This window comes from Musa acuminata, chromosome BXJ1-11, assembly GCF_036884655.1.
Source record: "Musa acuminata AAA Group cultivar baxijiao chromosome BXJ1-11, Cavendish_Baxijiao_AAA, whole genome shotgun sequence".
Lineage (NCBI taxonomy): Eukaryota > Viridiplantae > Streptophyta > Magnoliopsida > Zingiberales > Musaceae > Musa > Musa acuminata.
Window position 1 is genome coordinate 3,408,651 of NC_088337.1, and position 60,948 is coordinate 3,469,598.

The 60,948-nt window shown below is 39.5% G+C and overlaps 4 protein-coding genes across 6 annotated transcripts; all 4 read left to right on the top strand.

Annotated features, from left to right (window-relative positions):
- The first annotated feature begins 15,844 nt into the window (after positions 1-15,844).
- Positions 15,845-19,059, top strand: LOC135596891 (ankyrin repeat-containing protein BDA1-like). The gene is made up of 2 exons (XM_065089143.1): positions 15,845-16,632; positions 17,939-19,059. Exons 1-2 carry the CDS (start codon positions 16,051-16,053, stop codon positions 18,896-18,898), a joined length of 1,542 nt encoding a protein of 513 aa, XP_064945215.1. The 5' UTR covers positions 15,845-16,050; the 3' UTR covers positions 18,899-19,059.
- A 12,007-nt stretch (positions 19,060-31,066) lies between these two features.
- LOC135596892 (ankyrin repeat-containing protein BDA1-like) lies at positions 31,067-33,200 on the top strand. Its single transcript, XM_065089144.1, has 2 exons — positions 31,067-31,999; positions 32,199-33,200. Exons 1-2 carry the CDS (start codon positions 31,418-31,420, stop codon positions 33,111-33,113), a joined length of 1,497 nt encoding a protein of 498 aa, XP_064945216.1. The 5' UTR covers positions 31,067-31,417; the 3' UTR covers positions 33,114-33,200.
- A 3,575-nt stretch (positions 33,201-36,775) lies between these two features.
- On the top strand, positions 36,776-42,025 carry LOC135596893 (uncharacterized). Its single transcript, XM_065089145.1, has 6 exons — positions 36,776-37,547; positions 37,656-37,983; positions 38,082-38,297; positions 38,404-38,541; positions 38,624-38,987; positions 40,378-42,025. Exons 3-6 carry the CDS (start codon positions 38,106-38,108, stop codon positions 41,880-41,882), a joined length of 2,199 nt encoding a protein of 732 aa, XP_064945217.1. The 5' UTR covers positions 36,776-37,547; positions 37,656-37,983; positions 38,082-38,105; the 3' UTR covers positions 41,883-42,025.
- A 5,795-nt stretch (positions 42,026-47,820) lies between these two features.
- LOC135596895 (adenine phosphoribosyltransferase 4-like) lies at positions 47,821-54,138 on the top strand. 3 transcript variants are annotated; one of them, XM_065089147.1, is made up of 7 exons: positions 47,821-48,035; positions 48,199-48,321; positions 48,826-48,936; positions 51,175-51,267; positions 52,269-52,418; positions 53,268-53,326; positions 53,803-54,138. In XM_065089147.1, exons 2-7 carry the CDS (start codon positions 48,228-48,230, stop codon positions 53,854-53,856), a joined length of 561 nt encoding a protein of 186 aa, XP_064945219.1. In that variant the 5' UTR covers positions 47,821-48,035; positions 48,199-48,227; the 3' UTR covers positions 53,857-54,138. The 3 variants fall into 3 exon arrangements, with proteins under 3 accessions (XP_064945219.1, XP_064945218.1, XP_064945220.1); XM_065089146.1 differs by lacking the exon at positions 47,821-48,035 and having other exon boundaries at positions 48,042-48,321; XM_065089148.1 differs by lacking the exons at positions 47,821-48,035; positions 48,826-48,936 and having other exon boundaries at positions 48,042-48,321.
- The last annotated feature ends 6,810 nt before the right edge of the window (positions 54,139-60,948 follow it).

Consider the following 60,948-nt stretch of genomic DNA (forward strand, 5'->3'; position numbering starts at 1 on the left):
TTATTGGTTATCCAGAAAAATCCAAGGGATACAGATTTTATTGCCCTAATCATAGTATGAGAATAGTAGAATCTGGTAATGCAAAATTCCTAGAAAATGGCAAAATCAGTGGGAGTGAAAAATCTCGAAGGATTAATTTTGATATCGAGGAGATTCAGGTTAATTCTCCCATATCATCTCCTGTCCGAGAGATTGTTGTTCCTCAAATCAATGAGAGTATTGATGGGGGTGAACAACAAAATAACATTCAAGAACTTTCACATGATGTTGATGTCGCCGCTGATGATCTTGTAGAACAATCACAATTGGCAGATTTGAGAAGATCTCAAAGGAAAAGGAAACATGCCATTTCTGATGATTATGTTGTATATCTACAAGAATCAGATTATGATATAGGAATAAAAAGAGACCCCTTATCGTTTTCACAAGCCATGGAAAGTAACGATTCTGAAAAATGGTATGATGCAATGAAAGTGCTAGTCATAAGTGCCCAGCAAGCCAATCACGTGAGTGATGGCACGTGTGACTTGATACAGAATCTTTTTGCTTATTATATTTTGGCGTATATCACTTTATAACTATTGCATAAATGCATATATATTGTGATGTCCTTGGATTTGTGCAATGGGAATCGGATCGTGATGAGATCATGATAATGAGATCGATTCACCTTTAAACACATATCCTAAATAATCCCGGTCATAGGTTACTCGAGAGGGACATCGTGATAACCGGATAGACTGGTGTGCTGTATACCCGTTCATATGATGGATGCAGCTGATCTCATAGCTGCTCGTGTAGGGACACTAGGGATACAGTACAAGTGCTCATTGGAGAATGAGTTCACTGATTGATCCGCTTACGGAATGCTGGATGGTTGATGATGCCTTATTGTCAGACAACGATTCCGTAGTCCTAGTGGTGTATCTGGTTCTTAGACTTGAGACACCAAGGATGTCCTGTATGAGTGCTCCACTCTTTGATACCAGACTTATAGGTTTGGCTGTTCCCAGATCTAGTACAGCTGGTCATTGGGAGTGGTAGTCGACCTTACGAGGGCTATTGAGTGTCGATAGAGGATCATCCACTCTCGGTATCATGAGAGGAATATCCCATGTGTTCTTGCTCAGACAAATCCCTGGCCAGGGTCATTCGGGTTGAGAGAGAAAGAGTTCTCCGGGAGAATCCGATTAGAGCGAGACTCGAGTAGAAACCGTATGGGTCTGACAGCACCATGCTCGATATACGGTCTCTGGGATATTAGATGGATGAGGGACTATAGGTACATGGTAACTGAGGACAGACAGGTCCAATGGATTGGATTCCCCTGTATCGTCTGGGGACTACGGTGTAGTGGCCTAGTACTTCCGTAGTCGATGAGTCGAGTGAATTATTACAGAGATAATAATTCACTGAGTTAGAAGGAGTTCTGACAGGTATGACTCACGGCCAGCTCGATATTGGGCCTAGAGGGTCACACACATATGGTAGGCATTGCGATGAGTAGAGGTTCGGATATGAGATATCCGACGGAGCCCTTGTCTTATTGGATGCAGATCCAATACCTACTAGGGAAAGGACCCATTAGGGTTTTGACACGGGATCTCTATAAATAGGAGGGATTCACAGCCTCATAGGCTAGAGTCTTTGCTTGCCCTTCCTATTCTCCTCTCCCTCTCCACCTCAGAGTAGGCCTGGAGTTTTGAGGAGCGTCGTCGCAACCCTGCTGTGTGGATCACCGCTAGAGAGGAGGACGCTTGACCTCCTTCACCCTCTCCTAAGGATCTGCAAGGAAACAGGGATATACGATCTCCCTAGGTAACACAATCTCTATACGCAGTTTTGTGTTTTTGCGGATTTTGCGCACCAATCTTCGCACGACGATGAACATCTTTTTGGGAATCGGGGATTTTTGTTTTCTTGTTCTTCCGCTGCGCATATGATGTCGCCCCGTATGATTTCCCTACAGAAAGAAGAGTTAAAATCAATGGTACAGAATGATGTCTGGGATCTCGTTGAATTGCCCAATGATTGTAAAAGAGTCGGTTGTAAATGGGTCTTTAAGACAAAACGTGACTCAACGGGCAATATCGAACGATATAAAGCCAGACTTGTGGCCAAAGGTTTTTCTCAGAAGGAAGGCATCGACTATAATGAGACTTTTTCTCCTGTTTCTAAAAAGGACTCATTGAGAATCGTTATGGCATTAGTAGCTCATTATGATCTTGAGTTGCATCAGATGGATGTGAAAACGGCATTTCTGAATGGGGATCTGGATGAGGAAATCTATATGGAACAACCTGAAGGATTCATAGAAAAGGGAAAAGAAAGTTGGGCTTGTAAACTTAAGAAATCCATTTATGGCCTTAAACAAGCTTCCAGACAATGGTATATAAAGTTTCATAATACCATTACTTCCTTCGGATTTAAGGAAAACACTGTTGATCAGTGTATATACCTGAAGGTAAGTGGGAGCAAGTTTATTATATTGGTCTTATATGTGGATGATATTTTACTTGCCAGTAGTGATCTTGGTTTATTGCACGAAACCAAGATATTTCTCAACAAGAACTTTAAGATGGTTGATATGAATGAGGCATCCTATGTTATTGGCATTGAGATATTCAGAGATAGATCTCAAGGATTATTTGGATTGTCTCAGAAAGGATATATTGATACGTGAAAAATTCAGTCAAAACCAGTGCCCAAGAAATGACTTAGAAAAGAATCAAATGAAGAATATTCCTTATGGATGCGCAGTTGGAAGTCTATTATATGCTCAAACCTGTACAAGACCAGATATTAGTTTTGCAGTTGCAATGCTGGGAAGATATCAAAGCAACCCAGGAATGGAACATTGGAAAGCTGCAAAGAAAGTAATGAGATATCTACAAGGGACAAAAGATTATATGCTCACATACAGGAGATCTGATCAGCTTGAAGTAACTGGATATTCAGATGCTGATTTTGCAAATTGCCTCGACAGCAGGAAGTCCACTTCAGGATTTGTATTTATGTTAGCTGGTGGGGCAATTTCTTGGAAAAGTGCAAAGCAATCGCTTATTGCATCATCAACAATGGAAGCTGAATTTGTGGCATGCTTTGAGGCCACAAATCAAGCTTTATGGCTGCGAAATTTTATCTCAGGACTTGGTGTGGTCGACTCAATTGCCAAGCCGCTGAAGATATTTTGTGATAACACCGCAGCAGTTTTCTTCTCTAAGAATGGCAAGTACTCTAGTGGTTCCAAGCACATTGAGATAAATTACTTGGTGGTTAGAGAAAGAGTCCAGAAACAGCAAGTGTCAATTGAGAACTTGAGCACCACTATGATGATTGTTGATCCATTGACAAAAGCCTTACAGTGCAAAATATTCAAAGAACATGTTCTTAGAATGGGGCTTGTGAGCAAGCCATAAAGGATACGGTGATGCATGTTTATGTGGATGCTATTATTGACATTTTATTTAATTAAAGTTATCTGTTTCTGTTATCCTGTTTACATTTATGTTTATGCATATTATGGTTGAATGTAATAACAGGATTGTCTTGATAAGACAAATTACAGGGGTCATTATGGACTATGTTAGGAAAGACTAACAATGTTGTGGTACATAGAAGGGAGTATGACATTGATGAAATACAACCGCTATGACTCGCATTGATAGTTGGACTTAATATAGTATTATTGTGATTATTGGACTTATTGGCTTATTTTTAAAACATGGCCATGTATAAAATGCTTTTCAAAATTTCTTGGAATCCAATTAGGTAAAATTGTTTTCAAACAAATTTTGTTTTGTTTGTTTTGATTTTGTATCTCTTTTATATCTTATCAATTAATGGGCCAAGTGGGAGAATGTTAGAATATATGGCCCTTTTATTGAATAAGATATATAACAGATTGGATTCCGTTCAGATATTTTAGCCACGGAGATATCCTTGATGGGAGGAAATCTTCTGAGATCTCATCTCATCGTCTCATCGTAGACGCTCTGCTCTCGCCTATAAACGGACAGGATCTCTAGGGTTGAGGTGGTGTGGGGTAGATCTATGTATTGATTTCAAATCCTGACATATAGGTTATTTCCGCATTAATGATATAGCGTAATTTCAGATTTTTATGCTTACAGTTATTCCTACTGTTCGACATGTTCGGGTTGTTTGCATCCTTGAGCATCATTCTTTTGTTGATTTGTTGTGTGCCAAGACAGCAGAAAATTGTGACGGGAATCCTAAAGTGGATTCTATGGCTGGCGGTGTTCTCGACGGCATTAGCATTCTCGATCGCCATTGTGCGAATGTTTTCCTATCAGCTCTCCACTGTCATCCTTCTCATGAGTTGGTTCGGAATCCTCAGTCTCTTCATGGTTTGGGTGTGCATTAGAGCGATCATATGCTTGTTGCGCAAAGGTGGATGCTGGAAGAAGAAAGATGGAGAAGGAGAAAGTCAGGGAGGCCCCACAAGGGTCATTGCCGTCCGCACGAAGATTATGGTGGGCGGGTTGATAATAATTCTGGCAGGAGTATTTTCTTTTGTAAATTATTTAATATTTATTTATATATTGAATAGCTCAATAATAGAATAATATGACCTATCATTATTCTTATATGGTTTATCCTTTATCATCTTTTAAAGTTACTTTATCTTATTTTCAGAATGTAATTTGCTTTAATCATTAGTAACTTTGGTTTTGTTGTTACAGATGATTTATGAGAGTTTTGTGGAACATTATATCTCTTACATATTAATGATGTATTTATTTAAAAGAACTGGATTCAGATCTAAAACTTATCATTAGTACAATGATGCACTAATATATTTATAAAACCGATAATTAGAACCGACATAATATTAAATGGTGCATAAAAGATAACAAGGATTTAATGTACAGAATTATCAATCATTAACAACTGTGTGCCTATACTTATGTTGCACATAATTTTATGTATCGAATCAAACACTCCACCTTATCCACTTTGATATAATCAATAATCAATCTCATCATTTTGATATTGAATCGAGGGTTCATGGGTATTAAGATGGAGAAATAAAAGAAAAAATCAAAACTTTATAAACTCCCAGTGTCACCATCTATCAGAATAAATCGGTCAACACTCATCATGAAGATTCCACATGAGTCCAAAAGACATGTGTACCCGCTTCATCGGCAATATGGCAATGGCGCAATACGTGATGCTCTCCATGTATCATCACGTACGTACGATACGATGACGTGGTGAGAGAACGAGTGCAGCAACATCATACCTAACTCACCCCCTTTTCCTGGACGTCATGCCATGGTCGTACCTCAATACAAGTGTAAGTTTGGAATCGGAATCGTGATGCATGGTTGAGTCGCAAATAGGACTGCATCGTTATCGACAGTACTCATTTCGTATCCATCAATCATCACAGTTTTATGTTTAGAATGTAGGAATATTTACATAATATATATATAATATGAAACACATAATTTAAGATGGTTTATTTATATGCATCATGACATTTTATATTATTATAGTGGTTATTATATTATTATATAAATGACAATTCTCGTCTATAAATCATCGTTTGGAAGAAGAAAATTAATCGAAGAAAAAAACTTGATATGAAATTTTCGTTAAGTTATCTGATTTCACGGTCATAATTATCTCATTAAGCTGTGTCTTAAATGAAATAATTAGGAAATCAAGATCAGTAAACAATCGTAATTGCTTAGTAATCAATCCTGCTGATGAATTGAGTCGTACCTGTAGCAACAGTGGTCCTTCGCTCAACTCCTATCCAGTCATCATACATATGCATACATACAGCAGCTGTTCTGACGTCTCATTCCTTTCATCAGCCGCCAGCTTCTACTCGTCCTTTTTGTCTTTGTGCCTTTTCTTCTGGGTAGAAGCATGCTAGCATTTTAACTGTCAATCTCAATTCCAATCATAAAAAAATTTACTTTGATAATGTGAATTGCTCAAAATATTTTTGTATAGGGTAGAGATTTTATCAAGGTTTCTTCATAATACTTTTTGACTCTTGCCGTAAATATTTTTCATCGATATTGGGTGATGATATGATCATTCAAAAGTTCATGATTCCAATATTAACTAGTTTAATCGGTAAAACGTTTACCGTAAAATCATATATACAAAATTTATCTTTATTATTTATTATTAAAAAAAACTCAACGATAGTGTTAGGGAACCCTTATGTTCTTGTCGAGATGACAATACGACTCAGTCCAGTCTTAAATGTGCAGAGGCATCAAAGCGGGTGGTCAATTGATTGAAACATTCATCGAGTCGGGTTGAGGTTGAGAGTCATCTCCGAACGTGATCCTCCTTATCAATGAGCAATCCGCTTCATCGTCGTCAGGTTTCTACATACAAATCGAAGTCGAGAGGGGTTTTTCCCAACTTAACTCCTCTGAAGATCTAAGTATCGAGTGAAGTTTTGAGAATTCTTTCTCCCCTGATGTCGATCAGGAGGTTAGCTTTTATATTTACAAGCAAGGGTCATACGTGATCTGATTATGACAGTCGACTCCTCAGGTGATTGACTTATACTTTCGTGTGAGTGTCGACCGACACACACAGATCTACGTCGCGCGACGCCATTTCGAACTTTTCGAAATGACTATATATTATGCAATGTTGTCTTGTACAGCTTCGAATGGTGCGAGAAGGGGCGATCGCCCACTCGACTCCGAGGTGCCATGTCGACATGATGTACCATCACTTTGAGGCTCCATGTTTGCACTAATGTATTTGCTAAATGTGACCATATGGGCGATACCTTCTATCACATAGTATCACATCAACCACATATTTATATAAATAACGTGACACCTCATATATATATATATATATATACACGTGGAACCCACTCCACTGGTCAAGTCCATGAAACGTGACAGTTATGTCTCAGCCCATCTGGCGAAGCCCAGTAAGATAAAAGGTCGTGGTGCCTTAAAAGAACGAATGGAGGAATCCGCTACAGTGGCTCTCAAAGCACAGCGCCTAAAATAAACCTACCTTTCTGTACCTGAATCGATCGCTTGCGAGCCATACGCATCAACAACATGCTTTACGTCTCCGTTGTTTGGCCCGAGAATAAGCTGGTGACAAGAAAGCAAGCAGGTTTGTCCGCCCCCATGAATGCAGAGTCGTCCGTCCTCTGTGTTGCTTGCCCCCACCATAAGTTATCCCCCAAAGATTTCTTTTTCTTGCTTTCATTTCCTTTCTCTCTTCTTTGTTACCGACGGAGAAGTTGAACCCAAAGGTGAGCTTTGCTGCATATTAGTGAAGCGTCTCATTCTCCCCTTGCCCCCCCCCTGTCGAACGAGACGGTGCACGGAGCAGCCCCCTCGGCGCTTGTATCGCTGGCACAGGCGAAAGCGAGTGGCTCGCGTTTTGAGACGCATCGAGGAGGCATTTATTGAATACAATCCAAAATGAACAGCGCTTTGGACACTAACAAAAGAGAACCCACACCCACATATAAGAATTTATTTATTTATTTATTGATTGATTTATTTATATTTAATCTTTGAATTTTGCTGCTAATCGACTTTGGTTATTAAACCACCTGCTGATCTGATTTATTAGTTGAATTATTTTTAGCCACATCGATCACAATTCACTTTTGTTATAGTTACTCTTTTATTTATTCTTTGAGGATATCTTAATTTGTTGTTCCATCTCTTTCGAATTGTCCCTTCTATCATCTTTATTTTTTCGCTTTTCTCTCTTATCATTATTTCCTTTTAGTTTCTTATCTTATTATCTTGGTTGCATTTTGAGTTTGGATTTTTCTTGAATTCGTAGAGGCATTTCACAATTATATTTTTGTTATGATTTTTAATAAATTTTATTCTGGATCATCTGCGTCAGTAGACTCGGGATCACCTACTGGCATTCTTTGAGTAGAAGAGTTCGACTTAAAAGAATCTGAACTACCAATCTCAAGCTCCACCTGCTTCTACGCACTATCATTTGTACAACTAGTAGAATCCTCTTTGGAAGATAACATAGATAATTCATCAAAAGTAACATCTCTACTGATTACAAATTTTGGGGATTTGGGATCAGAACACCATAATCTGTATCCTTTCACCCCAGAAGAATACCCAAGGAAAATGCACTTTTTAGCCCGAGGCTCTAATTTTCCTTCATTTACATGCATGTATGCTGGACACCCAAAAATTTTTAAATCAGAATAATCAGTAGGAGTACTTGACCAAACTTCCTCCGGAGTTTTAAAGTTAAGTGCTGCAGAAGGAGCGCGGTTGACAACGTAACATGCCATATTAATCGCCTCTGCTCAAAAGTCTTTTGTCAACCCTGCATTTGAGATCATACACCTTGCTCTCTCCAAGAGTATTCTGTTCATACGTTCGGCCATACCATTTTGCTGAGGTGTTATCCTAACAGTGCGATGCCGAACGATTCCTTCATTTTTGCAGAATTCTTCAAAGTCACCTTCACAAAATTCCATGTCATTATCTGTTCGAAGCCGCTTAATCTGTTTACCTGTTTGTTTCTCAATCAAAGCCTTCCATTGTTTAAAGGTTAGAAAAACATCATTTTTATGCTTTAGAAAATAAACCCAAACTTTCCTGGAATAATCATCAATGAAAGTCAATATATACGTGGCACCACCCTTAGACTGAACATGAGCTGGACCCCAAAGGTCTGAATGAATATAGTCAAGAGTACCTTTCGTTTTGTGAACTGCCGGAGAAGTGAAGCTGACTCTTTTCTGCTTTCCAAAAATGCAGTGTTCATAAAAGTCCAGTGGCCCAGTACTCTGTCCGCAAAGTAGACATCTTTTGCTCAATATGCTCAAACCTTTTTCGCTCATATGACCCAAACGCATATGCCATAATTTGGTTATGTCAGAATCAGACAATAATGATGACGAGACTGCAATTGAACCTGTGACAGTAGTTCCCTGCAGAATATACAAGCTACCAGACCTACAAGCTTTCATAACAATAAGAGCACTTCTAGAAACTTTCTTAACTCCACCTTCAGTTGTGTATTTACACCCAAGGGCCTCTAGGGTGCCTAAAGAGATGAGATTCTTTTTTAAATCAGGAACATGTCTAACATTAGTGAGCGTCCTCACAATACCATCGTGCATTTTAATTCGGATTGTTCCTCTACCAATAACATCACATGCAGCATTATTGCCCATCAAAACAATTCCACCATTATAAGATTCATATGTGGAAAACAAATCCCTATTGGGACACATGTGATAAGAACAACCTGAATCTAAAATCCATTCATTTTTAGACATCTTCCTGTCATCAATAGCAGAGAAAATATTTCCAACATTCTCATCCGTTGCTACACTAACTTCAGCGGATTCAATAGTTTTCTCAACAAATTTTTCCTTTTGCTTTAATTTATTTTTCAATTTAAAGCAATCAGATTTAATGTGCCCCATTTTATGACAATATCTGCATTCCAAATTTCTATGTCTGGATTTAGATCTAGATTTAGATCTACTACTATCAAATTCTCTTTTATCCATTCTCCCCCTAACAACCAGACCCTCAGCTTGATTCTCTCTACTTTCCCCAGTGATATTCCTGTCTATCTGCTCCTTAGATTTCAGTGCAGATTTAATTTCTTGATACAAAACTGTTTCTTTTCCATAAATCAAAGTATCACGGAAATGCTTAAAAGATTGGGGAAGAGAACACAAGAGTAACAAAGCCTTATCCTCATCATCAATTTTTGCATCTATATTCTCCAAATCCATAACCAAAGAATCAAACTTATCAAGATGCGAGAGTATAGATGTACCTTCAATCATCCGAAGCATATACAGTCTCTGCTTCAAGTAGAGACGATTTTCCACTGTCCTCTTCATGTACAAAGCTTTAAGCTTGTCCTACATGCTCTTAGCCGTAGTCTCTGTAGCTACCTCCCGTAAAACCTCGTCAGAGAGATTTAGAATGATGCTGGATCGGGCCTTCTTATCCATACTCGTAAGATCTTCCTTTGACGTACCATATGGAATGTTCTCAGCACCCTGAAGTGCCAAATCAACTCCGTCTTGAACCAGAATGGCCTCCATCTTGAGTTGCCACAAGCCGAAGTTGACATTTCTGTCGAATTTCTCGACAACAATCTTTGTTATTGTCATCGTTGCCAAAAGATCCCAGAACCTGGCTCTGATACCAGTTTGTTAGAGCTAGCCCCAGGAAATTTACCAAAGGGTAATTTTGGCAACCCAACAAAGACAATAAAGCGGAAAGAATAAAAGCGAGACAAGAACACCATATATACGTGGTTCGGTCAATTGACTTTGACCTACATCCACGGACGAAAGAGGAGCAAATTACTACTGTAAAAGAGGGACAATTACAAATGCCTTAGGAAGATGTTCCTAGGCCATAAAACACCCGAAAATACTAAACAAGAAAAACCTCAACTATAAGCCCAAACTATTGAACTGAGTATGGACTTAAACCCAAAGTAAACACTTAGGTTTTTCTTGTGGTGCCACTTATGGTACCTCTTGTGGTGCATCTGACTTCAAAGCTCAGGCCCTTATTTATAGTTCCAAGACGAGACAACAAGTCTGATTTTCCCGATGTGGGACTATGGGACTTGCCAAACTAACAGGAACAAATACTAGAAGACCAAAATATGCAGCGGAATAAAATGGAAACACAATCAAACAGAACACCAAGATATACGTGGAAAACCCCTTCAATGTGAAGGGTAAAAACCACGTGGCAAACTAGAGATAATCCACTATGAGAATAATGAATATACAAATCTCAATCTCTTGCCCAAAATCCTAGCAACAACCACAAGAGAATAACTGGGATACAAGGATCACGTCACTGCTTACAATATCTAAAACCTCCCCAAGTAATCACAGCAAGAGTCTACTGTAGATTTGATCTAACCTGAGATGAGAACACTGCTATATGATTGTGAACAGTCTCTCTGCGTTGTCCTTGTCTTCTTCCCTTTCTTTCTCTTCCTTTTCTGCCTTGTTCTCCTTCTTCTCTTTGGAATCTCGTCGCTCCAAAGATCTACCTCGTTGCTACCTTTTTATAGCTTTAATCTGCCTCTAAAACGCAGCCACCATACCCCCCTAATCTTAATTAGGTTAGGTTAAGAGGGGGTGTGGGCTATGGGCTGATAAAGCCCACATGGGCTGAATATGGGCCATCAGCCTAACAACCTCCCCCTTCAGCCCATAAGGGAGGCTGTCCCATGACTCCTCAATGTGAAGCCATACCGACCAACTGTCGGCATATCTCATGTCTTTCTTTTGGTAAGGTCTTCGTCAACATGTCTGCTCCGTTGTCATCTGTATGAATTTTCTGAAGCTGCAACTGCTTCTCTTCAAATGCTTCCTGGTAACTCTCTGGTTCACCTGCATCAGTAAGCATCACATACTCATCTGTAGAGTATCTTCTAGAAGGTTGACGTTGTCTAGAAGATCTTCTCAATTGAGATTCTGCGGGAACTTGCTCTCCTACTTCTTGCTCAACATGTCCTGCAGGTAAATAAACATCAGGCTCTACACTATTTTCCTGCACAACTCCCCCATCACCTTGATATACTGGAGGAATAACTGAGTCACAATCTGCTAATCCTTCTACAGAAGTCTTAGCTGGTGCCTTCTTCTTCAAATCCTCAAAGGTTTGATCCTCAAAGAAGACCACATCTCTGCTCCTGAACACCTTCTGCTTTTTTGGATCCCAAAGCCTGTAACCAAACTGATCATGTGAGTAACTAAGAAAAATACATTCTTTAGACTTACCATCCAGCTTGGACCTCTCATTATCTGGAACATGTGCAAATGCACGACAACCAAATACTCTCAAATGCTTGTAGGAAACATCTTTCTCTGACCATACATGCTCTACAACATCACCATCTAGGGCTGTACATGGTGATAAGTTGATCACATCAACTGCAGTCCTCAAAGCCTCATCCCAAAACCTTTTGGGTAGCTTGGCCTGTGAAAGCATACATCTGATCTTTTCCATGATGGTGCGGTTCATCCTCTCTGCAATTGCATTATGCTGAGGTGTACCAGGAACTGTCATCTCATGTTGGATCCCATGTGACCTGCAATAGTCATTAAACAATCCCGTATACTCACCACCATTATCTGATCTTATGCATTTCAATTTCCTTTCTGTCTCCCTTTCAACCCTGGCATGAAACTCTTTGAAGACATTAATAACCTGATCTTTGGTCTTCAAAGCATAAGCCCAAACTTTCTTGGAAAAATCATCTATAAAAGTGACAAAATAAAGTGCACCACTTATACCAAGAACATCAACAGATCCACCAAGAGTTTTTGTCCTCAAAGGACCACATACATCTGTATAAACACGGTCTAAGGCATGCATTTTTCTAGACAAAGCAGCACTAGCAAATGAAACTCTATGTTGTTTACCAGCCAAACAATCAATACAAGGGTTCAGATGTATACCTCTGAGATCTGGTAATACCTCTCTCTTGGAAAGAGCTTGCAGCCCCTTCTCGCTCATGTGTCCCAATCGCCTATGCCACAACTCCATACTGAAGTCTTTCTCTGTAGCATTTAACTGCTCACCATAAGCTTTAGCCTGCAACCTGTACAAAGTATGACATTTCTTTCCATTAGCTATAACAAGAGAATCCTTACTGAGCTTCCATTGCCCTCTGTGAAATATGCTTTCATACTCTTCATCATCTAGTCTTCCAACTGAAATTAAATTCAGCCTCAAGTCAACCACATGCCTCACATCCTTAAGTACCAACTTGCAGCCAAGATTGGTCTTTAAATGGATATCACCCATGCCAATGATGTCTGCTGTGCCATAGTTGCCCATCTTGACAACACCAAAGTTTCCAGACCTGTATGTAGCAAAAAACTCTCTCCGAGGTGTAGCATGATAAGAAGCACCTGTGTCAATCACCCACTCAAGATCCTGACACACATAAGAAAAAATATCATCAGAAGGAGACAAAATCAAATAATCACCACCCTGCACTGTAGCTGTAGTATTATCCTTTGACTCTGTAGACTCCACTTTTTTTTCCTTTTTCTTGTTCTTCTTAGGTTGCTTACATTGGTTCTTGTAATGTCCTTTCTCACCACAGTTATAGCAAACAATATCTTTTCTTAATCTTGACTTGCTCCTACCCATATGTGAACTGCTTCTAGACTTTGACCTTCCTCTGTTCTCTGAGATAAGTGCTTGTGAATCATTCTGAGATGTTACCGAACTTTTTCTTAACTCCTCATTCAACAAACTGCTTGTTACTTGACTCATAGTGACAATACCATCTGGCGCAGAATTACTAAGGGAAACCACCAGTGTCTCCCAACTTTCTGGTAATGAACTGAGAAGTAACAATGCCTGCAACTCATCATCAAGAGATATTTTCATAGAGGATAACTGGTTAGTAATACTCTGCATTTCATTCAAATGCTCAGCAATAGAAGCACCCTCTCTATATTTTAGGTTCACAAGTTTTCTATTTAAAAAAGTTTTGTTGCCAGCTGTTTTTCTTTCATAGAGACTTTCCAATTTTTCCAAAGAGAATATGCAGAAATTTCAGTAGAAACATGGTGAAAGACACTATCATCAAGCCATTGTCTAATAAACCCAATTGTTTTTCGATCTAACCTCTTCCACTCATCATCTGTCATAGTTGTAGGTTTTGCACTATCCCCCTGCAAAGGTCCATACAAATCTTTGCAATATAAGAGATCTTCCATTCTTGGTTTCCATATCATCCAATTATTTCCATTTAAACTAATCATACGAGAAATATTACTGGCCTCCATGTTCAAATACAAAAATTAAATCACCAAAACCCCGCTCTGATACCAGTTGATGGGGATATAAACAGGAATAACCTTTGTATAGGAACAAATACTAGAAGACCAAAATACGCAGCGGAATAAAATGGAAACACAATCAAACAGAACACCAAGATATACGTGGAAAACCCCTTCAATGTGAAGGGTAAAAACCACGGGGCAAACTAGAGATAATCCACTATGAGAATAATGAATATACAAATCTCAATCTCTTGCCCAAAATCCTAGCAACAACCACAAGAGAATAACTGGGATACAAGGATCACGTCACTGCCCACAATATTTAAAACCTCCCCAAGTAATCATAGCAAGAGTCTACTGTAGATTTGATCTGACCTGAGATGAGAACACTGCTAGATGATTGTGAACAGTCTCTCTGCGTTGTCCTTGTCTTCTTCCCTTTCTTTCTCTTCCTTTTCTGCCTTGTTCTCCTTCTTCTCTTTGGAATCTCGTCGCTCCAAAGATCTGCCTCGTTGCTGCCTTTTTATAGCTTTAATCTGCCTCTAAAACGTAGCCACCACACCCCCCTAATCTTAATTAGGGTTAGGTTAAGAGAGGGTGTGGGCTATGGGCTGAATATGGGCCATCAGCCCAACATGATTGTCTGACGTGCGAATGAGATTCGAATCTTATCGCAATCCATTTTTAAGTTCATCCCAAGTTCAAGTTTTTGAAAGCTTAAAGTTACTATAAAATATTATGTTGGGACATACTCAATAAGGTTCCTACGATACTTAAAGTTGATAAGGGTTCGGATGGTTTAGTCAAATATATTTAGTCAAAAGTTCCCTAAAAATTGCACATAGAGGACCTTTTTATGATGGAGTAGACAATTATTGGATTGAGATCACTAGAATAGTAAAAATGATTGTGTATAGTCCGACTACCGTTGAGTTATGGGATCCCATGTCGAACTCGGGGGGTCATGATATAACTATAAGTCGAGTCAATCATCTAATTAACGTTACATATTAACTAAATGACTTTGAGTCAATATATCCTTGTCGATGTCACTTTAGTAACATAGAAAAATCAGATCCTTGGTGACGTATCAGCCAGGGTGTTGGCCCAATTAGAGTCCTTTGCTTGTTGACCCAGCAAACTTGGAAATCAAGTTTCCTTCCCAAGTAACATCATCATTAAATGAGGATTACAAGAAAAATAAATCCAAGTCAACGACAACCCTATTGTACATTCGAATTAGTAAGCTCTGCTAGCCCAATTCAAGATATATGGACTTGTAGAATTCCTTCTCTTTCTTTCTTTCTTTCCTAGAACTATTGATGACATCTGGATTAGGGAGCTACAAAAGTCTAAATACACGCTTGAAATTAGTACTAGTATTCGATGGATTCAAGAGATGATAGCCATTGCTCTGGACTTTGTAGAATATTTTTGCTCAGCTTGCTTTCATTCATCCATCCCTCCTAACGTATCAGTCAGAGTGAAGTAGGGTGTTGATGAGGTCTGTTTCGCTGAAACTACTTAATAATTTAAGTGAAGATAGGAAATCATATTATGTTTGTAAGCATAAAAAATAATATTATGTTTCTTCGCAAGAAGATATTATTATAATTATAAGAATCCTTCACATCAAAAGAGTCTCTTAAAAGATTTTAGAATAATCAAACTTTTTTATTCATCAATAATTATAATTAAAATCTAACTAAATCTATGATATATCTTACTTAATGAGATAAAATTATATAATTTATTAATTTTGATCTAAGTTCTCACCACAATCTATTAACTTTGCCCTTTACTCGGGTTTCTGTTAGTGGGGATATTAAGGGACACTATCATCATATGGATCGGTCGTGTCTTGTCATTTTCTACGTGAAGAAAAGTTAGAAAAAGCTATATCATTATAAGTCATTCATGTTTCATCAACATTCTCAAACACAAACACCGCACATCGACTGTCCCAGCTTCACTTCATTCTCTTGGTAGTTTCGGCGAACGAGAAAGCAAGCTGAGAAAACGTATTCGATGGAGTCCAGACCAATGGGATGCATGACTAGAGGGAGCAACTTCCGTTTTGGAGACGGCTTCTTCAACAAGGCCGGCGTCTTGATGGAGACAGGACCAAGAAGACCGACCGGGAGGAATCGCTCGAGATTTTTAGCATATATATAGGCGTCCTAACTTCGAGTTGTTTGTGACCAAATCGAGAGAGAGAGAGAGAGTAACTCTGCATGGATCCGAGACTAGAGGAAGCAGCTTATGCGGGAGACCTCACTTTGTTGCGGCGTTTGCTACAAGAAGATCGGATCCTGCTCCACAGGCAAAGCATCGCCGCGGCTCACCTGTCGGACAGCCCCCTCCACATCGCTGCATCGCTCGGCCACTCCGACCTGGTCCGGGAGATCCTCGCCGTAAACCCGGAGCTCGCGCATGGCCGCAACCGCGAAGGCCTTTCTGCCTTGCACCTGGCCGTTGCCCAAGGCCACTTATCCGTGGTGACCGAGTTGCTGCAGTACGCAGCCGCTGCCAATCTCTGCTTGGCGACCGACAACGATGGCTTCATGCCCGCCCACACTGCAGCCTTACGAGGCAAGCTTGATGCTTTGACTGTGTTACTGGATGCGTGCCCGGAGTCCTCGCGAGCTGTGACATCGCAAGGTGATTCCATCCTTCATCTTACTGTGAAATCAAACAGCTTCGAGACCGTGCAGTTCTTGCTGAACAGAACGAATGAGAACGATGAGCTACTCAACTCTGGAGATGCGAAAGGCAACACCGTCCTGCACCTTGCTGTGGCCAGAAAACAGCTCCAAGTAGGTATTCCTGATCCCAAGTAGAGGAAATGAATTTGTCTTCTTCTTTTCACCAGGTGTTTTTGCATTTCATTCACGAAAAGCAAATGGAAATAGTAAGGAGCTTCATGTTCAAATTAAATTCAGACACAAATAAAACATCATAGTATAACATAAATCTCATAATATTTAGATTTAATAATTAAATAATAATAATTTAAAAACATATATTGATCCATTGATAAATTGGATATCATTTGAGAAATTAAAATCTCCTAAAAATCAACTCAGATAAATAGAATTCTAGTTTTTCTCCCTTACCCCCTTTATTTGAAATAAGTTCTCGATGAAAATATCATATTAAATAATCATTTATGAATATGACATAATATTAATAATGATGTCCAATAGTGCTTATTCTTTTAACATGTTCAATAAATATCTTGGGTGATAATCCTTTCGATCTGTAATCATAAGGGCAATGCTAATATGTTCAATTAATATTGTTTGTTTCTAAACTTTTTTTTTTCACTGCTAAATATTCCATTTTCATATGTTTAGCACCCTTATAGCACTCATTTTTAAAGAAGAATACTATTACAAAATTATCATAATAAACTTTTAATTTTTTTTAAGAGTAAATTATGAAAACAAGATTTGAGCTTTTGAATTGTAGCCTTAAAGAATATCACAAACTCAACTTCTATAATGAATGTAGGAATGATGGACCGCTTTGCCCTCATCCACCAAATTGCTCCGTAACTAAAAGGAACAAATAGTCAAGTGCTATTTTTTTATATCATCACATCTAGCAAAATCTAAACATCCAATTACTTTGAGATTATTTGATCTCCTATAAGCGAGTATATAAGTATTTTAGAATTTTCTTTATAGCTTTTCAATAGTCAAATCTAGAATTAGTTTGATATCTGCCCAATATTCCAATAGCAAAACTGATGTTTGACCTAATACAAATTTGGGCATGCATTTAACCTTCCACGATAGATACATAAGGAATTCTTCTCATTTGTTCCAATTAATTCTTTGAACATTGCATAAAGTAAATTTATAGTGACAAAAGAATTCTAGTTTCCCTTGTTTTGACATATGCTACGGATGAAAAGAGAGGATCATGTTCCAAAATTTATAGTGACAAAAGATGTCTTTCATCAAAATATTAATTTGAAATTAATATATATTCATTAGGAAGACACATCTATCCGAGAATTACATCTTTTATCGTTAATAGATACGATCTTTAATATCATAAGAATCAAAAAGTCATGTGTGCAACGTTAATTCTGACACATAGCTCGAATGAATGCAGACCGTGAAGTTGCTTCTGGGAAGGCGAGGTATCGAAGTTAACGCCACAAACATGAGAGGCGACACCGTCCTTGATATGCTACTGGATTCACCCTTCCAACATGGAGATCTATTGTTGGGAGAACTGATTCGGGCAGCAGGTGGAAGAACCGCCGCAGAAGAAGGGAAGACTCAGCCGAAATCGTCACCGAGTGATGCCAGAGCCTCTGCCACTGTCGCGTCACACAGAAGCCGACCGAATCGTTGGAACCCCTTCCGACGCCAGGCTCGACCTTCTAAGGATGACCGCAGCCCCCGAAATGTATTGTCTGAACTTAAAGAAAGGTACAACAACAAACCAGCAACACTAATGTTGGTGGCGACGTTGATCGCCACCATCACATTCCAAGCTGGGCTAAACCCCCCTGGTGGGTTTAACCAGAAAGATGATGGTGGGCCGACTCCCCCCAATATGAAGGGGAGTTCAAGTGAAGGGGAGGCAGTTCTAAAATATGATCTCAAGTTATTCCTACTGTTCGACATGTTCGGGTTGTTTGCATCCTTGAGCATCATCCTCTTGTTGATATGTTGTGTGCCCAGACGGACTAAAATGGCGATGGGAATCCTAAAGTGGATTCTATGGCTGGCAGTGTTCTCGACGGCATTAGCATTCTCGACCGCCATTGTGCGAATATTTTCCCATCAGCTCGACACTGTCATCCTTCTCATGAGTTGGTTCGGAATTCTCAGTCTCTTCATGATGTGGGTGTGCTTTAGAGCGATCAGATGCTTGTTGCGCAAAGGTGGATGCTGGAAGAAGAAAGATGGAGAAGGAGAAAGTCAGGGAGGCCCCACAAGGGCCGTTGCCATCCGCACGAAGATTGTGGTGGGCGCGTTGATGAAAATTATTTTTGGGGTAGTTCTTATTGTAAATTATTTAGTGTTTGTTTCTATAGCGAGAAGGTCAATAAAATTCTTATAGGATAATATGACCTATCATTGTTCGTATATGATTTAATATTTGTCTTCTTTTAAGTTTATTTTATCTTATTTTCAAAATGTAATTTGCTTCTCTGTAAACTTGGTCTTGTATGTCGTGTTCTATATAAAAATTAATGGATGTTCATTTTAGTGTGTTTTCTATTTTTTGACATTGTATGTAGTAATATGTAACATTAGTCTTTATTAACTTTTGTTTTGCTGTCACATATGATTTACGCAAATTTTGTGGGATATTATATCTAACACGTATTAGTGACTTATTAGGAAATTTATTACATAAAAAAATTAAAAATTAGGAAGAAATTTTCGTTTGAACTGTTAGCCGACAAATTTTGAAAGCTAATAAAGATCATTTTTAGGACCATCTCTAATTGATGTGTCTAGAAGTTAGGAGATTGAGGCCAAGACCTTACAAAAGATTAAGTCACCAAGTCCCCAATAAAGCTCCTTTAATACTTAGGATTAATAAAAGTTTGAAAGATTTGATGAAGTACTAAAGTAATCGATTATCTTGAGCCATAAGACCCCTATGTATAGACTAGAGGGTCTTTTCATAATGAATACCTAGAACAGTCATACGTATGATCTATTAATAAGTTGTGTAACATGCATCGAACTCGAGAAGCATGAATTAATAATTCTTTTGATCAATGCTATATAACTGATCTTACAGAATCGTTTCGAATCGATATATCGATTAGATGGTTCGAGCTCACACATAAAAAAACCTTGTGAGTGTCATGCTACCAACCTAATAAGATCAAATCTCTCGAGACATATCAACCAAATAAGAGTGGAGTATTGGCTTGATGGGAATGATGTATCGGTGATTGCCTACATGTCATGTCTCTCGTATCATATATAGTATTGATTGTATGATTAGATTTGATCATTAACTAGATTATCATAATGTTTATTCATTTATTTTTCTCTATTTATATAGGAAGAAATTTAAAAAAGAAAATTTATGTTTATAGATAGATTAATAGCCCTATACTATCAATAAATTAAAAATAATTAGATTATATAATAAAAATAATAAATTATCAGGACGAGGATATTTCATCCCGAGCTTGTTGATCTTTCAAAACACACCTTGACTACTTACACATCTAAGAGCTTAGAGAAGGAAAAAAAAAATTCATCTTTCAGAAGACACAAAGTACTAAAAGTTGCACTCGATATTTGCAAGAAATCCTTCTTCCTAAATGATCAAGATTCTTGTTGACTCAGCAAACTTATAATTCAAGTTTCTTCTCAATTAACATATTATCATTAAATGAGGATTACAAAATTTGCAAGTCAACATCAATCCTAACATACATATTTTACGAGAAAGAAAAAAATTTGTATAAATAGGAGAGTGATATGTTAATGTATTCAAGCTAAAGTTACTTCGATAAAACTTCACTTTAGCATAGTTTGCTAGTCAATTGTCAACTCTGTTACATTTATGATATCAAGAAAGAGTTTAAACGTCTTAACAATAAAGGGAGGATGCTTAAAGGAAATTGGGATGTGTCACTTAGGATGTCCACAAAGCACTTCAAATCAGTTTCAATACGAATACGACTGAAACATCGAATACGATTTTAGAGAGGTTACGATGAATATATGCAACTAGCAAAAAGGACACCACTAGTATTCAAAATGTAAAAAACTAGTACCCTCCTTGCCATATTGATTGAAAGAGTTATCACTGTTAGGATCGAGAGCACTAAGAGGGGGGGGGGGGTGAATTAGTGCAGCGGAAATCTTACAGCAATTTAAAAACGAAAGCTGCGTTCGTCCGATAAAAAACGATTTTGATATAAAAGCAGAATCACAGTGCAGTTTGCGTCTAAGCGCAGTTTGCGTCTAAGCGCAGTTTGCGTCTAAACACAGTTTGCGTCTAAGCGCAGTTTGCATCTAAACTCAGTTTTACGTCCAAACGTAGTTTTACGTCTAAACGCAATTTTACGTCTAAACGCAGTTTTGCGTCTAAACGCAGTTTTACGTCTAAACGCAGTTTTGCGTCTAAACGCAGTTTTACGTCTAAACGTAATTTTACGTCTAAATGTAGTTTTGCGTCTAAAAGCAGTTTTGAACCTTGAAAAGCGTTTTACGTAGAAAGCAATTTGCAGTTATAAATGGAATCCGAACGTAAGCGTAAACTGCAGTGTGAAGATCGTACGAAAACACGATTTACGTTTGAATGCAGATTCTGAAAGATCAGAGCTTAGAAACTCGTTCGTAAAGGCGCAGAGGGCAGTAGCAATGTAGGAGGTTTGCAGTAATGATAAAGTGCTCAAGGTAAAAGCAAACCAGAGATTTAGAGTATTTCGGTCAGTCTTGACCTACTCCACTTTTGGCTTCCTCCTCCGACGAGGTCACCGACGTCAACTAGCTGCCTTCCTTCAATGGGCGAAGGCTAACTGCCCTTTTACAGTTTCTCTCCTTTTGACAGGCTCAGGAGACAACCTTTACAGATCCTTTCTCTCCTCTCTTTATAACTCAAGACTTGAAGAACAGAAGGAGGAGAACTTTTAGGACTTTACACAAATTTGAGCTCTTAGAATCACTGAAAAGATCAAGAATTCGGTGTGGATCTGTATCTTTTCAGTGCTGAATGGGTGGGGTATTTATAGGCCCCAACCCAATTCAAATTTGGAGCTCAAAACGATCAAATCTCGGAATTCCGGGATCAGGCGGTTGCACCTCTTGACTGGAGAGGTGGCACCGCCTGGCAGAGCTCGAAGACTGAGCTCAGGCGATTGCTCCTCTCTGCCAGAGCTCGAAGACTGAGCTCGATGGTTGCACCACCTGGCAGAGCTCGAAGACTGAGCTCGGTGGTTGCACCGCCTGGCAGAGCTCGAAGTCTGAGCTCGGTGGTTGCATCACCTGGCAGAGCTCGAAACTGAACTCAGGCTGATGCACCTCTCTGCCAGAGCTCGAAGACTGAGCTCGGTGGTTGCATCACCTGGCAGAGCTCGAAACTGAGCTCAGGCTGATGCACCTCTCTGCCAGAGCTCGAAGACTGAGCTCGGTGGTTGCACCTCTTCGCAGAGCTCGAAACTTGAGCTCTGGCGGTGCTACCTCTTGACAGAGGAGGTTGCACCGCCCAGTCTCGCTTGGAGACTGAGCCCTGGGCGGTTGCACCGCCCAGTCTCGCAGCCCTAGCGGTTGCACCTCCTGGCCTAGGCGGTTGCACCGCCTGGTGCAATCAGGGTCCGAATGGTTCGCTCCATTCGGCCCAATTTGAATCTTTTCAGGGGCCCAATTGCCCCACGATTAAGCTAATGGGATCACCTCCCATTTTCAAGCTTAATCATCGTGCTAACTAAGATTAACTTTAAGACAACTTCTGCAGCTATGCTCCGATGCGTCAATCGCTTTTTCCGGCGAGTTTCCGGCAAACTTCCGTCGATCATCCGAAAAACCCTCGGTGATCCTTCTGCGGACATCCGGCATACTCCTGGACTTTGCGACGATCCACTTGGCCAGTTCCGACGAGCTTCGCTTGGCAAGCTTCTGGACTTCTCGGATCTGTTCTCGCTGAACCTCCGACGACCGTCCGAACTTCCGTCGAACTCTCGAACTCCCAACGTGATCATGATCTTGACTCCGGCGCAACTCCTGCTGCTTGTCTAACTTTCATCGTAGTTAATCCTGCACAACAAAACAAAACTTCGATCGAGACAATTAATCCTAAGCAATTAACCAAGTTGTCCGACATGTCATTGGTCCCTCGACGCTTCGTCCGATTCTTCGGCGCATCGTCCTCTTCTGCAGCCTATTGCCCAATCGGTCAGTTGACTCCACAACTCTGATATCCTTGGCACAATACCTGCTCTTCTTGGCCCGATGCCCGAGTCCACGGCCCGAAGCCTTCTGTCGATACGTCGACCGATCCACCGGCCCGACGTCCAATCTTCTGACATGATCCTTCGGCACAACATGATTTTCCTGCTTTAATTGTCTCATCCTGATCGAAGCATCCTGCGTCACTCAAAACGCAGATTAAATCATAAACATATATCAAGTAGTTTCATCATCAAAATACGAGATTCAACAATCTCCCCCTTTTTGATGATGACAACTACTTGATGACGGAGTTAAACTTAACTCTCGGAGTTTAAACAAACTCCCCCTATCAATATGCCATATTGATAGAAACTCTTAGATTAAAAAATCTAAGCAACGTGTCATCATAAACGGAGTTAACCTTAACTCCCAGAGTTTAAACAAACTCCCCCTATCAATATGCCATATTGATAGAACCTTGAATTCAAACTGAATTCAAGTCATTGCAATATTCATCATGAATACTTGCAACACATCAACATGAACATATGCATAAACTTATGCATCACATGTCATGTCATCAACATACTTCTCCCCCTTTGTCATCAACAAAAAGGAGAAGTATCACAATTAATCGTTTGTGTGTGATATTGGTTCAACTCATTGCATGAAAATCATAATATCAAGTTTTATCATCATGCAATCTTGTAGCTAGAAGATTTAGCAAGTGTTACATCATGCTTAGAATATTCATGCTATCAAGTTTTAGATATACAAGTTTTATAGCATATAAGATAGCCCTTTTGGTAATGTTCAAGATAGCAAGTTCTACATCATGCAAGCTAGCAAATTAGAGATGTTCAAGAAGGCAACTCTTGCTTCTTGAAAATTTTTTTCACTTTGCTAGATGCGCAAGTTAGCATTTTTGCCTCTTGAGATAGGCAAGATAGCACATTTGCTTCTTTTGAGATAGCAACTTTTTGCTTCTCTTTAGACCAAATGCTAGCAATTTTTACAATATACAAGTTTCACAATATATAAGCTAGCAAAAATTTCGAAAGCAAATGCAAGATAGCTTTCTTGTGTAAGCTCATGATTCTTGCTTCCTATTGCAATGTGCAAATTGCAAGTTTTGCTTCTTGAGATATTCAAGATAGTGATGTTCAAGAAGACAAATTTTCTTCTTGAAATAAGCAAGTTAACGATCTTTGCTACTTAAGATAGGCAAGCTAGCAATCAAGTTTTTGCATCTTCTTGACTTGTACAAGCTAGCTATCTCCCCCTTTGTCATTGTCAAAAGGAAAGGAAGAATACAGTTTTGTAGTTCTTTTTCCTTTTACAATGATTTCAAAATCATAACAAAGGATGAATAATCAAGTCATGAATGTCAAGACAATTTTTCATCATGAATATTTTATCATTGCATGCATCATTATCATAAGTTGAAGTATTACATGCATAATATCATATCATCATTCATAATTACATTAATGTTTCAATATAGCAATTTCTTCTCAAAATGTGTAACTTAGCACTTATAGCATTTTAAATCATGATTTACATCATATGCAATACATCACATCATAATTAGAAAGCATGAGTATTGCATGCATAATTGCAAATCATAAATGTTTCATATCATGATGGTATCAATTTTGTCAAATTATATTCTACCATGCATGATCAATAACTCCTCATTTGTATTTCATTTCATCTCATAAGGAATATCAAGAAGAGTTATTGGATGAAAATATTTTATGAATACACGGAATTGTATAAAATTCACATCATAAGTGTTTCGTGTATTCATATTATCACATGAAGCATATTATCATTATTGAGATTCATAACATGAATAACGTTATTATTATTTCATCAAAATCAGTTTCGAGATTCACACAATATCATGCATTAATCTCGATAAGATGGGAAAAGCATTTTATTTTTAAGTGATTCTTTTAACACATCATAAAAACTCATTCATAATTCAAGTAATTTACAAGATATCATAAATAAATTTATCACTTGTATTTCATCAAAATCGAGAACTCTAGAGATAGAAAATGATTGAAGCATCTAACATGATTGAAGCATGATTCATACTTAAAGTGTATCTTATGTCGTAAATACGAATCAAGCATTTGTCAAATCTGAAATCATCCTCAAAATTACATTCAATAAATTCATTAATCATAACTTCAAATTGAACATGATTTCATATACTCAAAATCGAGAAATAATAATGGAAATCAACATGATACACATTATTACTTCTCAACCACATACAGCATGATTTCATAATGTATTTCAAAATCATTTTGTTTATCACGAACAAGCAATTTTCATGATTATTTTCAAAATTACTTAGAATGATAAGCATGATTCCTAATTTTTTATTTTCATTATAACATTATTAGACATGCAATTTTTAAGAAAATAAAAAAGAAAAATGCATTATGAAAAGCATTATGTAATTTCAAAGTAAATTAAAGGCATTTTGATTACCTCAGCGTCGAAAGGCGTAAAGGCGTAGTTTGCCACGTCGCCTTTGTTGATTTTCTTCTCGTCTTCGGAGGAGCTCGATTCATCCCAATTTTTGTTCTTCTTCTTGCGTTCAAGGCAAGTAGTTCCGTTCTTTTTACTTTTTAATTTTTGTTTCATTTGTAGTTTAAGTTCACCATCACTTGAGCTTATGCTCGAGTGGTCTTCAAATGTTCTATGTCTCAAATCCTTCCTGTTCTTTGGAAGGTGGTTCTCAAGTTCTTCACGTGCATTGCACGTCATTTCATATGTGATCAATGAACCAATTAGTTCTTCAAGTGGAAATTGGTTCAAGTTTTTCGATTCTTGAATAGCAGTTACTTTTGAATCCCAAGTTTTAGAAAGTGAGCGCAAAACTTTGTTAACGAGTTCAAAATCCGAAAAGCTTTTACCAAGTGATTTTAAACCATTGACGATATCCGTAAAACGGGTGTACATGTCAACAACGGTTTCGCTTGGTTTCATATGAAAAAGCTCGAAATCATGCAGTAAAATATTAACTTTCGAGTCTTTAACTCTACTAATTCCCTCGTGCGTGATTTCAAGAGTGTGCCCGATTGAACTCATTTTTGTCCAAAGCGCAAAATAAGGCATTCATAGCCTTTGCATTTAAAGAAAAATACTTCTTCTCTAAATCCGACCATTCGTTCATCGGTTTAGAGGGAAGTTGAAAACCGTTTTCAATGATATTCCATAAATCCAGATTTAGAGAAATCAAGAAAACTCTCATTCGAGTTTTCCAATAAGTGTAGTCCAATCCGTTAAATAACGGTGGACGAAAGACCGAAAAGCCCTCTTGAAGAGCCATTTCTCTCGGGTGTAAATCCGAAATGAGAAATACCCCGCTCTGATACCAATTGTTAGGATCGAGAGCACTAAGAGGGGGGGGGTGAATTAGTGCAGCGAAAATCTTACAGCGATTTAAAAACGAAAGCTGCGTTCGTCCGATAAAAAACGATTTTGATATAAAAGCAGAATCACAGTGCAGTTTGCGTCTAAGCGCAGTTTGCGTCTAAGCGCAGTTTGCGTCTAAACACAGTTTGCGTCTAAGCGCAGTTTGCGTCTAAGCGCAGTTTGCGTCTAAGCGCAGTTTGCATCTAAACTCAGTTTTACGTCTAAACGCAGTTTTACGTCTAAACGCAGTTTTGCGTCTAAACGCAGTTTTACGTCTAAACACAGTTTTACGTCTAAACGCAGTTTTGCGTCTAAACGCAGTTTTACGTCTAAACGTAATTTTACGTCTAAATGTAGTTTTGCGTCTAAAAGCAGTTTTGAACCTTGAAAAGCGTTTTACATAGAAAGCAATTTGCAGTTATAAATGGAATCCGAATGTAAGCGTAAACTGCAGTGTGAAGATCGTACGAAAACACGATTTACGTTTGAATGCAGATTCTGAAAGATCAGAGCTTAGAAACTCGTTCGTAAAGGCGCAGAGGGCAGTAGCAATGTAGGAGGTTTGCAGTAATGATAAAGTGCTCAAGGTAAAAGCAAACCAGAGATTTAGAGTGGTTCGGTCAGTCTTGACCTACTCCACTTTTGGCTTCCTCCTCCGACGAGGTCACCGACGTCAACTAGCTGCCTTCCTTCAATGGGCGAAGGCTAACTGCCCTTTTACAGTTTCTCTCCTTTTGACAGGCTCAGGAGACAACCTTTACAGATCCTTTCTCTCCTCTCTTTATAACTCAAGACTTGAAGAACAGAAGGAGGAGAACTTTTAGGACTTTACACAAATTTGAGCTCTTAGAATCACTGAAAAGATCAAGAATTCGATGTGGATCTGTATCTTTTCAGTGCTGAATGGGTGGGGTATTTATAGGCCCCAACCCAATTCAAATTTGGAGCTCAAAACGATCAAATCCCGGAATTCCGGGATTAGGCGGTTGCACCTCTTGACTAGAGAGGTGGCACCGCCTGGCAGAGCTCGAAGACTGAGCTCAGGCAATTGCTCCTCTCTGCCAGAGCTCGAAGACTGAGCTCGATGGTTGCACCACCTGGCAGAGCTCGAAGACTGAGCTCGGTGGTTGCACTGCCTGGCAGAGCTCGAAGTCTGAGCTCGGTGGTTGCATCACCTGGCAGAGCTCGAAACTGAACTCAGGCTGATGCACCTCTCTACCAGAGCTCGAAGACTGAGCTCGGTGGTTGCATCACCTGGCAGAGCTCGAAACTGAGCTCAGGCTGATGCACCTCTCTGCCAGAGCTCGAAGACTGAGCTCGGTGGTTGCACCTCTTCGCAGAGCTCGAAACTTGAGCTCTGGCGGTGCTACCTCTTGACAGAGGAGGTTGCACCGCCCAGTCTCGCTTGGAGACTGAGCCCTGGGCGGTTGCACCTCTTGGCTGGGGCGGTTGCACCGCCCAGTCTCGCTGGGAGACATATCCTGGGCGGTTGCACCGCTTGGCTGGGGCGGTTGCACCGCCAAGTCTCGCTAGGAGACATATCCTGGGCGGTTGCACCGCTTGGCTGGGGCGGTTGCACTGCCCAGTCTCGCAGCCCTGGCGGTTGCACCTCCTGGCCTAGGCGGTTGCACCGCCTGGTGCAATCAGGGTCCGAATGGTTCGCTCCATTCGGCCCAATTTGAATCTTTTCAGGGGCCCAATTGCCCCACGATTAAGCTAATGGGATCACCTCCCATTTTCAAGCTTAATCATCGTGCTAACTAAGATTAACTTTAAGACAACTTCTGCAGCTATGCTCCGATGCGTCAATCGCTTCTTCCGGCGTGTTTCCGGCAAACTTCCATCGATCATCCGAAAAACCCTCGGTGATCCTTCTGCGGACATCCGGCATACTCCTGGACTTTGCGACGATCCACTTGGCGAGTTCCGACGAGTTTCGCTTGGCAAGCTTCTGGACTTCTCGGATTTGTTCTCGCTGAACCTCCGACGACCGTCCGAACTTCCGTCGAACTCTCGAACTCCCAACGTGATCATGATCTTGACTCCAGCGCAACTCCTGCTGCTTGTCTAACTTTCATCGTAGTTAATCCTGCACAACAAAACAAAACTTCGATCGAGACAATTAATCCTAAGCAATTAACCAAGTTGTCCGACATGTCATTGGTCCCTCGACGCTTCGTCCGATTCTTCGGCGTATCGTCCTCTTCTGCAGCCTATTGCCCAATCGGTCAGTTGACTCCACAACTCCGATATCCTTGGCACAATACCTGCTCTTCTTGGCCCGATGCCCGAGTCCACGGCCCGAAGCCTTCTGTCGATACGTCGACCGATCCACCGGCCCGACGTCCAATCTTCTGACATGATCCTTCGGCACAACATGATTTTCCTGCTTTAATTGTCTCATCCTGATCGAAGCATCCTGCGTCACTCAAAACGCAGATTAAATCATAAACATATATCAAGTAGTTTCATCATCAAAATACGAGATTCAACAATCACAGTTCAAGTTTAGCCATCTAGATTGAAAGAGTTATCACGGTTCAAGAGATCGTTTCATAGAAACTTTAGAATGATCCTATAATAATAATAATAATAAATTATCCTAAGAAAGATAGTATTAGAAGAGGCTTTGAGTTTTAAGCTTAAAGATCCAATCTGAAGGAGGAAAAGAGGAAAAGAAGTTTGATTTTGATAGCTTTCCAAAGAAAAACAACTATAAGACAGAAAAATATACAGATTGGAGGTAGAGAAACCAAGTGTGACAAGTCTTTCTGTGGGAAAGTGGTGAGTAAGTCTGTGTTGAGATATCACAAATGACACCACCAATCCCCATCGGAGAAGAGTAAGTCTGTGTTGAGAATCAAAAGGTAAATAGATTTAATGGATGAAAAACTTGTGGTATCAGAATATCAAAATCAAAAACCATCTTTAGAAGACTAGAAGATCTCAACAAGAGAGGTACTAAACCAAGAGTAGAATAAATTCGAATTCCAACATCCATTAATTAAGAGAAAGGAATCCTTCACATTAGGAACAAATACATCTATTTTTTTTTTAATATACTGGTTTGAAAGCAATCATGGAGCATATTGATAGAATAGCCAGCCATCTCCCATAAATTTGCAAAACTCAAATATCAAGAAATCCATAGCAAGCACAAATAGCTTCCAACACCAACCGGAGTTGAAAGGGGAAGAGGCACTCTTACATTGGATAGTGCCATACTTAGGATAAGCAACCTTGGCTGGCCCAAACGATATCAGCGCTATTAGGAAAATAAAAAATTCTTTTGACATTTAATGCATATTTGGTTATTGTTAGAAAATAAATAGATAAACAAGTTGTAGAAGAAGTTGATTGTTATTAACATATCCCCTTTCATTTTATACAGGTTAGAAGGGAGAGTTTTTCTTAGAGGATTTTCCTCAATACAATAAAGAGATTTCCTTAAACAATTAAGAAAATCTCATCTACTTATCAGTTATGTGCATGTCCTTAATGCCCAAGCCACTAATGAACTTAGGCAAAGTAAAGAGACCTTTAGAGTTGTCATAGTTGGACCAAAAGAATACCTGGGTTAATGAAGAGATTTTATTAATATTAAACAGTACAAGGAGACACTTAAGGAGTGTATAGGGATGGAGTTTAAGTGCAAATTAATCAAGGTGACACAACCAGCTTGTGATAGAAGGGAGCCTTGCCATTTACCAAACTTGTTGGTAATCGGTTGAATGATACTATTATTTATACTAGAAATCGAAATGTGACAAGGGACAATCAAGGTACCACCAGAATGCTTAATTCCATTGGAATTCTGTCACTTGTACCATCCAAATAAATATTCACAATAAATGAAAGATTTCGACTGCTAATATATCGATAAACATTTCTTCAGCGGATCATTGAAATGGAGACGTCCTGTGTAGATTTTTTGTTCCGCTCCCATCTTTCTTTCGCTGAAACTACTTGGAAAGTGATGATGGAGCCATCTCCGCTTGTCCCAAACCGTGGATGATTTTTTTTTTATTTCTTTTGAAATGTAAAGAATATTATATTAGATCAGCTAAAGCTGCAAAATCCGAAGAGGTCAAAGTCGTCCAACGAAGACGAGAACAAAAAAAAGGTGATTATTCATCCAAAAAAAATTAGCAAGGTCATAAGCGACAAGATTGAGAAAGCGATCAAAATATTTAAACCGGACAACTTGAAGGAAACCGACGACCGGGATAATGGTATGGAGACCCACGAGCCTCGCTGTTAGGTTTGAAGAAGTTGATCAGCCGGACAGGACACCAAGGTGATGTCAGGTTAAAGCGTTCAACATGCAGTCCCGTGAGCACCGCATCCAATCCGATGAAATGATGACTTCGGCAAAAACAGCCATCCAATTTTTCTCCGAACAATTGCGCACGCTGTTGCTATCCCACTCGCCGTTCGGCTTTCGTCTCCCTCGCTGCGTTTCCAACGCATCGATTCCTTGGGATAAGATATTTAAACGGGACTGCAGTGGCCACTTTGAGCTGGATGACCAAGTCGTGTCTTCGGCGTCTGGTGAGGACAGGCTGTACAAGAAGGAGGAACTGTTCCAATCACAAGCCTCCATATATAGGTGTTGTAGCGTCGATTTATCTGCAAGCTTGTTTTCATTCATCCATCCTTCCCTCCCTCCTGATGTATCATCAGCCAGATGGAAATATAGGGTCTGTTTCGCTGAAACTAATTAAAAATTTAAGTGAAGATAGGTTTTAGGAAGATATTATTGTAATTAGAAGACTTTTTTATTGATCAATAATTATAATTAAAAACTATAATATATCTTACTTAATGCGATAGAATTATATAATTTATTAGGGGACACTATCATCAGATGGATAGGAGAAGCGGAGGTCGATCGGGCAGAGTCAGTGGGCAACCGAGGTGGGTGTCGAGGAAGCACGTGGTTAGAAGCCCAATCTCCATCCTCTTGAAGTAATTCATCAACATTCTCAAACACAAATACCGCACGTCGACTGTCCCAGTCTCGCTTCGTTCTCTAGGTAGTTTCGGCGAACGAGAAAGCAAGCTGAGCAAAAGTATTCTGCGAAGTCCAGACCAATGAGATGCAAGACGAGAAGAAGCAGCATACGTATTGGAGACGACTTGGTCAACAAGGCCGGCGTCTTGATGGAGACAGGACCAAGATGACCGAGCGGGAGGAATCGTTAGAGATTTTTAGCCTATATATAGACGTCCTAACTTCGAGTTGTTTGTGACCAAATCGAGAGAGAGAGAGTAACTAAGCATGGATCCGAGACTAGAGGAAGCAGCTTACGCGGGAGACCTCACTTTGTTGCGGCGTTTGCTACAAGAAGACCGGCTCCTGCTCCACAGGCAAGCCATCGCCGCGGCTCACCTGTCGGACAGCCCCCTCCACATCGCTGCATCGCTCGGCCACTCCGACCTGGTCCGGGAGATCCTCACCGTAAACCCGGAGCTCGCGCATGGCCGCAACCGCGAAGGCCTTTCCGCCTTGCACCTGGCCGCTGCCCAAGGCCACTTACCTGTGGTGAAAGAGCTGCTGCAGTACGCAGCCGCTGCCAGACTCTACTTGGTGACAGACAACGATGGCTTCATGCCCGCCCACACTGCAGCCTTACGAGGCAGGCTTGATGTGTTGACTGTGTTACTGGATGCGTGCCCGGAGTCCGCGCGAGCTGTGACATCGCAAGGTGATTCCATCCTTCATCTTACTGTGAAATCAAACAGCTTCGAGACCGTGCAGTTCTTGCTGAACAGAACTGGTGAAAACGATGAGCTGCTCAACTCCGGAGATGCGAAAGGCAACACCGTCCTGCACCTTGCTGTGGCCAGGAAACAGCTCCAGGTAGGTATTCCTGATCCCAATTAGAGGAAATGAATTTGTCTTCTTCTTTTCACCAGGTCTTTATTCATTTCTGCACCTCCTGATATGAGAGCTTTCCCACAACAAAAGATAAATACTCTTTGCATTTCATTCAAAAAAAGGCAAATGGTAATACCGATGAACTTCCTGTTCATAACTCTGGTAATACGATTGAATGCAGACCGTGAAGTTGCTTCTGGGAAGGCGAGGTATCGAAGTTAACGCCACAAACATGAGAGGCGACACCGTCCTTGATATGCTATTGGATTCACCCTGCCAACATGGAGATCTATTGTTGGGAGAACTGATTCGGGCAGCAGGTGGAAGAACCGCCGCAGAAGAAGGGAAGACTCAGCCGAAATCGTCACCGAGCGATGCCAGAGCCTCTGCCACTGTCGCGTCACACAGAAGCCGACCAAATCGTTGGCACCCCTTCCGACGCCAGGCTCGACCTTCTAAGGATGACTGCAGCCCCCCAAAAGTATGGTCTGAATCTAAAGAAAGGTACAACAACAAACCAGCAACACTAATGGTGGTGGCGACGTTGATCGCCACCATCACATTCGAAGCTGGGCTGAACCCCCCTGATGGGTTTAAGCAGAAAGATGATGGGAGTTCAAGTGAAAGGGAGGCAGTCAAGTTATTCCTACTGTTCGACATGTTCGGGTTGTTTGCATCCTTGAGCATCATTCTTTTGTTGATTTGTTGTGTGCCAAGACAGCAGAAAATTGTGACGGGAATCCTAAAATGGATTCTATGGCTGGCGGTGTTCTCGACGGCATTAGCATTCTCGATCGCCATTGTGCGAATGTTTTCCTATCAGCTCTCCACTGTCATCCTTCTCATGAGTTGGTTCGGAATCCTCAGTCTCTTCATGGTTTGGGTGTGCTTTAGAGCGATCAGGTGCTTGTTGCGCAAAGGTGGCTGCTGGAAGAAGAAAGATGAAGAAGGAGAAAGCCAGGGAGGCCCCAGAAGGGCCGTTGCCATCCGCACGAAGATTGTGGTGGGCGTGTTGATAATAATTCTTTCAGGAGTATTTTCTTTTGTAAATTATTTAGTGTTTATTTATATAGTAAATAGGTCAATAATAGAATAATATGACCTATCATTATTCTTATATGGTTTATCCTTTATCATCTTTTAAAGTTACTTTATCTTATTTTCAGAATGTAATTTGCTTTAATCATTAGTAACTTTGGTTTTGTTGTCACAAATGATTTATGAGAGTTTTGTGGAACATTATATCTCTTACATATTAATGATGTATTTATTTAAATAGTACAATGATGCACTAATATATTTATAAAATCTTAAATATCTGAATCATTATCCAGACTTGAATCAATTAGAACCGACATAATATTAAATGGTGCATAAAAGATAACAATAATCTCATGTATAGAATTATCAATCATTAACAACTGTGTGCCTATACTTATGTTGCACATAATTTTATGTATCGAATCAAACACCCCACCTTATCCACTTTGATATAATCAATAATCAATCTCATCATTTTGATATTAAATTGAGGGTTCATGGGTATTAATTAAGATTGAGAAATAAAAGAAAAAATCAAAACTTTATAAACTCCCAGTGTCACCATCTATCAGAATAAATCGGGTCAACACTCATCATGAAGATTCCACATGAGTCCAAAAGACATGTGTACCCGCTTCATCGGCAATATGGCAATGGCGCAATACGTGATGCTATCCATGTATCATCACGTACGTACGATCCGATGACGTGGTGAGAGAACGAGTGCAGCAACATCATACCTAACTCACCCCCTTTTCCTGGACGTCGTCATGACGTGGTCGTACCGAAACACAAGTGTAAGTTTGGAATCGGAATCGTGATGCATGGTTGAGTCGCAAATAGGACCGCATCGTATCGACAGTACTCATTTCGTAGCCATCAATCATCACAGTTTTAGGTTTAGAATGTAGGAATATTTACATAATATATATATACAATATGGAACACAATTTAAGATGGTTTATTTATATGCATCATGACATTTTATATTATTATAGTGGTTATTATATTATTATATAAATGGCAATTCTCGTCTATAAATCATCGTTTGGAAGAAGAAAATTAATCGAAGAAAAAAACTGGATATGAAATTTTCATTACGTTATCTGATTTCACGGTCATAATTATCTCATTAAGCTGTGTCTTAAATGAAAATAATTAGGAAATCAAGATCAGTAAACAATCGTAAGTGCTTACTAATCAATCCTGCTGATGAATGAGTCGTACCTGTAGCAACAGTGGTCCTTCGTTCAACTCCTATCCATTCATCATATACATGCATACATAAGCAGCTGCTCTGACGTCTCATTCCTTTCATCATCCGCCAGCTTCTACTCGTCCTTTTTGTCTTTGTGCCTTTTCTTCAGGGTAGAAGCAGGCTAGCAATTTAACTTTCAATCTCAATTCCAATCATAAAAAAATTGTACTTTGATAATGTGAATTGCTCAAAATATTTCTGTATAGGGTAGAGATTTTATCAAGGTTTCTTCATAATACTTTTGACTCATGCCGTAAATATTTTTCATCGATATTGGGTGATGATATGATCATTCAAAAGTTGATGATTCCAATATTAACTAGTTTAATCGGTAAAAAGTTTACCGTAAAATAATATATACAAAATTTATCTTTATTATTTATCATTTAAAAAAAAACTCAACAATAGTGTTAGTGAACCCTTATATTGTTGCCGAGATGACAACACGACTCAGTCTAATCTCGAATGCGCAGATATGTCGAAACGGTTGGAGCGGGTGGTCGATTGATTGAAACATTTGTCGAGTCGGGTTGAGATTGAGAGTCATATTCGAACACGATCCTCCTTATCAACGAACGATCCGCTTTGTTGTCCTCGAGTTCCTACACACAAATCAAAGTCGAGAGTGGGTTTTCCCAACTTGACTCCACTGAAGATTAAGTAAGTATTGAGTGGAGTTTTGGGAATTATTTCTTCCCCTGACATCGATCAGGAGGTTAGCTTTTATTCTTACAAGCGAGGGTCATACGTGATCTGATTATGGCAATCGACTTCTCGGACGATCGGCTTATACTTTCGTGCGAGTATTGACTGACCCGCACGGTTCTACGTCGCGCGGTGCCATTTCAAACTTTCCGGAGTGACTGTACTATACGATGTTGTCTCGTACAGTTTCGGATGGTGCGAGAAGGGGCGACCACTCACCCGACTCCGAGGTGCCACGTTGACGTGATGTGGTACAGTTCGGATGGTGCGAGAAGGGGCGATCGTTCACCGGGCGATCGTTCACCCGACTCCGAGGTACCACGTTGACGTGATGTGGTCATCTCAGTCTATAGGCTCCATGTTTGCACTAATGTGTTTGCTGATTGTGATCGGGGCGATACAGAATATGTTCATTCACACAATATCATATCAACCATATATTTATATAAATAACGTGACACCTCATATATATATATATATATATATATATAAAACGTGACACCCCATATATTTATATAAATAACGTGACACCTCATACACGTGGAACCCACTCCACTGGTCAAGTCCATGAAACGTGACATATATGTCTCAGCCCATCTGACAAAGCCCAGTAAGATAAAAGGTCGTGGTGCCTTAAAAGAACGAATGGAGGAATCCGCTACAGTGGCTCTCAAAACACAGCGCCTAAAATAAACCCACCTTTCTGTACCTGAATCGATCGCTTGCGAGCCATACGCATCAACAGCATGCTTTACGTCTCCGTTGTTTGGCCCGAGAATAAGCTGGTGACAAGAAAGCAAGCAGGTTTGTCCGCCCCATGAATGCAGAGTCGTCCGTCCTCTGTGTTGCTTGCCCCCACCATAAGTTATCCCCCAAAGATTTCTTTTTCTTGCTTTCATTTCCTTCTCTCTTCTTTGTTACCGACGGAGAAGTTGAACCCAAAGGTGAGCTTTGCTGCATTAGAGAAGTTGAACGAGACGGTGCACGGAGCAGCCCCCACGGCGCTTGTATCGCTGGCACAGGCGAAAGCGAGTGGCTCGCGTTTTGAGACGTATCGAGGAGGCATTTATTGGATACTATCCAAATGTACAGCGCTTTGGACACTGACAAAAGATAATCCACACCCACATATAAGAATTTATTTATTTATTGATTGATTTATTTATATTTAATCTTTGAATTTTGCTGCTAATCGACTTTGGCTATTAAACCACCTGCTGATCTGATTTATTAGTTGAATTATTTTTAGCCACATCGATCAAAATTCACTTTTGTTATAGTTACTCTTTCATTTATTCTTTGAGGATATCTTAATTTGTTGTTCCATCTCTTTCGAATTGTCCCTTCTATCATCTTTATTTTTTCGCTTTTCTCTCTTATCATTATTTCCTTTTAGTTTCTTATCTTATTATCGTGGTTGCATTTTGAGTTTGGATTTTTCATCCTTTAGACATCGAATTTCTTGAATTCGTAGAGGCATTTCACAATTATATTTTTGTTATGATTTTTAATAAATCTTATTCTTTTAAATATTTTATATTCGTAGACGCCACAAATTTCTTGAGCATTCAGTGATTTTGTTGTATTAATCTCTCTGTCGGCAAATAAGATTTAACAAACAAGTCCAGATGATTAGATAATGCTCTGCAAAGAATCCGCGACAAGTTGGTGGGTGGTGAGCTATCAGTTCGTCGACAATTTGATTCATTTATTTGTTCATATTATACCCCATCTTAATCTGAATCCAATGCCCAAGGAAGAGGCCAAACCACATATCCATGGAAGTCCAGACAAAGGGCTTCCGAGGTTCCACAGATTAGCGCACATGTAAATCTTGGGCGTTGGATTCACTTGTTCTTGCATGCATTCATGTTCTTATCCCCTTTTGAATGAGAGGTCGACAATGATCTGCGTCTTCTCTTTCCGAGCTTTGATGTGAATCTTGTTTCAGATCACCCAAGTCTTCTTCACTGACCGCAGCGAAGTTTACTGGGAGCAGTGAGCGAGCTACGTCGAGTGGAATAGATATGGAATCACTCGGTTGTGGTTTTACCATAGTTAAGCTTCATCATTGATCGTCCAAAGACTGCTGCAGAGCAGATTGTTTGCGAGCACGCAGTCAAAGGCGACGGAGGCCATCGGCTCTTTTTTGGCCATATGGGAATGGAGGAGTGGTGGTGACGCCGGGGGCCACTCGTCCTCCGCTGCTTTGTCCTGGCTCGGTCTCGGAAGCCTTGTTGCATGGCTTTTCCCAATCCCTGAAATGCTCCTTCCTGGGCCTCGAGATCAGCGACCGGAGCCAATCCCAGGGAGAAAGGGGTGCGCAGACACCCACAGCGAGGCCAGGATGTGTATCCGGCACGCAAGCGAAGGTGGTCGTCCGGCCATGAACAACAACACTTCCTCACTTTTCTGCGAGTAGGAACGGCTCTCCCTGCGTCGAGTGACTTGGAACGGGAAGATCAACAGCAGCAGCAAAAGCGATCATTGCCGGGCCAACTCGTGGTCGATATGCTACTGTTGTGGGTGTGTGACTCCAACGCTCCCCGCACATCTCGTCGCACATCTGACTCCTTCTCCAGTCCATCCTCGTCTCTTTTCCTTTATGTTCTCATGTGGTGTGGCTTTTGGCAGTGGTCCTGGCGTCAGCAGTAGCCGACGGAGGAGGAGGAGGAGGGGCGGAGAAGGTTAAAGGGAGAGGAAGGGGAACAAAGAAGGCAGGGGGAAGCAGGAAGCGCAGCACAGAGCCAATAATTTCGATCCCCCCTCCCCCAAACCTATCTTTTTCTCTCCGAAAGTTAGATTTCAGTTGCCTCAGATTCCCCTCGCCACCCTCACTTTTTTTGTCCCTTGCTTTCTTTGTTTTCTTTCCTCTCCTCCCCTTTCTTTCCCCCCTCGCTTCATGGGAGTCTCCAACCGGGATCGGGGCCTCTTCTTCTCCTCCTCCTTCCTTCCTTCCATGGTTCGTCGCGCTTTTATGCTGCTTGTCCTTTCTGCTTCCTTCTGGTCTTATCTATCGTTCGGCTCCCGTTGATGTTTTATGCTCGTGTTATTTGACAGGAGATCTTTTAGGCGTGGAGCAAAATGTTTACATCAGTGGCTATGCGTGAGAGCATTGGTGGTGTGGCGACGACGACGGCGACGGAGATGATGATGGTGGCGTCGACAAGAGGAGATTTGGACCTGAACGACGCGCCACCGCCGGCCTACGAGTACCCCGTGATGGAAGGATTGAAGCACGCCATGATTCAGCATGAGATGGTGTTTAAGAACCAGGTTGCTTTTTGGCCTTGTAGATATCAGTGATCGTATGAATCCCTTCCTGTTCTTTCTTCTCTTTGTGATCTAAGCGTGAGGGGAGTCTGGGTTTCGCAATCTGTAGGTGCGGGAGCTCCATCGACTGTACTGGAGGCAGAGGAGTTTGATGAACGAGGTTTACTGGAAACAGTATGTTCCGATGTCACCCCACCAGCAACCGGCAGAGAAGAAAGCCGGTGACATGCGATCTTGCTTGCCTACGGTAAGATGCACCGGCTAGGGATTGTGACAAAACCTTCGGTGAGCTTTTTAGATTTTGATACTGAGTAAATGCCGACACACAGGTGAATTGGATGGGGATGAAGAGAACTTCTTCAGAATTACACACCAACAGTCTCAAGAGCTTTGACCTTCATCTTCCTGCGGATCGAAGTATTCATGATGCTGCCAAAGGGGTCACTAATGCATTCGTGGAAGGACACAGTTCTGGTTTCGGGGAATGTGTTCTTGGTGCAAGGCATTCATCTGGTTTCAAAGCAATGGCAGATGATGCTGCAAATCCGAGTCATTCTCGAGTCACTGTTTCATCTGAATTTTGTTCAGTGAGCAGAATCTGGAATGAGTCTGGTCATAGGCTGTCAGAGAAATGTTCCCATACGGAGCATCAAAATGAGAGATGGCAAGAACAGAACATCCACTCAAATGCTGGTGAGCTTTGCTACTGATTGAAAGCTTATATGTTTTGTCGCAGCAGATACATAGTTCTTGTGCTTATGAAATATTTTTTGCTCCACGGATAGCAGAATAGAAAACATCATGGACTGTGCCGCTTTGTTCGGCTAAACTTAAAGATGTCTATATATAACACTCAAAGTTATTGTATTATTCAACCTTTTCACTTATTCTCGAGTAGTCAAACAACAAAACTTATGCGACCATTCGAGAAAGATTTCCTATTTATTTATTCATTCAGTTTTTGTAGATAGATTTTGTCAAGAAAAAAGAATGGCCTATTGCCTCTTTCAAATCATGTTTCACACTGTTCAAAGATTGCTTATTTGACATAGTATCACAACAACTATATTCCTATTATATTGCTGCTATTTTTTTCATGTAACGATATCTAGGACTCTGCCTTTGACATTAATGAGGATGCATGTCTCTAGTTTTCTGTTGTGTGTCATGGTGATATTTTCCCATCGCTTTAATAATCATGTGAAGGCTACATGTTCGCATTTGCTTGTTCGACAGCAATTTCAAAGGGGTTTCACAACGATGGTTTGGTCTTGAACCAGATTACTGAACACATTCCATTAAAGAGAAATGTTCCATCTACATGAACCATTACTAGAGATAGATTTCATCCTTATGTATCATATTGCAATTTTCTTTACCATAGTGTACAATGCCATCATAACTGGTTTGGCCGACCTAATGACCTTCTCTTCCATACTCCATTGATTTACTATGCTTGAAGATACTTCCTAATATATTATCCAAGATCAGGATGCCTATTTAATGACATTAGAGATGCTTTAGACTTTCCTTCTCTTTGTCAAACTAAGCAACATCTCTGGTCAGTGGAAGATTTGTTCCAAATTATGAATGTTCATAGATCTGCAACTGACTAACTGAATATCAAAACAAGCAACTATTACTAATATAGAGTGTTATGTCTCCTACGGCTATTTATCATTTGTTTCCTTGTTTTCACTCGCTAGAACTGTCTCAATATTAATGCTTGATTTGAATGTACTTCATTGTTTATTTGACTTAAAAGTCCAAGCTGGTTATTATAAGTTCAAGTTGGCCATCACTAGTGACACAAAAAGCTCAACTTGACATTCCTGCTGTGTCAAAATAACCTGTTAATTACTAAGGATTTTGGTGACAATCGGTATCTTGAAACTATTATCTGAATTAAGAGTGGTTGTCGCACTAGCATAATGATAGCATTACTACTGTTTGTTTGTTGTGGTCAGCACCGTATAAGCGGCAAATTCTGACCTGTGTTTGCTTTTAAGAGTTGAATGTCTTTTTAGTGCAGCTAATATATGAACTTGATCTCCTACTTTATACTTTCTAAAAAAATATTCAGGATTAAAAGAACATGGAGGCTTTCTTTCTGCTGATTTTCTCACTGAGAAGCAACAACCAAAATACAAACTTTTGCACATTGACCTGAATGTAGCTCAAGATGATGAACCTGTCGATGTTTTTCCAAATACAGTAGAAACATTTCCTTCTCCATCCACAAGTTCATCAGTTGTTTGCCATGGAGATAAATTGAGAATTTCAAGAAGCGATAAGAGTGAAAAAGAATCCATTGTCACGGTTCAGCCTGGTCTTGTTTGTCTTGGTTCAGAAAACTCAAGGGAAAAGAGTGATAACTCTTTGCCTCATGAAGCTAGAGATTCTTATCCTCCTTCAGTGCAAGCATCGGTACAAAGTAGTAATGTTACAGACAATAATTGGAACTACAAAGAACACATTGCTGACAATGAAGTTTGCGGATCTGGCATCAGGAGCTCTGAAGAATGTTGCAAAATTTTGGCGGAAAGATTTTCTAGGGACTACAATGGGAAAACTCAGGGCAGGACTAATGGAACAGTTCTTACAGACTTCCATTGCGCTGGAAAGAAAAATATTGACTCATCAGCTGGTCAGATTAGCTTTGTTGCACATAGTGATAACAGAAAGAATGCCTCAATTTCCAGCAATAATATGGAAAACAGCTACTTACATGCATCTCCCAGGAATACCAGTCTGCCACCAAATATATGCGGAGGATTGGAAGATAAGGAGACACATAACGAAGGGAGTGATGAAGATACTGTTTCAAGTCACGCCATAGCTCCAGATGAAAAGCATCGAGATGAACTTAAACAGTGTCCTCGTGGGATTATGCACAATCAATTAACTGGAGACAGTGAATGTACCTCGAAGAAGAAAAGTGTAGCAGATCATGCAGTTATCTCCAATTTAGAGAATTCTGTAACTACTCACTCGGACTCAGTAATGCCTGAAGGGATTTGCAGGAAACAAGTTCCAAATATTGAAGCCTCCAGCCATACCTGCATACAGGACAAACCATGCAATTCTAAGGCATTACCACCTAAAGAAGATCTAGCTCGAATCACAAAACTGGATAATATTATTTTGAAGGCAGCTGAAATGCTTCTATCTATGTCTTCAGAGAACCCACTACATTCCTTAGATCAATTGGCTAACCATGGGCAGGCAGAATCTGAATTCACTGAAGGCAATGATCAGCCTCGGTCTTCTGATTCTTTTGAAATAATGACTCTCAAGCTGCCGGAGGAGGTCACGGATGTTAGCTCAATCTGTGCTACACAAATCGACAACGAAACAAGGAAGGACGTATGTGGTGTTAGGCTACGTAGGGGAACACGATTACGGGATTTCCAAAAGGATATATTGCCAGGTATGGTCTCTCTTTCTAGGCATGAGATCTGTGAAGATCTTTATGCCATTAAGCATGAGTTTAGGAAGAAGAGATCTCGCAAGGTGCTTGAGGATAATTGGTTGCGTCCCGTAAGGAGTAGGCGCTCGAGTCTCTACAATGTCAGCAAGAGGCGCTGAGAGTCGAAACCGTGTCAAACTTACATTTATGGATTTTGCATTCAAGATTTTAGAGACTCAAATTCTGTAACATAGAGCTTTCTATCAGTTGATAGATTATTGCATTTACTTTTAATTCATTCTCTTTGAAGTCCTTTGTCGTACTTTGGGTTGATTTACATAGGATCCATCATTGCATCATGATATCTAGATTGGTCCATATGAGTCAAACTGTGTTCAAGCAAGTCTATCTAATCCATTAGAGGAAGAGGCAACAACAGGGTGGATCTGAGACATGATGCACTGTTTCCATGAGACTGAAGTAGACATTTGCTGCTGTATCAGATCATTGGCCCTTCAGGCAGGCTAAGATGTTGAAGAACAATAATACAGCTTTTCTAAGAGTTACAGAGCCATCACTACTACCAGTTTTATGCAAAGGAAGTGCATGTAATCACCTCAGAGGTTGCCTTGGAAATCTATACCACCTCTTATTCTTGTGTCTATTATGGTTTCCAAGATATTCTTTCATTAGCAACAGCCAAGGTTCCTCAACCAATGCTACATCAGAAGAAGAATCAATTTGCAGTATGTCTCAATCCATGCTGGGCCAATCTCAATCTCTTCCATGTATCGATGCTTTAGTCAGTTCAGTGGGTGCATAAAGAGTGAATCTTTTCTTGCCTTCATTGATTGCTGGCCCTTCTTCTATAGAATTTATTCTTGTATCAAGTTTCAAATCACTTCCTCTGAGATGCCATGGCTTCCACTGTCTGATGTAATGCTCTTTAGGCTTTAGATAACCAAAAGCCCACCAAATTAATAATCAAATGTATCAAAATTGGATGGAAAATATGAATGTCACATAAAAGATGTATAGAATATAAAAGCCTATATCTCAACTATTGGAACAAAATCCAGATAAACTATTGGAAATTTATGCTGCTTTCAAGAATTGCTCTCTCTCTCTCTCTCTCTCTCTCTCTCTCTCTCTCCATATATATATATATATATATATATATATATATATATATATATATATATATATATATCAGCAACCTTACTAACTTATTATCTAATATTTCAATCTTATTCCAGACTTTAATCAAAGCTTCTTTCTTGGCAGCCAACAGTAACAGAGGCCTTAGTTGTCTCGGCCAAGAGAAGAACCATTTGGTTTTCTGCTGAAACGAGAAAAGACGACTGGGTTGGTGATGACTGAGGAAGAATAGCAGCACCTCCACCAAACCACATTCATTACTGCGACCGATATGAAAAGAAGCAACACTCGCACCGAAGCAACATCCCCGCCTGCGCGCACCAGGCTTGCAAGAGACGCGGTGGAGGAGGCGTCAGACAAAGCCGTAGGGGGAAAAGATACTCCGGATCTCGTTCGCTGCCGCTGCGCACGGCATTCATTGGTGGGTGCAACGCCACAGGGGACTCCGAAGCCCAGCCACTGGCTCCACCTCCTTGGGGCCTCCCTGTAGATCTCGGAACTGCTGGCCTCCTGCTGCCCTCCCCTGGCTTCTGCGCAGGTGTGTGCGAGGCCGTACCAGTTGCTATGTGTACCACCTACGTTGGTTGCCACTGTCTCCTACCTGATCTAACGCCGACAGGGTCTCTTCACCGAAAGCAGGCATTAAATTTGGACATGAACACATGAGAGCTTCTGCTGTGGACGTCGACCATCGTGTCGATGATGTGTTGGCGCAGCAGGAAATGCTCGAGCATGCATACATGCATGCATTGCTGTTATAGAAAGGAAGAAAAGGGATGTATGTGAATGTGCATGTCAGGAGCTATTAATTAATGTAAATCTCAGGTAATGTGCTTAGCACACACTTCATATATAGCAGTGAGATTATGAGAACCTTAGCACAAATAACCATTATTAACGTGTGAAGAAGAGCTGCTTAGATGGGCATTGGAAATGGGTTATGTGTTGTCTTTGTGGGGATGGATCTCCAAATCTAACGATAGATATGGCTGTTGGCTCGGACAAATCCTTCACGTTTATCTATGGTTAATTATCATCCAAATCTGATCATTTCTTACCATAATTAACATTATATAGTTTATTTCTGTTACATCATAAGAGCTTTCAGGCAGATTAAGTGTCAAGTAGAGTTTCAAGTAACGATGATCATATGATAGATAATATGCAAGAATATATATAAGATAGCGTCAAATGTTTCATCTTTGGCGAAGAACAGAGAAGAACACATGCATGCTGCCAACAATAATTTATGACTATATATAGACAGAAATTGGAGGGCTACAATCGAGGGTTAGACAAAAGAGAATTCTTGTAGCTTTATACCTAAATATTAATTGATCATAGACTAAATTATCATTATGAATTATTGTATATTTGACTCAAGTCTATGTTGCTTTGTCTCATATAAAAAGTGAAGACTTGATTTAATTTCTACAAAGACATAATGAGTCCATTATTTATATAAAAAAAAACTCGAATGAGTGTATTATCATTAACTTAAGCTTAAATATTTAAGTGATTAAAGTCTAATAAATTAATATATTAATTATTTGATCGAATCATATCATGATATATGTATATCCCTCTAAAACCTCCATCTAATAAATTAATTTATTAATTATTCGATCGGATCATATTATGATATATGTATATCCCTCTAAAGCCTCGATGCAATAATATTATTATTTTAATGGATATCTGTATGAAAGTTTTTCTTTGTCTCATTAATCTTACTCATGATTCTCCGAGCTAATCGTAGCCCCTTCCTTGTCATTATCTTGATCATTATCTAGATCAAGATCTTGAGATTATATACATTAGTTATTTTTATTTTCAAGGTATATGCACATAAAAGCATGCAATGTATAATCTTCACCCTATTTTTGGAAAATAAAAACTCTATTTTTTAATTATAGAATTACATGGTACCACAATTTCTTAGACTATTCATTATTTAAAATAGTATATATTTATTTGGGAATATGAATGATCCATCTCAAATTAATTTTTAGGATCAGGTTAAAGTGTTCTCGTTTCACAAGCTAAATAATATTGTTTACCTTGTTGAGTTGACACCATGGAGCACTTGCTTGTCATAATTGGAAATACTCCTTAATTAAATCAAGGGTTTAAGAATCGACAAATATCTTTTCGAATAATTTCCATCAGTATATGGTTATATACACAGTATACTTGATCGAACATGAATCAAAGTCTTAACATCCATTAGTTGTGCATGATTGCCTATGCATAGGCAATATGGAAGTACCTATCCTACATTTATGACCCCATGTTCCTCTTTGATATTAATGGTTGCTCATCAACAATTTTCACCAGCAAATCGAGATGATGCCCATTAAAATTAATGATATGAAAATAAAAAAATATCATTCGATATTCTATATGAACGATATATATCAATCGAATAGAGAAATATTATAGATAATACATATCGATCTGTCGATACATTTTATTATACCATGTATCGATACGTTGGTATGTATCGTATTAATAAATGATTGATATATCGATATAGATCGATAAAATGAATCTTATTTTATGTATTTTAATTTGAGTGCAATGTTGAATAACAATCGAAAACATAAATGCACATTAAGGATTTATATTTGCACAAATGATTTATGCAGTTATTATCTCATTTAGTATTGTCTTATCCATTAGTTCTACACAAGATGGAAGAATGGAGCTCGTCGGTACTTGCAAAACTATGATTGTTTAACTTAATGGATTGGATTACACAACATCATCATTATTATTGCTCACTGTAATTCTACTTTCGTCGATAGGAAAAGACAGATCGAAAAGAGGATCGAGATAATAGTTTCATATTAGTAAAAGTCAAGGAGTCGAATAATACACATTGGGTTTGACTCATGATGATCTGATGGAAATTAATGTCTACATTGAATTGATATTAGATTTAACTCATCGATTTCTAACATTTAGATACAAAAACTTTAATCTCATACACTTCCATGACGCCTAGCAAAACCTACCACAATCATACACGACATTAATTATATTAGGGCAAACAACTTCACGTTGAGTTTCTTATTGAGCATCGAAGATGCCTGTTGGTGTAGCATTTGCTAGACGACATATTCCAGAGTTTGATGTTGGAAGTGGTTAAGCATTATATTAATTTCCCTTATCTATACGAATAAATATGTACGCAAACTGCGGCGTACGTGCATGGCTTGTCGGGTGGTCGTCCGCTAATCTTATTCTCTCATCTATCACTTTGAACAGATGGGAGGATACCAACTGCTGCATGTAAAATTCATGCGAAGTTTTGGCCATCGGATGGTGAACCAATGCAAAGACGGCAGGCAGGCACGCTTGAGTTCATCATCCGAAGGGGGTAAAACAAGTGTCTGAGGCTGTCGTGAAACATGCGCATCACATCAGACGCTGGAGTCACAGCCTTGTCCTCCTCCGGTGCGCGATTAGGTTGGTGGCATGCCGTTGTCATCACCTTCTCCTGTCACAGGGAAGACGAGGCCTTGTCTTGTCCGCTGGCCTTTTCCTCGGAGTCTACCGAGAGAAGCAGAAACGGATCCAAATCTTTGGCGGTCTGGACGTCCATCGACGGTGGAAGACGAACACCAACTCCGACCACCGAGCGAAGTAGTTCCTTGTTCCTGACATGAGTTGCAGCAGCACAGCCAGGAGAGAGAGTGAGAGGTGGCGGAGGAGGAAGGACAGCGATCTTAATCTATCTAAACGTGATTAGTAAGAAAAATGAAACCATCGTTTGGTGGCAATGATGAGCAGGTAACAACAGGACAACCAACTCCAATCAATGATTTGGGGGAAGCTTTGCAGAGTTGAAGGTGTCATTTATCCTGATGTCTTGTCTCTTGTGAGGACAGGTGGTACTGAGAAGGATTCGGTCCAAAGCCAAATCCAGAGAATTCACTGCTGACACATGGCCCTCTTTATAGCGGACCCCGCGGCTTCTCGTTCTGTTCCTGGAACATGTTATGTTGGCGCTGGGCAAGGGGCCCACGCGACAGATAAGGGCAGCGGCCATGGGTGATGCGCTGGGTTAGGGCAGTGGGGCGTCCCCCTAGCCCGGGTGACCCCTGATCGAAGGATTCGCTGCTGTTCCCGCTCGTAGATGACGTCGACAGGATCTTTGCCCTGTACACTGTACATGTGTGTGTTCGTGTGCATCTTAGAGATAGAGAGAGAGAGGACAAATCAATGGCCTTTTCTTTCTTCCATTCATTTGCAGGTACCTCTGGTTGGGGTTTTATTGTGTTGTCTCCGATCTTTTTCCAGCTAGATAGATGAAGGCGATCACGCAAGATTGGGCAGCAGCAAAAGCAAGTTCGAACAACAAAAATGTTGCCTTGGGTAACGCAATCTACTGAGAAATCTCACCATGTTCATTAAGGTAGCACCTAATTTGTGGGGGTGATAGATATTATAATTGGAGCTATCGAGTGATTGACTGTGTTTGGTGTACAGTGTTAAGTTGTTGTTTGGATTAAAGAAAGAGTGGACTCAAACCTAATGGAGAGAGCTGTGATTAGGTGTTGGAGATAACGACGGCCAGTCGGCCCACCTCGGTAAGCTGTGATTGGACAGAAGAGACGGAACCCCTTCTCCTCAATGTTCCCTCCGTTGCGGGAAGAGAGCATCTTTCACAGCGTTCACAGTCACCGCGCATGAGCCACAGCTGGTTGACGCACCCACGCCAACACGCAAACCACCTCAAAAGTTCTACGTTGCTGCATTGGGAGCGTCGACATGACATCTGCGAGGGACCCGCGGGCGTGGCTCGAGTAGCTGCGGTGGATCACTTCGGATCTGGATTTGCTCCGGCGCGGTCAATGGGAGGGGAGTAAATGAGTGGGGAGGGGGCGGTGTTGGGGGAAGTAGCATTCGCTTCGGTGAGTTAAAACGGCAAAGAGGGAACAGCGCGAGGGGAGTGACAGGAGCAGAGGGAAACAGGGAGGGGGAGATCTCCCTCGTGATACCGTCTCCATTACGGCCTATAGCGAGAGGAGAGAGAGAGAGAGAGAGTAACGCCAACAAAAAGACAGAGGAGGACGCACAGACGCCCAACCAAATCCCTCCTACTTCTCCAGACGACTCTCTCTCGCTCTCTCACTTGTTCCTGCTTTTAAGCGACTCCTTCTTTTCTCGTGCGCCGCGCTTCTCTCTCCCCTTAGTTTCATCTCTCCCTCCTTTCCATATACATACTCACTCCACCACACACACACTCTCTCTCTCTTTCTCTTTCTCTCTCTATATATAGCGCTCTACACCCGGATTAGGCCTGCGTTCTTGAATCCGTGTTTGCTGTAGAGAGGAGGAGAGCTTGGAGGTCGGGAGAAATGGCGTGCGGCGAGGATAAGGAGCAGAAGCAGGATCCTCGCATTGAAGGAATAGCCGCTTCCATCCGCGTCGTCCCCGACTTCCCCAAGAAAGGTCCTTCCTTTCTTCCCAAGCCTTCTTTTTTAGCTTGTTCGTCATGGTCTTCTCCTCTTGCCCGTCTTCATCCCTTGCTCCCTCACACTCTTTTGTCTTTTTTGATTTTTTTGTTCCTTTTTCCTAATAAAATATTGGATTTCTTTGGAGGTTCTTCGAACCACCCCCCTCCCCCCCTCTCTCTCTCTGTCTCTATTCTCTGGTTCTATGTATATTTTTTCCCTTAAGAAAATTCTGATTTTGATGCGAATGCTTTCCACAAAACAATCTCCTTTCGTGTTCTTTCCATTCCTTTTATCGCAAAGGTAAGATCTTTTGATGTCGATGCTTCCTTCAACCCATCTCCATTCCTCTTCCTTTTCTCTGGGATCTTCTTCTTCCCACAAAGATGAGAGTCACGATGTCTATGCTCTCTGCGTTTCCTTTTTCTCTGTCTAACTTATTTTTCCTCTTTTTCCTTGGTTAAATCTTATGTCTTTAAACTGATACATCTGCAATTGGTAGGAATCATGTTCCAAGACATCACTACCCTGTTGCTCGACCCGAAAACGTTCAAGAACACGGTGGACTTGTTTGTGGAGCGGTACCTGGGCAAAGACATCTCCGTCGTCGCCGGTGTCTCTCTTGATCTCCCTCTCTTCATCTCCATCTTCTTAGATTTGGCCAATGTTGTCTTATTTTCCACCATCAATCCTTGTTGCCTATCGTTGCTTGTGAAAATGTCATCTGAGCTTAGGCTCAGAAACAGAGATCTCTTCTCCCTCCCATCGTTTCCGCTGGACAAGCTTTGGGTATAGCTTTTTTGGTACCTCGTCAACCTTTTCGCAGCGGGTAATGTCGCCTGGTTTGACGGCATTACCATCTCAGTGGCCATGTTATCATGGACCATCTTGTGAGCTACGGACTGCTCTCGCTCTTGGTCTCCATTTTCCAACTTCGTTCATGGAGGTGGCTGTCGTGACGCAGACGTTGGTCCCCTGTTTTGATGCCAATTGGTGGAAGCATTGCTACTGTTGGATGGACCTCTACATTCTGTTCCTCTGTTGTCTGCTTTTACTTTTCGTGTTTGGATTTGGCTGGTACGATTGTTATCGGAGAGTTGCACCGCATTTATGTTCCCTTGGCGCATTCGTTGTGTCTCAATCGAGACAGATCTACAAATCTTTCTCTTCTGGAACTCATTTGATTCCGGACAGTGGTTGAAGTTGCAGTACACAGGCTAAAAATCCAAATAGTAACATAAAGCTGCTTTGGACCATAAAAGTGTAATGAACTCTTACATCTGGTTTTGGTGATTATTGCCATTGAGCATTTGATCCCATACCTTTCATAGAGGTGATTCATGGAACAGTGCGTTTGAACACTTTCTCCGTTGATAACAAGCCATTAAAATATAACTTTTTAGGGTCTATTTCCTGGATCTATTTCTTCTCCTGAGCTGTGTTGAAAGCCATCACTGGTCAAACTAGTAGCAATATATTTCTTATTACCATTGATTATGCTTGTCATATATCTTGCTTTGTGTCTCCTCTCATTAGCAAATTAATTGCCTTGTCAAACTAATCCTTTGGGCATATCCACGTTAGAATTACATGACCAACACAATATATGTTCTCTTTTTCTACATGCAAGTGAATAGTTTTTTTTGGTTATATGATGATATAATCTGTAATTAGATTATACCTTGTAGAGATCATGTTTATGATAATGATAAAGCACAGATGATGTCCTAACTTTTCTAAATTGAAATTAACTGACACAAATATATATGATGGGACTATATATAGTATTATTGTATGGTATATATATAGATGGTGTCTCACTCGTCTTTGTCGAGAATCTATATAAAATATTTGATACTTGTAAGATGGCTAATGCTATACTAAGCGAATTTGAAGTGCTGAAACCAAATATTATCATTTTGGTAACTTTTAACCATAATATTACGGAATTCCTTATAGCCTAATATTGCTATTAAGTTTTGTACTCATCTGATGTAGCTAAGATTGATGATACCAATTTGAAGGCTACATATGGATTAATTGGGGTCCTTAAAAAATGTGCTATAGAAATATGTTATTGATAACTTAATCGTTACTCTTTTATTATGACTTAGCACCAAAATTATTTCTGGAATGTGTGTAAATGGCATTCTATAAATTTTTGATTTGGTTTTGCCATATATTCATCTAATAATAAGTTATACTTGACCAAGCATTTTTCTTATTCAATCTTAGTTACTGAAACATTTTTTTTTCCAGCTATGTAATGCATAAACTGCTATGCTATCTTGATGATTTTCATATTGGCCTTTTCTTGAAACATTGATTCTTAATACTGTTTTGAAATTGTTATATGGAAATAATAAAATATGAGGGCTTTGTAGTTGTATGAGGTTTCCACCATGTGGGATTCTAGAATGTTCAATATGTGCAACCGTATCCCTTTGAGCAAATTCTCAATTGAAGATGCTGACAATTATCATTTTAATCTTCGATGTTGTATTATGTTGAATTATGGATATGATCAAATTCTGTAACCTAAATTCAACCTGTATATTACTTACACAATTTATGAGTATGTGATATTTTGAGCACTTTCAGAAAAAAATACATGTAAATTTATTAAAGTTTTGGTCCGGCAATAAATTCAACCTGTATTCTTGCGTTTAATTGCTTTTTTTTATCCCCAAACTTGGCTAGACTGCCCTGGATCTTTTTCTCAATTTTGCATTGATGTTTGAATGTTTAGTCGAATAGATAACTCCTTGTTGTTTTTTCCTCGGACATATCATTGGAATCTGTGCAAAATTTTGGAACATCATTGTAACAATAGTTGAGTTTTTCTTGACAGGAATCGAGGCTAGAGGCTTCATATTTGGTCCCCCAATTGCTTTAGCAATTGGTGCTAAATTTATTCCCTTGAGGAAGCCACGAAAGTTGCCAGGTACTATATTTTGTATCGAGTAAGAAGAAATATACACTATTACTTGGAGGACCATCAAGCTTTAAGGGCAAGATACATAAAACTTTATATTTTCTGAATTTTTTAATCAAAAAGTCCTGTTGATAAATTATGTAGCTTTTGGGTAAAATGTAAATCCTATAAAATTAATAAATAAGTTTGTAAAGCTCTCAGGGAACAAAAAGTTTAATTCGTAGGGTGGTTCGGGATATTTGTAATAAGAATGAATTAGGTTGGGTCATGCCATCATGTGACCCAATTGGATCTGATCATGGGGTTCAGGGTCACTTGGGAAAATAGTTTAAAAATAATTTCATATATATATATATATATATATATATATATATATATATGTATTGTTTAAAAAATATGAAGATAAGTTTGAATGTGCTAAGAGATTCTCATGATTATATTTTCATGTTATTTTCAATATGGGAATTCCAGGAAATCTTAATTTTTGAACCATCCAGATATTTAGATATCATGTAATTTGTTGTTTACAAAGTATAAGACAAATGATGACCTTGTCCTGCTTGCAAAACACCTGTAACTAATCATTTGACGGATTTTGAAAAAGTTAGTATGTTTTTTGATACTTGATATGACAGTTAAATTGTTGTCCTCTCAAAATTTACTATCTTAGAAAGCTTATTCTAGAAGATAGTAATTATTATATTTATAATAAATTTACCATGTTAACACCTGACATGATTCTTGGACTTATACCTGACAAATCTTTATTCATGCATATTGTGGGGGTTGTTTGAAGAACAATTAGAGCACATAATTTGGATATAAATTTTGAAGAATATTTATGTTTAATTGTTGAAACAAAGACTTTATGTGGTTATTTGCATGTTAGATTTCTGGTTTAGTACTTGGTTCCTCTATAAAGATAGTAGATCAAATTTATTTCCTGTTCCCCTCTTAGTAATGGAGGTCTTGTATATATTTCCTTAGATTCCTCCGTTTACAATTTGTAGGTGAAGTCATTTCAGAAAAGTATGTTCTGGAATATGGAACCGATTGTCTTGAAATGCATGTCGGAGCAGTTCAACCTGGTGACCATGCTTTGGTTGTTGATGATCTGATAGCGACTGGGGGAACACTTTGTGCTGCCATGAACTTACTTGGTGTGTATAATATGATTTTTCTAGTATAAACTTGTGATGTTTTCATATTTTACTTTCTGATTTATATCAATAATTATGCTGATCCAGTCGTATAGATCAATATGAACAAATCTAAGTTATGGTAGACACAGGTAGTAAATAATTTTATGTGAGTATCGATCAAACTAAGTCAACTAAACGCCTTTATGCAGTCTTATTTAAAAAGTATCTCGAAGTACTTCATATTTAGTTACAACGATGGCCACTAGTTAAACATTAAAAAAAAGCATTAGAATAATACATCGCCTCTGCCAACAATTGTACAATCAATTGATTAAGCAAATTGAACTGAGACATGATTACTGATTTGTTTGCTCTGTTAAAATGCTGTGTTAACTCGTTCAAGAAGAAGACCAGCTTGCAAAATAAATGTGGCCATCTGAATAGATGACATAGTCCTAGTTGCTATTCTTGGTAGTTTACATGAAGGTATCCAGGAATGTGTAATGAAGTTACTGTGACCTTGGCCCTTGTTGCCCATCGCTAAGTGTACTAAACCTTGTCAGTTGGTACCTAAGATCTAGCTTTTGCATTTCAAGTGGGAAAGGCCCAGGTCATGAATGGTTAGCATCTTCGTAGGTAAAATTGCAATGCTATGTCAAAATAATGCTCAACATAATTTCTTACGATAGTCCAAGATACAATCTGCATGAAACTAAGTTCATCGACCAACATTTTATGTAAAGCAGTTATTGCTTAAGGAATTTTCTTCTGATAAATATTTTTTGTGGATGCTAATGACATTTTCATTTCCTAGTGGTGTAAATAATCAGATTCTTATGTTAATTGCGATACCAATCTTTATCTCAGAGCGTGCTGGTGCCGAGGTGGTTGAATGTGCATGTGTTATTGAACTTCCAGAACTCAAGGTGCAGTATATATGTTATTCCTCCTGATCCTGAACCTGTTTTTAGATATCGATGTTTGAAGTTTCTGATTCATTTTTCCTCTGCAATTTCCCTTGAGCTTAGTTTCTAGTTTGTGTTTGTCTAATTTGCTGCAAGCATGGAGTAAAAGGGTACAGAGTCATGCCCATGTAATTCTTGACTTGCCGAACATGATGTTAGCTTTCGTCACACTATTACTGCTGTTGGTTCCTGGTCTTATCAAGCATACTTGTGGATTTTCATGTAAAACTCACACTCGGAACCAGGAAGAATGCCGGTTGTAGATCAGTTGTTTCTTCTTATATGAAGTCCAAAGGAACTCTCAATCTAATACCATGTGAAATGTTGACTCGTCAATTCATTGTAAAGATTTAGTTGATAGATTTGACAAGGTTGGTTAATATATCGTAGCATATCTTTTTATTGAATTAATCGTAAGATCGGGTATTTTTTTGCAGGGTCGCGAAAAGCTAAATGGTAAGCCATTATACATACTGGTGGAGTCCCGTTGATGCTCCTGTCTGCTATCAAATTGCCAGAGCAGAGTTCACGCATGTTGTACATTAGAGGATTCGTTCTCCACTCATTAGTTGAAGCTGGCATCTGTTCTCTTCATGGCAGTAAATTTTGATTGGTTTATGCCTTGGCTTCCTTCTTATGTTCCTCGTTCTCAACTTATCGTTAGGACTTTGGATTCATTCAAAATAACTATTTGTTATTCCACAAGTTTCAAACTCATTATGATTTCTATTATCGATTCTTCATCAATGGAAACCATGAATTGACCACTACAAGCCTTGCTGTTTTCTCTTTTGTTACATTCGACATTGACATGCAAATGTCTGCTTATACTTTGTTGCTTGTTTGATTTGTAAGCACTGGTTCGCAATGAAAAGCCATTAACTTGACTTGACTGTGAACTCTGATGGCTGTACTGTTCACTGGAAGCATGAAGTCACGCACAGGAGATCGATGGTGCTAATGGCAAAGACAATAGAACTTCATATTCAGATTTGATGTTGCTGTGGCATCCAAGACAGTCAAGCTCATATGTGAACTCTGGATCTCAGAAACTCTCGAGTTGATTTGGATGGTAAACTAGAGTTGGAATTTTGATGAAACGGATATTGAATGCTTGTAAATGGCTTGTTCATCAATAACATTAAGCAAAAGAAGCTTTCTTCAATCGTCTCTGATACTTGCAAAAATTTTGAGCAATTCCAATCTTACTGGAACTTCGATTTCCATCCTAGTAAACACATCAGTGGGCCAAACTTTTTGACCTCGTCTGTCAGGCAAGCATTTGCTAAGCTACAAACTTGTCTGTGCTCTCTTACTGTTCGATGAAATGTTCTTTCCCAAATGGCATCACTTTACTCGCTCATACCCTCAAAAAACGTCATCGAGTGCGACAGCGAAAGGAAGTGAAGGGAAGCTGGAAATCTTGAAGGTATTACCGGGTCGGACAGGCATAGATTCCCAGGTAAAGATCCGATCCGCTACCATCACTAGCAGGATACCGTCATATGAGGTTGATTTCCTGTCTAGGTTGAGGCAGGAAACAGTTAAACCCTGCTCCGGCTTCGCGATATGGTTGGATACTGTTGTGGGGTCCAATGGGCTCCTACCCAGAATACGCAACACGGGCGTGAGACGGGGACAAGGGGGTTTGTGGGCTCCACCACCTCGGCCCGTTCGCCGGAGTGCACACCAGGGCTGATGAACAGCAGACAGAGGCCCCAGCAATCGCCGTCGGCGGTCGCGGAGCTCCGCCGCATAAACCTCGGCCCCGTCTCTCCCTCCACGCTGTACTCTCTCGGCCGCCTAACCCACGGCTCCGTCGCCAAGGTACCCTCGTCCATAGGACGGAATCGAACCCCACCCTCGCCGTCGAGTTTCTTCTTCGTTCGCCTGCCTGGATCAGTGGTTGCCAGGACGGTGAGATCTTAGACTCTTAGGCTCGTGTAACTATCAAATGCTTGCCTGACTTAACATTGTGATTTCTCCTTTGGCTGCTAAAGGTAGAGGGTTGTTCCTGCAATGTCTCGAACCTTTTAGCCGTTTTTGTGCTGAAAACTGCAATCTTTAGTTTGTTAACATGATGTGCTTATGCCTTTTTGTATTAACCTAGGTAAATGTAGGAGCTTGGAGTTATAAGATTAGTAGAGTTTTGGAGAAAATAGACGCTTGTGCTATCTCGAGTAGAATCACAAAGCGGGGAGGAGAAAACAAAATTGAAATTAGTATGTTGCAAATGTGGTAGATCTATTGAATTTGTTGTTTTTATTAGTATGGTAGTCGAATGGAGCACCGTAAATTGTAGATAATTATTGCTGATATTTTTTTCCATGTTATTTTTCTGGCAACCACTTTCTGTGTATGTGATTTACTGCTGTCGATTGTTTCCTGTGTTATAACCCAGAACTTTGCTTCGATGGCATTAACTATTAAAGTTGTGACAGATGTTGTGTCTTCAACAATTTTCATTGTTCTTTGGATCTAAAGCTGAAACAAATATCTATAAGTTGAGAGGTTTTTCTCTGTCCTCTGTTCCGCAACTTGTTATCTGGTCACAGAATGCTGGTGGAAGCTGGATGATGTGGCCTTGTAAGGAGGACTAAGGCACTAATAACTAATGCTCTTAGATTTGTTTCACCAAAAAATGGTTCTTAGGTCTCGATGGCCTTCAAAAGCAATTATCTTGCTTTATGGTTTCTTATTCATCGAGTCAAAATACTCACAAATTCATCGTCATGGCTTCTCTTGCCAACAGAATCAAACTGTTAGTACATCATATCAAATCAAATGCATTATCATAGCTGAAAAAAATATTTTTAAAAATCTAATGAAGTTAGAATCGTTCGACCCATCAACTCCAGTTTAATAGGCAAACTGGAACTTGTTGATATTTGTTGCCAAATACATTACAGGAAGTGCACAAAATGGTACGAACTCCATATCTTGCTACAAACTGCTGAAACATTAAAAGATAAATATTTTTTCCCATGAAAGAAAGATATCAAATTTAATGTGATTATGTTTCACTTAAAACCTGTCTTCTTAATTTCAATAGGCTAGGAAGTCTATGAACTGCTTAAAAGATGATGTAGTTCATGTAACTCTTTAGAATTTTAGTTAAAGAAAGTGTTAACGTCTGCCTCACTTTTTTCCAAGTCCGCAAATCTATCACACATTGGTGATCTGCGACCAAACGCTTAGGTAGTCTTTGTTAACGATTAAATAATGTTTCATAACATCCAATATGTGTGTCACTGATTTTCTTAATGAGGCTTGATTTTGCATAGGCAGACGGAGTTCAATAACTAAAACAAAAAGGTATAATTGAATGAGATCCAAAATGCATGAGGTTGTTGCTGTTTCAATAGATATATTGGAGTATCTTTGTGTTTGATTATTGATCTGGACGTACCTATAAAATAGGTCAAAATAGGATCTTTCAAATTTTGACATTTCAAGTCCAACAATCCCTAGATATCTGAACAAACAAATGCAGCAAAGAGAGTGGAAATCCCTAGATAACACCAACTCCTGTTATGGAGTTGATTATTGTTATGGGTGTGAGGTTAGGAAATCAACTCCATAACAGGAGAAACACTCGATCTTGGAAATTCTACATCTAGGGATCAGAAATAGTTCAAATTTCAGCAAATATCTTCAATTGTTCTCTGGGTTAAAAAAATTATCTTTAATCACATGGCTTAATTTGATTTTGGGAAACTTGATTTTAGTTATCCATTTAACATAAAACTTTCCTTATGTAGAAGAAAATGTCAAATTATGAAAATGAGTTATTATGTTCATGAGCTTGCCATGAAAAGTTCAATAATTTTCTCACTTTTCAATTATATGCTTGGGTCTTGAGCTATGGATAATGAGGATCAAACCATGATTTTACTTTAATTAAACCTCATAGAAACTACATATAACTAAATCAAATTGCCTTGCTTGTAGAGAAATGATCTTATTTATTGATCAAATTTTACCAAAAAAGGTATATTAAATTAATGTCCCTGTTTAATGTGTTCTCCATTATGAACTGCTAAGAAGACTATTATAGGGTTGCTGTTTTGGCTATTAATTAATGATCCTGAAACAACCGGATGATAACATGCAATGTTGATGTTTCTAACACTAAGATGGAGTTGAAAACCTGCAATACTTGGTCAGACTGGCCATGGATTGTAGTTAGGCTCATGATAAAACTTTTAGCAATCAGAACTTTTACTGTTAAATATTCAGCTAACACTTAAACAGGAGCTGTTCACCTTCAAGGTTATTATTATCTTGTTAAGTTAACTGTCAAGTTACAGTGGTGGGAAATTTTGGAAGTTTCTTATATATAACAAATTGTTATTTATGCTATTATATTTTGTTGGTATCTTGCACTTTTTGTTATTGTATTAAATTTCATAAGATTTCAGTTCCCTTAGCAGCTGCTTGAATTGCATTGGCAACTTTTCCTGTAGAAGGTCCTTTCATAGTTGTGATTGACCAACCACATGTAACTTGAGCTTAGAAATAACTTTAAATTGTCAATCATTCTATCTTTCATGCTCACACACTAAATTGCTCACTCTTACCATCTCATTTAGATACACAAGCATCTACCTGTCAATGTGCATTGTCATTTGTACAATAGAAGTCGTTGATCTTTTTTAGTGAAAGACTTCACAAGATAAGCATGAATGTAAGGTTCTGTGTACCTTCTTGAAGATTGGGAAATTTCTGAACCGTCTAAAAAATTCTGTGTGATGATGTCCCTGGTGTACACTCTTACTAGTATCATTAAAGAGAGATGAGGAAACACTTGATGAACTAGAAAGTTACAAGTCATTCAACTTTGACAAATGAAAATGTAATTGTTCTAAAGGAAACAGAATTACTACTGTAATTTATGGTAATGGTTTACTGTTACAATTTGTTGCTTATGTCATGCTTTTGAACTTTTGTAAGGAGAACCAACATCAAGACTATTTCACTCCAGGTAAGAGTTATCGTCTGTAAGATGGTCTTCAATCTATAAATGTTCAACACTTCTTGATATGCCCATGTTACTGATCAGTGTTGGCAACATGGTTGACTAAATTTAGCAACACTTAACTAGATTTGTTCTGGTTAATTTGTTTATCTGAGGAAGTGTCAAATGGTGTGGTCATCGTCATCATCCAACACCATATTATCTAAATTTGCAGCTAGTACTAATAAGCATGGAACCTAAAAAATTGGTACTTGTGTTATGACCATAAGGGAGACAATGTGTTACTTCTATCATGCATGGTTGTTGTTCGTTCTGTCAGACATGGAGTAAGCTTACATGCCAAGCTCATCCGTGCTGCAAAAATCTAATTTTAGACGTCTCATTGACGGGGTTTATTGTCGGCTAATACCTGATATTTTCTTTGGTTGCTGTTTTAGTGGAATTGACTGTTAATTTGCTTACCAGTGTTCCAATGCAGGATGGTAAATTTGAGTACAAAGGTCACTGGCATAAGAAGCTAGTTATGCACATTATCATTTACAGTCTCTCATTGTAGTATGTGCTGTAAAGTGACTTGAAGCTTGTTGTTGATGCTGGCACCAACCCTTTTTGAGATTCTTGACCTGCAAAGTTGATGTGGCTGCATGCCTCGTGGAATCCAATGCCGACATTGAGGAACCAGAATTACAATTTCCTGGGCCATTGTGTGGACCTGTAACTCAAAACTTCTTCAGGGGAAACAATGGATGTGCTGAAAGATCATGTTCTCTCAGCCCAAAACAGTGGCTGTTTTGCTATCTAGAAAGAGTGATCTCTCCATGGAGGAATTCCCTTGCAGAACATCACGTCACATCTTCCTTGGGCGGTACAGCAAAACATGGTTTGGAGCAGAATTGTGCACCCAGCATAATATACCCAAGCCCACGTGGATCATCTTCCATTATTGGTCTCTTTCTTCGTCCTCTGTGCTTCAATGGGAAGGGTCAGGTAATGGAAACATCTAAAGCTCTGTTTCACCAGGGTCTGGTTCTTCAGTGTTTTGCTTGCCAAACTGCATGATCGCATCACATGCCTATCCAAGTATTCGATGTGGTGAACGAAACCAATTTCTTTGCGTCTGTAGATTCTCATTGCTGATTGGTAACAGTTCTGATGATTGGATGAAGTCACAACTCGCAAGTGGTGTTGCTTGTTGCAGGCAAGAAATACCAGTGAGGTTTTCCTGCTGCTTGTAAGCAGAGTCGTGTATGAAGATGGCTCAACTCTCTCGTGTCTTTTGCTGTATATGATGGGATAGAATGAGACGCAGTGTACATCCTCCTCACATTTAGTTGTATGTCATTAAGATGTCATGTAATCTTCTCCAATCTAATTCTTGAGGTTATCTACATCAATTGTTGGATCAACAATGCCCCCCTTTGCATTTGAACTTGAGCTGAAAGCATATCATCAGGTTCTATTAAGTTTGGAATATAGGTTTCAAAAAATTAGAATCATCAATTGTTCTTATGTTTGTCTTCATGTTAAGATTATATCAATTGATTTGCAAAAAACTATGTTGCTTATTGCTTTCAGAAATTAATAATTTATATTCTATTCTTATCTAAAAAGAACCAATAAAGATTTCTTTTTGGAGTCATCTTTGGAGTTGAATACCTCTTTCAAGAATTTTTTTTAATAGAAATCAATAAAAAAAAGCAAAATATTAATTTCATTATTTACTTGCATATATTATTATATTGTTATTTTATTAAATTATTTTTCTCTATAAATTATTTTGAACTTCATGATTTGATTGTCTCCCATTCAGTTCAAACTGGTGTGTGCTTCTTCTCCTATTTAACTCATTGTTGGGATAAACCAACTTGACTCATCTGATTCAAACTTTGTCCATATTGGAATAAAATCAAGCTCAAAATTATAGATTACAAGAGCCCAACTCTTTATGATCGCTTAGCAACATGAGATTGAATAATTTGCTGCCGAATTAATATTTTTTGCGTCAAAAATAAACACTCATCTGACAATGGAATGCACCTGTACATGCTTGCAGCATACACGAAGCTTTCAGAAGACAGGAAGATGTAGGAATCTCACATGAAACACATCTTCTCTGTCGGCTACTTGATTTACACACTTCAGTGCTCAGCTTTCACGGAGAAGCTGATTAAAGCTGTCCCACCTCCGAATCTGAACTGTAAACCCCTGTTCATCTCGTTCTCACACTCGACCGCTTCTATGTGCTTGTCATTGTGATGATGAACTTGCACAGGCGTCGTCAACCTTTAGTTTGCAGCATCGATGTTCTTCGAGTGCGCCGTGATCACTGTCGATCTCAATGCCGAGGATCTTTTAGGGTATGGAGTGGCAGCTATATATATCATTTAGTTCCATTCTGTGTAGGAGTAAGATTGATAATCTTAAAGAATCGATATCTATAAAATACAGAGACTAAGAAGGATAGAGCCAACCTCGAAACAACTAAATCCTCTCTGCCCTGATCAGGTCTCCAATCATATATGTCTCGTTTTGAGTGCTTTGGCTTACTGGAATGGCAAAGGCGTTGCGAGTTGGTGAAGCGCTTGCAGAGAGCGAAAAGGTACAT

Coding starts and splice junctions, on each gene's coding strand:
- LOC135596891 (XM_065089143.1), top strand. CDS start 16,051: ATGGATCCGAGACTAGAGGAAGCAGCTTATGCGGGAGACCTCACTTTG. Junction 16,633..17,938: donor TGGCCAGAAAACAGCTCCAA/GTAGGTATTCCT, acceptor GAATGAATGCAG/ACCGTGAAGTTGCTTCTGGG.
- LOC135596892 (XM_065089144.1), top strand. CDS start 31,418: ATGGATCCGAGACTAGAGGAAGCAGCTTACGCGGGAGACCTCACTTTG. Junction 32,000..32,198: donor TGGCCAGGAAACAGCTCCAG/GTAGGTATTCCT, acceptor GATTGAATGCAG/ACCGTGAAGTTGCTTCTGGG.
- LOC135596893 (XM_065089145.1), top strand. CDS start 38,106: ATGTTTACATCAGTGGCTATGCGTGAGAGCATTGGTGGTGTGGCGACG. Junction 38,542..38,623: donor TGCGATCTTGCTTGCCTACG/GTAAGATGCACC, acceptor GCCGACACACAG/GTGAATTGGATGGGGATGAA. Junction 38,988..40,377: donor GAACATCCACTCAAATGCTG/GTGAGCTTTGCT, acceptor AAAAATATTCAG/GATTAAAAGAACATGGAGGC.
- LOC135596895 (XM_065089147.1), top strand. CDS start 48,228: ATGGCGTGCGGCGAGGATAAGGAGCAGAAGCAGGATCCTCGCATTGAA. Junction 51,268..52,268: donor GAAGCCACGAAAGTTGCCAG/GTACTATATTTT, acceptor TACAATTTGTAG/GTGAAGTCATTTCAGAAAAG. Junction 52,419..53,267: donor TGCTGCCATGAACTTACTTG/GTGTGTATAATA, acceptor TCTTTATCTCAG/AGCGTGCTGGTGCCGAGGTG.